We start from the raw sequence: 72,089 nt of genomic DNA on the forward strand, positions 1-72,089 counted from the left end.
GGAAATCACATTTTGGCATTAACACCCGATCAGGTTGGCAAGATCTAGTGTTATCGGCACAGGGCCCTCTTCAAAGGCCCTCGATTCACTTGGACCTTCAACTCAGGCTCCAAGCCAATATACCTAATCCGGTCTGCAGTATCGTGTGTTAAGGCCATTAGCACCCCGGGTTACCAAAGTGGCAATCTTGGGGGCTAAAAAGAGGATTTTCCTTCCTACAACGGGATGCGTGTGGCATCCAGCTGTACAAAGGAAAATACTTTACCAACATGGCTGCCATGGAAAGGGAAGGCGGGCCCTTCTTCCCTTTTCTTGGTGGCCGTTCTGCACAGAGAGGAAGGTGTGGCTGCGCCGGCGAGTGCTGCCACAGCCACAATAAGGTACGTTGTGGGTGGGGATATTAACAATAAAAAAGAATACGGGGCTGGGGGGTAGATGGCAGCAGGGGAAGCTGGCCGCCTTGCAGCCTGGAACGCGGTCTAACACCGGTGAATCAAGCCTGCGTTGCTAGCCACTTGATTGGCTGGCTCCCCCTGCCCAAGTATTAATGTAGTATATTAGACCCACCTGAGACACTTGTGGGATGTATTAACCCACTTATCCTCTGCCCTGCGGCTTCACTGTGTGCTGATGGTGCCAGAATTATCCAAATGGCCGCAAAACCCCTATGCATGCCAAAACCTATGCACTTTGCACTTTGCAACACTAAAAGATGGCTGCCAAATTTACCATGCATATTGTCAGTGGTGGAATGGAGACCTCACTGCTGAAACATGTCACTGGGCTGCCCAACAAGTAAAAATGGAGACTGCATGAAAGGCAACGCTTTGCTGAAAGAAATCCAGAACCTTGCTCTTAAATCCTTTTTCTTGGTTGCTGAAACTGCAGAATGCTGGTCCAAAACACCATCAAACATCCAATATTCTTGCTGGGTGCTACAAGTCATTTCATTCAAGAAATCATTATGAACACACAATGTCATGAAAAGCGGAATTTGTCATCAAAACATTAACAGCAAATGTGCCTGCCTGTGAAATCTGTCAAAATCTGGGCACAGTACCAGCGGCCGTCTGTGGACAGCTGTCAGTAGATTGCATCATAAGGATTTAAACTCATACAACTGAAATCTAATGTCTGAAATTTAAGTTACCTGTCATTGAGAATAACCTAGGTTGTCACTATTTAAATCTCATGGTTTAGAAGCTGAAATAAGTGTTATAGCTGTTTGTTTAGAAATTAGAAAGTTTATTTTAAACCAAGAAAAACAATGTAACAAAATTACATTGAATTTAAGCTGCTTCAAAGCCATCCAACCAGTATGATAGCTTCCCCTCATGAAGGCCAGGAAATCACACCTCTGTGAGGATTAGATCAGGGGAGGAGACCTTGGGCTGCAGGGGAAGAGGACAATGGACTTCCTCTGGCTGAAAGGATATGCAGAGTGTGAAGAGTCATAAACGCCTCTCCCAGAAGGAAGGGGGCGGAGATTGCGTCTGAGCTGCCAGAAGGAGAAGGAGAAGGAGGCGGGGACAGACAACCATTTGTTGATTCACAAGGACAAAACGCACATTTTAAAAAGTCTGATAATTTACTGTGTAAAATTGTGAAAAATATGTAAACCCTGGACTTGTGAACCTAATTTTTGGCTGCAAATTTTAAGAGGCGCCAGAACTCTGTGCTACGTTCTGGGAAGTAACAGTGGAAATTATGGTTTTACACCAAATATAATTATGTCAAAAGAATGAAACTTCACACGCTTATGCTCCTATACAATGTGCACATTTGTGGATATTTGCTCCGAAATTGGACCATGTGTTCCGGACAAAAAGGGTGGAATTCTGTCAAAAGCAGACCCAATATCTGACAACGACGGGGATTGGAAAAGTAGATGCTGCACAACATATGTGATTTATATATATATGATTGTTATAATGATTATACACATGTAAATATATATTGTACCAAAGGTAGATTCTATGTTCAAGGGGACAAGGGGAGGATTCTCTGACTCATAAACCCACATCATCATGGTGACACCCAGTTTTCCCCTCCAATCAAGGGGGAGAAGAGATTCTAACCTATAGCCTGCCTAGGGGGCGTGCCTAGGATAATACAGCACACACACCCCTTTACCATATGCATAAATAGAGAAAGCTGAGGACTTAAAAAAAACACATAGATTCACCCACTATCCTGATCCTGGCGTAGCACCCTGAAACAGAACCATCAATATTCCTTGCTCCAGACTCCAGAAACTTGGCAAGCAGAAAGGCCCATTCCATTAGTTGAACCATTTTCAACTAGGCCTTGAATTTCAAAAACCAGAAAGAATCCCACAAGATCTAAGGGGAACAAAAGAAACAGCCAGGCTGTGCTGTAACTGCTTTCCTGCTAAAAGAATTATTACCAGAATCAGAAGACCCAATCCAGTTGTTCCGTGCTGTGCTGTGACCAGAGAGCCATTGCAGACCCAATCCAGTCGTGCTGTGCGGTGCAGACCAGAGCGCCTTGCTGTCCAGTCCGGTGTGACCAGCAGAATTCCTGTCCAGAAATCTTGACGGACCAGAATTCCTGATGGTTCTGTTCAAACATATATAGTGAGTATCCATAGAATAGGACTGTGTCACTAGCATATGTACTATCCATAGTCTATCCTATCCAAATCCATCCTATATTGTATGCAGAACCTGCATTGTTAGAAATCTTTTTGACTTGCCTGAAGTCTCTATATTATCCCTATTATCTCCTTCAGTACTTGTATTGTTAAATATCTTTGCGCTCATATATTTCATCTGAAGAAGGCAAGCTCCTCAGCAGGCAGTCGCCCGGATCCAGTGGCGCCCTGGTCCAGTGTCTGTGCTTTCGTGTGGTATTTGCTTCTTCATAGTCATCCCCTAATGTAAAGAAATCCTGTTTGTCTTTTGAAAGCGCATCACTGTTTTCTCATTCTCGCGCTTATCTCAAGAAACAACCTCCTCTAAAACGTCCATAACATCCTCAAATTTTATGCTAGAAAAAAAATGTAAACGTCTACTTGTTGCTAACATCCACAGCTTTCCATAGGACCAGAATTCCACATCCATATATTTCTCCCGCCATCGCGATTACTGCGCACGTAAAAGGTTGCCGCAAATTTTGTTTTAGGAAATTTCTATAATGTGTAAAACAGCTTTTGATTGCACCCGACCTCAATTTTAAGTTTGCACATTGCTTAGTGTCAAATCATTGCTAGTGTTTGTCTGCAACTATGTAAAGCAGCTCCCATTAGAATGTAAACAATTTCAGTGATTTAAAACATATTTAGTGTTTTACCCAATCCATTCTCAGATAACTTTAAAACCATTTTGACAGTTTGCCAATCAGTTCTGTTTCTCTCTTGTGTTTGCTCGGGGGAAATTGGGATTGACATTTTGTTGAATTCTGCATTCCTGAAACCTGTTCTCTCTCCTCCTATCTCGTTACATTGCTTGTTGAGGGTTGAGGGGTTTGCAGGGGGAAATTGTAACCACACTGCTATTTGATCTGAACACACACAAAAGTATTTTTTCTGTGCTGAATTGTTTTGCTCACTATTACTCCTTGTGATTAAAGAGATTGCTTAGTGTTACCTCACCCCATTGGTGATTATTGTATAACCATTAAACATAGTGTGATTATATTGTGAACTACATAAATAAATGTTTAAGTTTGCAAACTAGCCTGATTCCTGGTTCAGTGTGACTGAAGGGGTCAGGGGGGATTCAAAGAGAGACGCGTGATATAAGTGGTACATCGTTCAGAATAAAATAACTTTCAGACACAAATAAATAAATAAGGATTTTAGTTGGGCATTACACGCTAGGCGTTGATTTAGGAGAAGTGCCAGTTTGAAATCACTTACACACTTCCTTACCACACTTATTTGAATGAGAATATCTCCAGTAACATATTATTGATTAATAAATCACCTAATGATATTTCACACTTTCATTTGAGACATGCCAATTTAATAGTCAAAATGATTGACTGTGCCCATTAAATCGTTTTGGGGAATTGGTACCACTGTTTTGTGGGACATTGCCACTCTGCTCTGAGTACCCAATTCACGAATCTGTCCGATTACCCTGGCAAGGGACAGGCTTGACTCACAGCGCAGGGCATACAAGTGACAGATTGTTCTGTCCACTATCCTCAGATACTGTCATTGCAGTGATGTCTGCACTTCCGGTGAGATGCACAGACCACTAAGCTATTCCATTATTTTGTTAATCTATTGCAGAAAACTGAAAATTGGTCCACATATAAATTAAACATACTCTGTACAAATCAGTCCATAGTAGTCTAGGGTCCACATTAACATGTTTCGGGGTATTCGATAACATAATTTAAGCTCAGAATCATCTAGATGGTGCTTTGTCATGTTTTAATTCCAAACACATTAGGGATCTGCATGCCATTGCACCAACTCTGGAAGTCCTGATAGAAAAGAGTAGTGGGATAGCAAGGAATGATCTCAATGTATGTTGCAACTTAGAAAACATGAACGCAAATGGAAATAAATACACTGCCCATAAATAAAATAAAAAATCTCAAATTACTAGCATTATTATTGTTACTACATTTGTATTATTAAGAATCATTTAGTTAACAATTAAACTTTTACACATTCATTTCATTATATAAAAAGGTAGAAAGTAAAATAGAAAACATAATAAATCATTTCTACTTAGCATATATAACATTTAGAGACACATTCTTGAGAAGTTAAAGCTTACAAATGCTATTATAAATTCATTTAAACTGGTTCATAAATGGTATTTCTGTTGCATATGCATCCAGAAACACAGCAATGGGAGGGATAGGTCCAATTGTTGGCCACTCATGCAGTGTGCCAAAAAAAAGATTCTCAAACTGAAAAACGTGTACACACATGTGAAATATTTAAAGTTTAACAGATCTTTCTTTCTACCCGTATTCAATTAACCAGCAAAACATCCAAAGGAATGATTTTGTAAACCAGGGAATAATCCTCAGATTACAATAACTTCATCAGAGAAGCTTAGTGAGAAACATGCTTCCTTTTATCATTGCAAGCCCGACTGGCAGGCCATGCCTAACACCCCTACTCATAATCCTTCCACCCCTCCCATCACCTTCAGAGACGTCCAGAATCGGAAGTCTCAGATCTCCTCCAGCACCTCAAAACTTCCACTTGTAAATGAGACATCTGCCCACTTGACATCATTAAAGACTGCGCAGACGCACTGACTCCGATCATCATGGCATTCATCAATGCCTCTTATTCCTCAGGTATTTTATCACACAGCCTAAAAGAAGCATGGGTCCGCTCCCTTCTAAAAAAACATCCCTTGATCCCGGTTGCCCCCACAACTACCGCCCCATCACAACTGTCCCATTCCTCCTTAAGATCTTAGATAAAGCAGCCCACAGCCAGATCCAACATTATGTGAAAACTAATGCCATCCTAGGTAAAAGGCAATCAGGTTTCTGTAAAGACCATGGCACAGAAACAGCTCTCCTGGACCTTAAAAACCAAATCAAGGAGATAATGGACAATGGCAAATCAGCCCTCCTGTTACTCCTGGATCTATCGGATGTGTTTGATCTCGTTTATCACAACACCCTTACCTCCAATCTCTCTAATGCAGCTCACTTCTCCAAACAGGTCTCTTCTTGGATAACGTCCTTCCTAGAAGACCGAGCCATGAAAGTCTACTCTGACCAGGCTAATACAGATCCCACCACTATCCACTGCAGAGTTCCTGAGGGATCCTACACTGTGCCTACCCTCTACAATCTGTTTACTAAGACACTTTTTGACAAACTTGACTCCCTCGGCATAGTTTACACTAACTATGCCGACGATACGCAAGTACTCCGCCCTCTAACTGGATTCTAAGACCAAGACGTAGCAGCCCTCCTTCAAATTTATGCTACCATCCAAGCCTGGATGGCGGCCAATGGACTGTGCCTAAATGGAGCCAAAACAGAGATCATCCTCCTAGGTTCCACAGAAATACTGCCCAAGCTCGACCAAAAATATGGAAACTTTACCATCGACAACATCATCATCCCCGTCTCCTCCTCTGTGAAGACCCTTGGAATCTTCCTAGACTCCAACCTATTGATGACTCGACAGGTCAGTGCCATTGCCTCTGCCTCCGCCCACACCACCAAACTAATAAATGCTGTAAAACCGTTCCTTTCTAGCCACAACTGCCTCTCCATCGTCCGAGCCACCATTGGAGCCAATCTAGATTACTGCAATGCTCTCCTTGCAGGTACATCAGCCAAACATCTAAACAGACTCCAAATAGTCCAAAATAACGCGCTCAGAGCAGCCCTCAGTATCCCCAAAAAAAGACCACGTCACACAGGCTCGACGGAACGGCCACTGGCTCCTGGTTAAGGAGAGGATCACTTTCAAGACCCTCACTTGAACACAAAAATGTCTCAGCCTCACTACCCCACCCTACCTATCTGAAACTATCACTCGAGATACCTCCTCTCGTCCCCGGAGAAGTCACTACACCAACCAATTCCGCATACCTCCCATCAAAAGAGCAAAAAGCAGGGGGAATCGGTTTTCCACATTTAGCACCCCCCAAACTTTGGAATGTCCTACCCAATGCACTCAGAGCCGAAACCTCCCTCACAGCTTTCCGCAAAACCCTCAAAACAACACTCTTCAACTAAATTCTCCCCCCGCTTCCCTCCACCACGCCGCCAACCCTTTCTCAGCATGTTTTGGTGTTCTTTACCATTGTTTGTTGCTTTCATACCTCACTGTCATGTAACTAAGTATTTTTCTTCTGTACCAACAACTATCTCTGTAACAGCGCCATGATGCCTCAGGGCTGATGCATGCTTTATAAATGTGAATAAGTAAATAAATAAATAACATTCAAAAGTATCACTTATACACGTCAACAATGCAGCATTGGAAACCTCACCTCATTCCTGTGCAAAGGTTGTCCTCACTCAGTTACCCTTGCTCTGTGGAATGAAGAAAGCACTTAGAGATCTCATAATTTCTGTATGTTGTGTTATGTTAACAATTCTTGTAGAGCCTGAACGTTCACCCCGAGGGGCATCATGGCGCTAGTGGAAAAAGACCAAGCAGATGGACGAAACAAACTGCTACCCAAAGTTATGCTACAAACAGCCAGGTTTTAATAGCACGCCTACAGGATAAATGGTCCTCAGTGAGACGGAGAACAGAGGAAGTGAGGGCCACAGAGACTGACAAGGCACAACCCCACAATGAGAACGTGCATAAGGCACGGCACAGCAATACAGGCCATATTAGCAGACCTCAGGGGGCTTGATGGAACATAGTGGCAACAATTCTCCTCCACGTATTCAGGGCCAGGTTTGTAAAAGTCACGGTGAACAATACACAATGCCTTCAATTTGACCCGGTTGGCCACAGGGAGCCAGTGAAGGGACTAGAGAATGCCAGAGACCAAAGCATAACGAGAGTCCAAAGTAGCCAGCCAAGCGTGCAAATACTGCAGGAGCTGCAGGTGATGCAGAAGATAGCATAGCTGGGCCAAGTACAGTGAGTTACAGTAGTCAAATGACCCAGCAACTAGAGAAGCGACCACCATATGAAAAAGCCCCAAGGGAAGGAAAGGGAAGACATCAGGCAAAGTGCAGAGTTTGAAGTAAACCCCTTGACAGACTGTACTTGCTTGGGGTTAAACAGCCAGCAGATGCCCTCTGGCTACACATGTGATGCATAATCACCTCAACCAGGGACCTGCGACCTTTGGCTGTCTAGATGTTTTGGACTACAGCTCCCATCAATCTTGCCAGAACAGTCAATGGAGAGGGAGCCTCAGTGGGATAACTGCAGGTTGCAGAGTTCTCATCTAAACTATTACAATAAATAATACATCCCCTAGCAGAGGACTTGAGGAACAGTGTGAATCTATCCCTACTTCAGGCAATTATTACTATAAGTTAGAAGATGCAACAGTACACCCACTGTTAAAAGTCCCTAACTGGACCTGCAAGCGTCAGGACATTTCAAACCTGTCTCTCACCTATCCTTGCCTGAAAATGTCTTGAACATAACTGGTGGCAAACGTTAGAACCCGTGGTGAAACGAAGCAAATTACTTCAAACCCAACAAGCAGGTTTCTACCCCGGGCCAAGCGATGATTCTGTGTTCGTTACCCTGATGATAGAATCAAATGAAAGATGGATACTGATGTGGCAGGGGGCTGTTATTTAGTAGGCCGTAAGCTGACTTTGAAGCGATTGATCACAAGCTCCTACATGGGCGTTTCCACAAGTTGGGCAACTCGAACCAGGATCTTTCTTGGCTGAAACCATTCTTGTTTGATGTACCCCAATCAGTGACTGCTCAACACTTTGAATGAGGCATGGGCAACCTACTGTGCGGCATGCCCTAGGACCTGTTCTTGCAGCATGCCCTAGAACCTGTTCTATTCCCACTTTTGTTTAGGGATCCCATGTTCTGAAAAGATTCTGTCCCAAACCAAGATGGCACCTTAACAATATTTTTGGACTTACACTGGAATGTTTCGAAAACAAGTAGATTTACACTGGCAGGACTTTGGCACATGAACCTTCACAAAAAGAAATGACACCTCCATACACATATTGTACAACAGATGAATGTAAGAATGTACAGAACTCGGTTGTTTGTCAGTTTTCGAAAAGTAGCCCTTTTTTCCATGCTCAAAAACCAGCTATTTAATTATACAAAAACATATAAATGTAAAAGAAACAAAAATCCACTCACAAAAACGCAGGTTATCACCACATATTTCCACATGCAAAAAGAACGGGTTTACAACATCTGTAACTCCAGACATGCAGATGTTGAAATCACATTTACACTGCAACAGTTTCATACAATAGTCAAGAAGACACCACATCTATGTGGAGGTGCAGTTTCTCCATCAATGCACCTCATTTAAATGCTGCATAATTCTTGCCCGTGTGATTATTGCGGGGCTCATGAGTGTTTAGCACATACAAGATGTCAGTAATGTATAGGTTAGTTTGGTTAACAATTAGCTGTCAGGTGGCACCATTTTCCGATTGTAATTGTGACTGATTATTTATAACGTGCTTAATACCCAGAGGTTTTTAAGCGCGGACCCAGGTATCGAACTTGTGTTGCTCTGGTCACCTTGCTTCTAAGGCGAGGACGTTGCCCCTGAGCTATCTTTCCTGTCCATATGAATGAGTTGTATGTTTTTTTTCCAGATCAATTTGCCAAACTCATGTTCGGTGCGCTCATTGTCCTACCATAACAACTCATAAGGTGCTGTACACCTGTACAAACGCAGGAAGGTAGATGGCTTCTGCACTGCTCTGCAGACAGCACCACAAAGAACACTGTGTCCCAGAAAACAATGGCTCTGTTGCTGTGTAGAGACTTGCCTCTCAAACACCCATTATGCAGCAATCAGAAAGCTGACTAAACCTTACTTCTGGTATGAAGTCCATCCTGACCCACCTTTCTCAAAGCTGAGCCAGAAGAGCGCAATACCACATTCCATTGATGCAGGATTCTAGTGTCCACCCAATGTCAATAACCCTCGTGCCTCTCATGTTGTGTTTTGGTCTCTGCCTTGCAGGCCTGTACATGGAAAGGATCAGTGTTGAGGACATAACTTTAAATGGTGTCCGCCATTGGTTTGCATAGATTGCGCGTGGTTTCCCTCGCCACAGGAGAATGTTGTATAATCCATGGGAACCAACCAATTGATGGGGATCTGACTGAGGATCCCATGCCACATGAGGTCTTTCCGCATGGGTGCAAGACCCCCGTTCTGGGTTCCTGCACTGGGCCCCGCACTGATGAGAGATATAAGAAAGAGAGGATCTAGAAGAAATCCACACAAACATGTTTTGCATGGATTGTCTTTGCATCATTCTAATTAAAACAGAATGGGCCTGATTCATGGAAAGGAATATTTTGCTTACAGAAAAAATATTTTGCACAAGTTCTCAGTGCGCAAAAGTCCTTTTACCGATTCATGGATCGGATATTGCATGTATTTCTGGGATTTTATGCAGGTCCCTCACGTCTGTGCGTTCAGTTGAGTGCTTTGCGCGACAATCACTGCAAAGTGTGTCATGGGCCTACGCAAAGAAATAAATAGGAGGAAGAACAAGGGATGACGTTGGTGCGTTGAGGGACAGGCCACGCAAAGAAATTGTATGCCAGGTCAAGCACAAACCCAACCAAATTCATGGATTTCAATGCACAACTTCACATTGGGAAAGGTCGCACGCAACCCTTGTGATCTTACTGTCACATGACAGGAGACACAACATACTAAATGCATAGGAACCAATATGCAAAGGTAATGTTTCCATAGCAATTTAGGGATGATGGCACATAGTTGAGGTGTTGCTTGGAGTTAGGGGTGATTGGATGCAGATTAGCGAGGTCTTGCGTTGAATTACTGGCGTTTGTACGCAGATTAACTGGATGCTGCCTTGAGTTACGAGAAATGGAACGCAGATTAACATTGTGCAGTTTTGGGTTACAGGGTTCGTACGCAGTCTTGCTCGGGTGCTGCCTCGGTTGCGGGGGGACTGTTCGCAGTATTACTGGGGTGCTTGAAGGTGGGGATACGCTAGGCGCAGATGTTGGTATATGTCGCTGGTTATGGCTTGTGGGAGGGTGTGTTGTGGGCGTTCCAGGAACTACTCTATTTTCTTTGCGCCTCTAGTTTCTTTATGGTTAGAAATCCATAAAAACAGGGGAAAACGCGAGAAAACTTTAGCGTGCAAGTAGGCTCAAAGTTGTTTTACGCACAAAGTACTTTGCAGGGACTTTGCACTTTTTCTATCGTGCCCAAAGTCATAGGGCCTCATTACAAATCGCCCGGTATGGAAACAACGGTGGCGGTAAACCCGCCGCCACCATTGTTTCCATGCCGGGCGATCACAACTCCTGCAGGCGGGAGGTGATGTTCCCGCCAGGTCTGACCTGGCGGGTTGAACACCGCCCGCCGGCAGGCGGACGAGGAAACACCAGCAGCATTACAAGATGGTGCCGGTGTTTCCATGATCCCCATTCCCATCGAGTCCCATTGGACTCGATGGGAATGGGGATTAACACCATTCCGCCTCTGTGATTCCCGGAAAACCGGGGTTGTAATGCCCCGGTAATTCCGGGAATCACGGAGGCGGAATGGTAATACGAGTCCGGCGGTAACCAGGCGGTTTTACCACCGCGGTTACCGCTGGACTCGTAATGAGGCCCAGTGTTTTTTTTATGGACCAACCAACTTTACCATCTACCTCAGAGCAAGGTTCAAGATAGGTCACATTTTGCGATGCATACCGTGGCAAATGCTCTTCCACTGTTGGGGCTAACAGTCTTTCCTCTTCCGGATTCCATATCGGGCATCTATTCCGCCTATCTCCACTGTGCACATTATAAGCATTCCACCATGCTGGTCGTTAATAGCCTGATTACGAATTTGGTAGCATCACAACCAATAATACCTCCAAACTCCTTTACCGTTACTGCATGGTAATTCCCGGTTGGCTTGGTAGGTCTACGTTATTACAAGTCATGGCGTCCACACCCTTATTCACCATTTTGGAGTGCAATAGCACACATTGGTATGTACGATAATTAGTGAATGTGGTAATAGTGCACGCGGTAATTATTGAATGCGGTAACACCCGTCACCCAATGTCAGCCAGGAAAATCATAATTTGGCAGGGCGGCCAAACACCTGGTAACAGCAATGACTGGGGGCCTCATTACACGGATGGCGGTAAGGATTTACCGGTACCGGTAAAATACCGGTACCGGTAAATCCTTACCGCCTTACTACGAGGTCCCTTTGCGGGTTGGGGGATTTAACGTCTGCTTTTTGCAGGCATTAAAAACCAACTCGCAAAGGGACCCAGGGAGCTAATTACGGTACCACAATTTGCGGTACCGTAATTAGCGCCTTCCCCATTCCCATTATGCCCTCTGGGGCAAAAATGGGAATGGGGAAGGGCAATGGTGGAAGGGGGAATTACCGCCCTGCCAACTTTGGAATGGGGCAGTAATTCCCCTTTCCGCCAAGGCGGTGCCGGTATTTTACCGGCATGAACCATGGCGCTACCACCATCCGTTTAATGAGGCCCTGGGTGTTTTACTATTCCCACCAAGCTTATTATCAGGCCCTCTATCTCCTAATAAGGCAGAGATTTTGAGTTCAATGCAGTTGCCGAAAATGCAGTTTAATCCTTGGCTCGTCTGCTGGAAACGGATGCGCACTCGCGGGATGAGCTCCGAGATAAAATGACATGTGCTACATATTGCAAGCATGTGGGTCTGCCATTAATTTGTTTCAAACTCTGAGAAAGCAGAAAAAGGAGAGTTCATTAGCTGCCTGTCGGAAATCATTCTCCGCCTTTGATGAGTTGCTGACGTTCCCTCGAATAATCCTCTTTCTTTTTTCCACGAATGTTGTGTTTGCAGGGCCATAAACACATTTGTCCTGGGCCCGCTCTTTATTAAAACGTAAGAGTCTGTCTTTCACGAACCCTGCGCCATCTATCGTCGGGCGCTGTGCCATGGCAGCTGGCTGCAGTGTAGTCGCAGAGGCGAAAAATGATTGGTATGGTATGGCCATGTTTTTGTGTAAAGCGCCTATACACAAGGCAAGCGTTTCAAAGCGCTAAAGGAGGGAGGGAACAAGGGGGGAAAAAAACAGTCATTCAGAGCCCTTGAATTTCTGAACATACATTCTGCACAGGCAGAGTGAGTGAATATAGTACAGTTGGCAGTGTAGATCACAGCAAATAGGTCTGATGACGATTCTGCAGTTTTTCCAAGTGCATTTAGGTACCACCATGCAAGGAGGGGAGACAGGGAAGATAGACAATCTTCAAAGGCATGGTACGTTCAGATTGTGCAAGTGGAGGGGTTTCCAAGTGGGCCCAGTCAGCAAGAAACTGGGTTAAGTGCTGAGATATGCCACTCTCATGGGTCATTGACCAAGTTCAGTAGTGATGATGCTGGGCAGTGTTTCTCTAACATATCCATGTATTTCTCGGCTCTTCCTACGTTTTAGGCACTTTGCTTTCAAAGATGGGTTTGTCCCATAATAAACAAAATAGTCCTGGAACACATTTTTGATGTCATCAATGGAAGGGTATCTTCTGACTCAACCAGTGAAGCTTGCAGGCTTTGAGTATGCATTGCAGAGTGGTATTCTGGTCCTGATTGGTCCACGGGTAAAGGGCGATCCACGGAAAATCACTGGTACTATGACCTCATCTCCACACCAGTGGACACATTCACAATAATGTGGGGTTACTCCGGAAATAAAGAATGATCGGCCATCTGTTTTTAATGAACCCCTGCAGGATGAAAAACCTATGGGGCACTTGCTCTGGAGATGTAGGAATCACAAGCACATCTTGAGCCATAAATACTCACAGAGAATGAACAGTTCAAGAGGTTCAATGGCTAAGTCTGTAGACATCCAAGCCCCACTGGCATTTCCATAGAAGTAACATTCTTAAATCAGTTGTTCACTGGAAAAGCCCAGAGATGGACACATAGAAAGATCCCAATATCACTACATCTTTTCCAAGATTATAAATTTAATTTCCTCCCTCATCTTCTCTCACCTTTTCTATTGTTCTTCTCTCTTCTTCGGTCTTCCTTGCTTCCCATCTTGCCCCCCTCAAATCCCTTTATCACTCTGCCATACGTACTCTCTGTCTACTCTCTTCTCATGAATCTATTTCCAACTCACTTTCTTACCTAGGATGACTTCCTTTCCACTCCGAGCTTAAATTTCACTTCCTTTGTCTTGTCTTTAAATCTTTTCATGACCTTGCTCCTCCTTACCTCTCTTCTCTCCTCTCATTCTATACCCCCTCTCGCTCCCTTCGTTCTGCTGATCTCTTCTTACTTTCTGTTCCCCCACCATCATGTGCCTCTTCTCATTTCCGCTCCTTTCAGCTTCGTGCCCCCTTACACTGGAACTCCCTACCTCTCTCTATCCGCTCCTCACCCACCTATTCCTCTTTCCGCTCCTCACTGAAAGAAATATTTCTTTACTCCTCTCCCTGATGCCTCCCTCCTCTCTCTATCCCCTCCCTCCTTCTATTATCCTCTCTCTGTTCTCCTTATCTTTATCTGTCCCCTTTTCTCCTATGATCTCCTCCTTGTGTTGCTCACTTCACTCATTACTCTCTCCCTCTCAATCCTTCTCTACTCCCTCCTCTTCTCTCCCTTCTTACTTGCAAATTGTTCTAAATACCGATTTTATGGTTTGATTCATGTTTACTGTTTTGCTTCTACTGTTCCATGTTTTATGTGCTACCTGTTGTTAACTTTAAAGCACCTTGGATTAAGGTGCTAAATAAAACAATAAAAATACAAAATACAAATACAAATAAATGATCTATTATTTTATAAGTTGGATCTACGTCTACAAACAAAAGTCTGATGTTGTGGAAGGCCGCTCTTAAAAGGGTGCCCCCTAAAGCTCAGTCGTATGCCCCCTTGCCGATGCCCATATTGAGGGGCTCCCCCTGTCGCCATCGTCCCAATGCGTGGCCCTCGGCCACAATTTCCCCTCCTAAACCACTTACCTGTAGTGGCCCCCGGGTCCTCTTATGTCCGCTCTCCAGGCTTTTTCCCTAAAGCCAGATGTACTGTGTGTTGTGTAATGTGGCGGTATCTTTTGTCCATCAAGCTTTAGGGGGATAGCATTACAGACCTCAAATGTATGGGATATCACTGCCCAAAGCTCACCAGGGCCTCTGCTTTATCATTTCCTTTCAGTTTACACAGAATCACTCCAACTCCTCAAAGGTCACTAGGATATGCAGAAAGCCATACAAATGCAATCTAAGAAACACTCTTCAGTTGTACTTAGGCGGCAACTTTCCAATATTTGATGGAGGGCTCCATCCCTTTCCTTGCATGAATAAGGCTTTCCACGAGCACCTTTCATAATCTTCGCTTTCAAGGGGCTGCTTATCCTGTCAGCCAGTTGCTACCCTCCCAGGTTACCTGATGCCATCAGGTGCAGCACTGCCATTTCAGTGGTGAATGCCACAATGTAGTTACCTCAGCTGACCAGTGAACCTACTGGTAGAGGTTTTTACTCTGCACTACAGGAGACAGGAAGTGATTAACCCTCTGGATGCCAGAGCGAAGCCCCAAAGTAAAAGCACCCAAATAACAGACAGCCATGAATGTTGTTCCTAGACCCAATTTAGAAAGGGGGCGAGAGATGCTGTAATATGACATCTTACTTAAACTCAATATTGTTGAAAAAGAAAGTTTAATCAAGTGTCAAAACACAATTGTGATATTCTTAATTGATGCATGCCAAAAAGTCAAGCCTTACTCAAAGTAAGAATAGGCTATTAGGGCTGGGCTATATCAAACTTTCAGAAGGGAGAGAACTAAGATGAGTACATGTGGGGCAAAGAGATCATGAGGGCACACAAACCATTAAACCATTCTCTCTAAGACTAAACGACTTTTGTTTGCGGCCTTCAGACCTAGATCCATCTTATAAAATAATAGATTATTTATGATCTAGGAAAAGATGAAGTGATATTGGGATGTTTCTATGGGCCTCATTACAGGGTAGGCGGTGAGCCATGGCGCCATGGCGCCTTGGCGGAAAGGGGATTTACCACCCCATTCCAAGGTTGGAGGGGCGGTAAATCCCCCTTCCACCATTGCCCTTCCCCATTCCCATTCCAGCCCCATAGGGCTCTATGGGAATGGGGAAGGCGCTAATTACGGCACCGCAATTTTGCGGTGCCGTAATTAGCTCCGAGGTCCCTTAGCGGGTTGGATTTTAACGCCTGCAAAAAGCAGGCGTTAAATCCCCCAACCCGCAAAGGGACCTCGTAGTAAGGCGGTAAAGATTTACTGGTACCGATATTTTACCGTTACCGGTAAATCCCTACTGCTATCCGTGTAATGAGGACCTATGTGTCCATATCTGGGCTTTTCTAGTCAACACCTGATATAGGAATGTTAGTTCTATGGAATCGCCAGTGAGGCTTGAATATCTACACACTTAGCCATTGAGCCTATTCCACTGTTCGTTGTCTGTTTTTATCAAAGATTCAGAGTGGGTGTTTATGGCTCAAGATGAAGGGTTCGTACCCCTTGCTTGCGATTCCTACGTCTCCCGAGCAAGTGGCCCATAGGTTTTTCATCCTGCAAGGGTTCATGAAAATCAGATGGTCGATCATTTATTCCGGAGTGACCCCAAGTTGGTAAGGGTTTGCTCTCAAAGACTGATGCATGTTGATTATCTCAATCCATGTACTAAAGCATCACATACTTCCTCAAATGGAACAGGAGTCAAGAGCTCAGTTGCATTAAATGATCGTTGCCAGGCTAACCATAACCTAGAAGAAGCTATAAAAGAACTTGGTATGCCAATCAAAATATTGATTTAAAAAGGAGATCCTTTGAGGAAGGGACTGAGAGTAATTTGATCCTAAAATTGTGGGTCCTCTGCTGAAGAGAAGTGTTGCAGTAGGATTTAGAAGTCTTGTCTGTATGAATGTGCAAATAGGATGGACAGACATAAGCAGAAGAGGTGGAGAGCTTGAAGATTGGTCCTGGCTGAAGCAAAGCATGGCGCTGGAGTCTGAGGCGCTACCTGAAGCCTGCAGGCTACATACCAAGATCAGCCGATGCCAAGCTGTAGTGCGGTGCTGATGGTAGCATTGAGCAGAATCTGAGGGGACTCAAGGCGTCGAGGGGGCTTTGGATGCTGGCCCATCTGTTGATTGCCCTGCACCCCTCAATTGTGTGACATATAATCATGGCTGGTATAGTGCTAATGTCAAGAGTTTTGACCCATGTTGAATCAATAAACTGGGTAGATGTGGGGATGAGCTGTCGCCGCCCATTATTCTATCCCAGGACAAACTAAATCAATAGACTGGGTGGATGTGGGGATGGGCTATCGCCGCCCACATTCACGCCAGAATAGGAGAATTGCGCAGTTGGCACAAGACCACTCTAAGGATACAACCTTCTTGTGGGGGGTTCCACATCACCACTCTACTGTGAGGATGCCATCAAAAGAATGTTAAGCAAGGGCCCTATACTATCAAGCAAAAGACCACTCTATTGAAAGGCAGTAATTCAAGACAACTCAAAAATGGATGCAGTACTGACAAATTCCCCAAGGTGGCGCTAACGGTCTAAACTCTGACAGGGAAACTGTATTTAGGAGTTGCAAGAGGGGCAGGGACTTCAAAGCTTGTTGGTTAATTGAAAATATAGCCACCTGCTGTTCCCAGAGGCCAAAAGGCTGGGAAACCTTAACACCTCAGAGATTCCCACACCAGGGGGCAGGATATCACATGACCCTGTTGATTGATTGAGGAGAGACTTCCAGGCAGCCTGCTGGAGCCCACACAAAAGGCTCTTTCTGTTGAATGGGGTATGTTAATTTTGAGTGTTTCCTGTCAACAACCCTCTGCCAGCAAGGAGAGACATGTGATCACTGACCCACCCAGACTCCTGGAGGCGGACCCAAACACTTTGGGGAGTTGAATTGCAAAAAATATATAGTTTATAGAAACAGTGATAATTTATTGTAACCAAATGACAGGAATGTACAACTTTGAGAATCTTAGTTTGAAAAATGCCCTCATGATTTGAGTCCAAACTCCAATTTGTACCATGTTCTGGGGCAAAACCCCGCTAATTATGATTATTGTAGACAATGTGTTTAAGCTAGAGACATGGAAAGTTACTGGGATATATGTGGAAAGGAAATGTACCTTTGTATAATTTTTGATGAAAAACCAATCATGCAAAACCCACTAACATCGAAAATAAGTTGCCATTTTTGAATGCAAGCTCCTAGAAACGCCAGAGTTGAGACAGAGACTATCTTTAGTAATATATGATGTGTGTATGTGATGTCAAACAACTGTGTATCTGGGAAATATGTATTTGGATCAGGAATAGATTTGTGTGCACATTGACCAGGGGAGTGTCATTTCTGCAGGTCATAAAAATGACATCACTCTGACACACTATCCCTTCCCAAATCAGGGACCAAAGAATCTATTGACCTATCAAATCAAGAGAGGGGCAGGCTTAGGGATGCTAGCCTCTCCACCCACTTTTTAAAACACATAAAAAGAGACTGCTGGGACAGGTAGGGACATTGAATTCCATTTTCTGCGGGACGCTCTGCCGGGAGACTCCAGACTTCACATCCATCAATCCTCAGAGACCAGAAATTTACTTCTGAACTTAAAGCAAGGGCCTAAACCCACAAACTGAGAACTCTTCTCAGCAGGCCTCAGCATCCTTAAAATCATCTGCAAACTATTCCACAGCCGGGCGAGCTGTCTGAATTCTGTGCCAAGAACTTTTGCCAGTACCCAGAAAGCAGTGTTACATCCAGAATCCACTTGATCCGGACCGGAAGCAGACAGAGATCCAGAGAACCGCAGGCTGCTGTATCCAGAGAGCTGACCCAGATCGCTGTGAAGTGCCGAGACCAGAACCGGACTCCAGTCCAATACCTGACCAGATCCGTGGCGAGGCCCATTCCTGCCCAAAATACATTGTGAGTACCGCCAGAAATGTGTAGAACCCAATCTCTTAGTTAAAATAATCTAATCCAAACTATTTTAACCTAATTAGAACAGCCTCCTAGAAATCGTGTCATCTGTCATTTTTTAAAGCTGCACAACTATCACCTGTCAATTCTGCAGCTGCAAGCTTGTCACCTGTCATTTTGAGTTTTACTTTAAATCCGAAAATCTACCTTTATTAAATCGTCCGTATCTCCGGAACCGTTTGTGCTAGAAACGAGATTTAGAATCTAGGCTTTCCAACGAACCTAGAACTGACTTCCTACTCCCTATACTTTTTCCGTAATCGCGAGACACGCACTCGCGAAATTTACCACGATTTGCGATTTGGCCCGATTTCTTCATCTGTAGAAATCAGCAGCTTTTTGCTTCTCTGTACTAAAATTCGTTTGCAATCTGCTAATCATTCATAGAGTATTGTTAAAGTGAGCCTGAACTAATATAAAGTAGCCATCACCTACCCTGAACCTCTAGAGGGAATTAAAAGCAATTTTAGCACCTTTTCACTTCCTTGCAAACCACATTAAAGTAATTTGCCTGTGTTTAAAACTCATCCCTGTTTTCCCTAAGCTTGCTGGGAGAACTGGAACGGTGTATTGCATTATAAAGTGTGATTTGTTGGGATTCTTGAAGACTGTGTGCTCTCCTTCCATTTCTTGTATTGCATGGGGGGGAGTGAATTGTCAAAAGAAAAAGTGATCATATTACCTTTTGCTAAAATCATAACAAGTTATTTCTGTACTGCATTGTATTCCACCTTGCGTTTCCTTGAACCATATAAAGCATTCTTTCCCACCTTATTCTTCTGTTCCTATTCATAAGTTACCTCTTGCTGACTACTGCTCATATTCACAAGTGTAATATCCAATATCAAATTATTTATAGAAGTGTGATATATATATATATATATATATATATATATATATATATATATATATATATATATTGTTTAAATTTTCAAATAAACCTTTTAATTTGCAAAACAAACCTACTTCTTGGCTCAGTGGGGTCAGGGGAATTCTAAGAGGGGGGTGTTATACAAGGGTTGTCATCCAGAGTACTGAACTGGATATAAAAATACATCAATAAGGGTTTTCCTCAGCATCCCAGACTAGGCATTGACTTAGCTGTAGTGTTGATTGAATATCGCTTACACTACAAAGCAATATGGAGAGCGCAGGATATAGGGGAATCTGTTGGCTGCACTTAAGTAAAAACACATTAATAACCAAACAGACACTGGCTGAAGAGGTCATATGTGGTATATGATGCCTAGTGGACCATGTGTAGAACATGAATTGTGGACACTAGACCTCTGCCCTTTGTTGGGGCCCATGGGAGCCCGTTACTCTGTCATGTCTGTTTTTCTGACCTGCTCTTACCTCTCAGCTTCTTGCCTCCGTTCCCCGTATCACAACACAGAGGCTATTGTGGGGCTTGTTCTTTTTGCTTGCCTTACACTGTCTCTTTTTGCATGTCATCTAATCTCTCATATTGCTCTGGGCCAGTCTCATCTGTGCATCTCTACTTCTATAAATCTACCTCCTGGGAATCGGCAGGCACATGTCTCATGGTGGTTGTCCATTCCTTCTGTTGCCATGGCCTTGCCTGTCGGGCTTTTGGTTTCAGGAGTAATCCCTCATGCCTTCCCTCCTCCTCAACGCCGATCTTCTCTTCCTGTTTTCTTCGGTGGGACCTAGCGGTAGACACTGGTCATTCATCTATGTTGTTGTGATCACATGGTTGACCAAACTGCTGGTACATTTGGAATCTGTTGACTCACAATGGTGAACAGAATCTACAGCATCGTTCAGGCATGGATGGCTACTCATGGCCTCTGCCTGAAAGATGACAAAACAGAGCTCCTTATCCTGGGCACCACCTCCCTCATCAACAAACTAAGCACAAATTACTCCTCCTTCATCATCAATGAAAATTGCATTCAAGTAGCTAAGGAAGTAAAAACGCTAGGCATAGACCTTGACTCTACCCTATCATTTACCAAACAGGTAAATACACTTGCCTCATCAACAGCTTACACATGTAAACTAATTAGAGCCGGGAAACAATTCCTATCTCAGAATAGCTGCCTTACCCTAGCCAGAGCTTTAATCATCTCTAAACTAGAGTATTGTAAGGCCCTGTACATTGGAGCAACTAAATCCACCATCAACAAAATTCAGATACAGCAAAACAATGCGCTTGGAGTAGCACTGAACATTCCTAAGAGAGAACATATCTCGGAAACAAGAAGGAAACACAAATGGCTTACCACTTATGAGAAAATTAGACATAAAACGGTGTCCCTCACACACAAAGCTCTAAACAACACAGCCCCTCAATACTTAGCCGACAGATTCTCAAGAACGAAATCCACTAGACAAACTAGACTAGCAAACACTAATCGCCTACAAGTACCCTGATTCAAACTCACCACTATAGGCGAAACTAGCTTCCCAGTCAAAGCTGCGCAATTCTGGAACAAGTTACCTGTCACATTGAGAACAGAACAATCCTTTACCAAATTCAGGCAAAACGTGATTAGTTGGTTGATAGTAGCAAATGCTAAATGATTGAATGAACTTGTTCCTGCTTGTTTACCGACATGTAAGAGGATTCAATTCAACACTACAGCTAAATCAATGCCTAGTCTGGGATACTGAATGGAAACCCTTATTGATATTTCTTTACGTCCAGTTCATGAGTTCTGGATGACTACCCCTATATAACACCCCTCTCTTGGAATCCCCCTGACCCCACTGAGCCAAGAAGTAGTTCTGTTTTGCAAGTTTAAACGGTTTATTTGATAATTTAAACAATATATATATATATATATATATCACACTTTATAATAAATTAATAATTGAATATCACACTTAATCTGAGCAGAAATCAATAATGGATAGTCCGACACTAGCACACTTCTTTATAATCAATGATGAGTGGTTATAGGATGGATACGATAGCAACAATACTTTTATGGTTTCAAATGGATGCAATGTGGAATGAAATGCAGTACAGAAAATAACTTGATAGGATTTCAGCAAAAGACAGTGTAATCACTTTCTTGGACAATTCACCTCCCCCTTAATGCAATGTAAGGAAATTAATAGAATGGGACTCAGTTCTTAGGAATGCAATCAAATAGAGTTCAGTTCAATTCCCCCCCAGCAGCTTATACAACAGATAGGAGTTTTGAAACACAGACCCAAGTGCTATGAATGTGGTGACAATGCAGTGAGGAATATGCTGAAATTACTTTTAATTCCCTTCAGGAGGTTCAGGGTGAGTGGTATCTAATTAATATGAGTTCAGGCTCACTTTAGCATTGATTCAGAGTAACTAGCAGGTTAAACGAATTTTTGGCAAAGGAAAGCAAGGAAGCTGCTGTTTTCACACGTGGCTGGATTTTTAACCAAATCGCAAATCGCGGTAAAATTCGCGAGTGCGAGAATCGTGATTACGGCAAAAGTATAAGGAGTAACAAGTCGGTTCTAAGCTTGTTGAAAAGCTGAGATTCTAAGGAAAGTTAAACCAAGTTCCTAGCCCAAACGGTTCCAGAGATACGGACGATTAAATAAATGTATTTTTTCGGATTTGAAATTTTAAAAGTTCAAAGCGACAGATTACAGTTTGCAGCTAGAAAATGACAGGTGACAGCTTTGCAAATGACAGGTGACAGGAGGCAGTTCTGGTTAGATTAAAATAGATTGAATTATATTATTTTAACTAAGAGATTGGTTCTGCACAGTTCTGCTAGGTACTCACAATATACTTTTGGAATAAGCCTCCCCACGGATCTGGTCAGGTTTTGGACTGGACTCCGGTTCTGGTCTCGGCACTTCACAGTGATCTGGGTCAGCTCTCTGGTTCTGCTAACAGCGGTCTGGGTCACTCTGGATCTCTGGCCTCTGGTTCTGGATACTGCTCTGCTTTCCCTGGGTACAGCACTGCTTCTGGATCTTTCTGCATAGCTTTTTCTGGACCCAGCGCTGATCTGCACGGCTCCTGGATGCTGCTACCGCTGTTAGGGTTGCTGGATGATGAGGCCCACTGAGAAGAGTTCTCAGTTTGTGGGTTTAGGCCCTTGCTTTGAGTTCTGAATCAAGTTCTTTGGAGTTTTAAAGTCTAAGTGTTGAATCTGGTATCTTCTGAATGTTGTATGGTCCGGCAGAGCGCGTTGCAGCAAATGGAATTGAATCTCCTCTCTAGCTTCCAGTGGCTCTTTTTATGTCTTTTGAAAGTGGGTGTGTGTGCAGCATCACTAGCCAGCCCCTCTTTCAACTTGTCATTGGCCCAATTCTCCCCTCGCCCATGATTGGGGAAGGAACTGTGAGTCAGAGTGATGCTGTAGGTTTTATGGGTCAGAGGATCCTCCCCTGGTCAGTTTGCCCACAAATCTATATTTGATCAAAATGCACATTTCTCAAATACATAGTGGTTTGTCATTGCATGTACATATTACCTATCACATGAGGTAGTCTCTGTCCCAAATCTGCTCTTCCTGAGGGCTTGCATCCAGAAACGGCAACATTTTCGATTTTAGTGGGTTATGCAACCGTGGTTCTTCATTAAAAATTATACACATATACACGGCCTGTCCATACATACTCCAGTAAATTCTCATGTCTCTAGCTTAAACACAGAGTCTGTAGTATCCATAAATAGCGGGGTTTTGCCCCAGAACATCACACAAATTCCCAACGTGTCTTAAAATGTGCACAGAAAAATCACAAGAATTATGGTATCATTTAACTAATTTTGATAAGTCCGCACCATGAGTTGTACATCTTTCTTAGAATCATATTCTGGCCAACAGGGTTGTGTCTTTTCAGGTCACATGGTGTAGAAACCAGTTTATCCAGTTGCTGCCACGCTCAGAGACCCTGCCCCTCCCAGCTTCTGCCAAGAGGAAGCTATTTTACGGCCACCCTAATAAACCATCTGCCTGGGCCCAGGACAGGCCTTTGTTCAACTCCCTGTAGCTGCTCCACCCCTAATCTAATCAGAGAGGTGACAACTCCTTTTGGCAAGGGGAAGAGTGGCTGAGCAGGTTTTAACTCCTGTGGGGGTAGATGTCAGGCAGAATTCAGTTTCATTAAGCCAGGTTTCAGATAAAATGTCACTTTTTGTTCCCCAGTTTAAGTCAAGACAATTTTTACATATGCAGCTAGAATGCTGATTCTAAGTTCAAAACTATGACATTTCAACAGTGACAAACTATGTGACACTCAAAAGTAGGTCACTCAGTTAATTTAAACATTTTCGATTTTTGGTAGTTTTAAATCCAGTTTCAGTTAGGCTGCTGCAGACCTGCAGAGCTCAGCAAGTCTTGTTATGAACATTCAAGTCACTTCAGAATATAACTTTACATTGTATTCACCTCTCAGTAAGTCTTTCTTTGGCCTGCTTTGGGTTCATTTATTCAGTTTTACACAAAAGTCTGGTGGTTTTAAAATGCCGGCTTTCTGATAGTGGTAAGTACTGGTAATGCAACCATAGTTCTAGGTTGCTTTTGGCAATCAGCATTGCCATTCCCAATGGTTTCAGGCTACTGTGTGGGTAGTCCAATGGTGGTTTTAGGCAGTGCCCTTCTGTGCCCATAACATCGGCAAAAATGGGTGGCAGCCTATTCTTCATGCATTTCCCTGGGCATTTTCTGGGAAGCTATGGCCATCATGATGTTTTCAATGCCAGTACTGCACAGTTTTTGTGGTAGGGCTCGGATGCATGGGTAAAAACATCCCACAAGCCCCCCTCTTGTGATGGCCATTCTGTTTCACTGATGGAACTCGCAAGATCTGGGATGTTTCCTCATCTTCTTCCAATAGATGGCACAGTTCAGCATCTTTTTCTCCATCCGGTCGGATCAATCGGTTCTCCTCGCAGGTCCTGACGGGAAGATTGGGCGGTACCCCGGGCCCCTTGCGTCTCTGCTCCCGGTCTCTGGATCGTCCTCCCTGGCCAGTCTCAAGGTTTTCTTTCTCCTAGGACGACAAAGGAAGAGCGGCAATACCTATTCATGGACATTTCTCCCCCACCATTGATATAGTGGGGTGGCATATATATTTTAGAACTCAACAGATATGAACATGCACATTTTTTTAAATTAAGAGACAGGAACACATAAACTTGAGAAACACAGAATTTGATAGGCTATATGTAGGATCTTTTAAGTTTGGAACTGAATTACTCTGGAGCGGCCCCCTCTGGTATTGCAGAGGACTCCTCCAGTTGCTGCAGAGTGTGCCTGGGATGGCAACACTTTAGCTGATTTATATGTACCCACTTGTCTTCCCCCTCTGCCAAACCACCTTTGGGGATGCGGATCTTGTAGGCCACAGGGGAGATCTTGTCTATAATCTCAAAGGGTCCCTTCCATGTAGGCAAGAATTTTCGCTGTTTGGCCTGGTTCCTTTGGAAATTGTATAAATAGACCCGGTCCCCCACCTGATATTCCTTCCAGGAAGTTTTCAGGTCATAGTGGGTCTTCATACTCTCAGCTGATCTTTCTAGATTCCGCTGAGCATAGGCAAAAGCATGTTGAAGGTGTTTCCTTAAATTCTCCACATACTCATGAGTTGTGGAGGCATTTATTAGTGTCTGCTCTTGGGTCCTGTAGAGCAAATGCTGCAGAAGCACCATCTTGCGTCCAGTCATCAACTTGAATGGTGACATTTTGGTTGCAGATGAAGGGGTAGATCTGATGGCCATTAGGACCAGAGGTAATCGGATATCCCAACTTGGCCCAGAATCTGCCACAAACGTCTTTAATATGCTCACAATGGTTCGGTTATATCTCGCTACTGCCCCAGAAGAAGCTGGCCTGTAAGCAATGTGTAGCTTTCTCTTGACCCCCAGTATCTCCCACATCTTTTTCATTACTTCACTGGTGAAGTGGCTACCCCTGTCTGACTCAATCCTTTGAGGTAGACCAAAACGGGAAAAGATGTGGTTAATCATCAGGGCAGCTGCTGTTTCTGCCTTGCAATTTGGGGCTGGGAGACATTCCACCCACTTGGTAAACAAGCATGTAACGGTCAACATGTACTTGTTTCCTCTAGATGAGCGGATTACAGGGCCTACAAAGTCGATTTGCAAATCTGAGCATGGTAGTGTCATCCCCCTCTTTTGGAGGGGTGCACGGTGCGTGAGGGATGATGGCTGAAATTGTGCACACACAAGACACCCCTTCAAGTATTGGTCAAGGTCCTGCCCCATGTGTGGCCAGTATGCAACCCCTCTTAAGGTTTCCAGTGTTGTGTGAAACCCCCTATGACCGGTGGTGGCCGCGTCATGGGCGTGACTTAACATCAGGCTTCGGAATGAGGTAGGAACCACCCACTGATCGTGGCCAGCTTTGGATTTCCTTACCAACAAACGGTCTTGGATCCGGAACATTTTTGGACATTTCATCAACACTCTAAGGTCCTCTTTCCCATTGTAATCGGTATCCGTCAGGGGAAAGTTCTCAGGGTCCTCAAGGTGTTGGTAAAACTTACCAATAATTGGATCCCCCTTCTGAGCTGTAATCAAATCAGCATCAGGGGTCTCCTTGCTCCATTGGGCAGTTGAAAGATCATTGTGAGCATTTGTCTGGGACCTAGTGATAGCAGTGACCTGGATTTCCCCCAACAGGGACTCAATCTCAATTAGATCCCCATGGATGGCCCGGGTTTTGGCCAGCTGATCAGCTAAGTCATTTCCAGTTTTGTCTGGTCCCTCTACTTTGGAATGACCCTTGATCTTTTTCCAATGGATGGTCATCCCATTCGATGTGACCAGATCATCAATGTTTTGGATCAACTTCCCATGTTTCAAGGGTTTGTTGTTAGCACATAACATGCCTCTGGTTTTCCAATTAACCAGGTGCTCCACAAACCCGTTCCATACATAATCCGAATCTGTGATCATGACCAGTTCGTGGAGTTGATGCTGGACAGCAGTGAGGATGGCCTGATGTACAGCCATCAATTCTGCCACCTGACTACTTCGGGGACCAATTTTGTATCCAGCGGAGGGTTCTGGGGACTCATTCACCCATGCATTCCCTACGCCGGCCACCAGTTCTTTCTCCCCGTTGTTGTCAACATGGTAAGAGCATCCATCCACATAGACAGTGGGCATTCCCTCACACTTGTCCTCTTCAAAGACTTTGTGTGGGGAATTAAGGTATGCCTCCGTGTTGTCCTTGATTTTTAGGCTTTCGTCCTCGGGACAGTTTTCTCTGGCACAATCATGCAAGTCAGCCAGACCTTGCGCGAGGGGACTCTTCTTGTTTTGGCCATATCGGACCTCCACAGGAAAGCCTTGCATTGACAGAATCCAGGAAATAATTCGGGAATTACTCACATTTCCGGCCCGGATTCTGTCACTTTGGAGAAATTGCAGAGGCTGGTGTGGAGTCTCCACTATGATGTGTTCCCCCTGGATAAACGGGCGGTCATTCTTCAATGCCCACACCGTTGCCAGGAGTGCCTTCTCACAATCGTTGAATTTTTCCTCCACAGAGGATAAAGTTTTGCTCGCAAAGGAGATTACTTTGTTGACCTTGTTATGCTTTTGGTATAATAATGCCGTCAAGCACGTATTAGAGAACCCCGTCTCCAGGAAGAACTCCTTGTTTCTGACAGGGTAAGCTAGGCAGTGCGCTTGTGAGAGGCTTCTTTTAAGTTGTCTTACTGCCTCGGCTGGTCCTGGACCCCATTCCCACTTGACCCCCCCTTCAGGAGATGAATCAGGGGTCTGGTGATCTCTGCGTAGCCCTCAATGAACTTTCTGCTGTAATTAGTCAGTCCAAGGAGGCTCCTTAGTTCCCGCAGAGTTGTGGGGTCTTTCAGTTTCTGAAGTGCTTCCATTTTCTTTTCCTGGGGACAGAGACCCTGAGGAGTAATCTCATGCCCCAATAAATTAACACGGGTTCTACACCACTGTGCTTTCTGAAAGGAAAGTTTTGCTCCGGCGGCCCTCAACTGGGTCAGAACATAACGGATCTCCGCTATGTGTTCCTCCACAGATGAACCTTTGATGAGGACATCATCTACATAAGCCAGGTTACCCCTTGCACCCAGGTCGGCCATGGCCTTGTGAAGGAAAATGTTGAATTCATTGCCGGAGGTGAGGTATCCGAAGAGAGTCCGGGTCCATGTGTACTGCTGGCCCCCAAAGGTAAAAGCCAGCTTCTATTGGTCCTCCCTACTGATAGGCACTGGCCAGTATCCATTGGTCAGGTCTATTGCAGTGAATACCTGTGACCCCTGAATCTGGGCCAGCCCTTGGTCAATGTAGGGCAGAGGCCATCGGGAAGTATGGACCCGTTTGTTGAGCTCCCTGAGGTCGGCGCAGAGTCTCCACTGGCCGCTTGGCTTCAATATTCCCAGCACCGGATTATTGAAGGTGCTGTGTATTGGACGGATTATTCCCCGGGACTCAAGGTTCTTAATTATTTCAGTAAGGGACTCCATTGATGCGAGAGGCAAGCGATATTGCTTCACAAACACTGGAGTCATGCCAGGGTCCGTGGGGATTGTTGTTGTGTGGATGTCGGTGCGACCACAGTCATATGAGTCTATCGCAAAGAGATCTTGGAAATCCACGAAAACGTGTTTCAACTTTTGCTTCTGTTCCAGAGTCACACAGGCATCAGCTAGGTTGACTCTCTCTTCCACCATCTGCCTGAAGCCTGGAAAGACTTCTGGTTTGGCTATCTCAGCGGCCTCCTCCAGCTGGGTGGAGAAGTCCCTGGCCAGAGTGCTGATTTGGACTGGAGGCCTCAGGTTGGAAAGGCAACCCTCATGGACCTGGAAAATCACCTCATCCCTCCTGAAGTCACAAGTCACATCTTCCTTACCATAGGGGCAGGAAGTGTACACCAGGAAGTTCCCCCCATGCCGGGTAAAAATCCTGTCTGGTGTTGTATTGTCCTCACTGTCACTGTCAAAACAGTCCTTGGGGATTGGTCCTAACAGTTCATTTCCTAAATCGATGGAAAAATGTCGGTCATCAACCGCCATACCAATAATGGTGCCTGCGGCTAGAGTAATACTCTTTAAGTCGCTGTTATCCACCTCTATTGGAATGGTGTCATGTTCTATGTTGACTAATGGAGTTGGGTTTACCCCCAACCCTTGCTGTTGGAGAGAAGCTTTTAGATGTATGTAAGCATCAGGGTTTTTCAAATGTTGTCCTCTTTTAACTTTCACTTCCAGGGAGAATTGTCGGGTCCTTTCTGGGATGGTGACTTCCTCTTTCATCTGAATTTCAACTGCATAAGGTAGCAATTGAGCTGACCTAAATGCTTTTTCTGGATCATCAAAGCTGGGATTATCCGCTAATCGGGACCAAGCTTTGAAGTTTATTAGGTCCAAACTAATGGCAAAGCGATTGAGAATGTCACCGCCTAAGTAAAAGGCGGCAGTGACGTCTCGCACGACCCAACAATTATGGACTATGCTCTTGTTGCCAATGGAGATTTTGAGCATACACCTGCTTGGCAGGAGATGTTTGGAATTAGGTGCTTCCAGGTCCATTTCCCATTTGTCTATCAGTTTGAATGTGGGAATGGCTGGATCTTTTGGGAGTTGGCGGAACATGGCTTCGCTGATGAAGCTCTTACCGTTGTTCACACACACACGAGCGAGAACAGAGTCCTTCCCATCATTTAACTGAACAGGGATGAACAACTGCTCTCCAATTTGCGGAATATCAGCCAGGCTCTGAGCTGATTTCACATCTTTCTGGACTATCGAAGTGGGAGTTTCTGATTGTGGATTGGTGAAGAATTTCAGAGTGTTTCCTTCCAGTGTGGAATACCACCTTAAACTGGAAGGAAGGTTGATTTTCAGAAATAGAGAGGACCCCCCATCACCAGTCTGTTGTCCTACTGCTATTACTGTCACGTCGGGAATTTGGTTGTTCTGGAAGTGAAATTCTACTTGGTCAGATTTTTGTTTAACCATGTGGCAGGTGCCGTTTAAACTAACATGGTTGACACTCTGTTTTAATTTTATTGGTCGGCTAGTCTGGGTCCAGAGGACCTTGTTTACACAATCTATTAGGGGTGATAACCTTCTCAGGAGGTCATTCCCTAGTAAACAAGGGTGCCCTCTGGAGTCACTACTATGACCGGGTGTTTCAACTTGTGTCGCCCAATTTTAATGACCAAGTCTGCAGTCCCCTCAATGGGTATTTCCTTCCCGTCAAAGTTCTGCAGTTGTCCAGGAAGAGAGGTGAGAGGAATTCGGTAATTCTCCCCACTTCCTGCGTTTAGTTCCTCAAAGGCCCTTTTGGACAGAAGGGTAGCTTGGGATCCAGTGTCCACCAGTGCCAAAATTGTACCCTGCCCCTGTACTTGTACCGGGGCATAGTATCTTCCCTCCTTCTCCTCAAGGGGGCACAGATAATGTACATTTTTGGACAACTGGTGGGCTGACTTTCTGGTTTTGGACATTGCTAGCGAATAGATTTGGGCAGAATTCTGTGGAGAGCCTAGGCAATCTGAAAGAAAAAGTTGGCAACTGGAGATCAGAGCCATTGTGGGTTCCCCTGGTTCCGGTTCTGGGCCGCCCCCCCCTTCTTGGAGGCAGTCACCAGGATGGGTTTGAACCAGGGGATTTCGGTATTGTGGGTTCTGGGATGAGATGATGGGTGGTGGTAGCTCAGTCTCCATATCTCCCCAGTCTGAATTGACATCCCTTGGGGCCCATTTTTCTTTGGGAGGAGTTCCCCCATCTCTGAAGGAGAAGATCCTTTTCCCAGGATCTTCTGAGGATCCCTCTCCCTCAAATTGGAAGACCTGAACCTCCACCACAAAGTGGGTCTGTTTGGGTCCTTTGTTTCTCATACCCCCCCTCTGCTCTTTGGGAGGCAGGCTTTCAGGGGCAGGAGATTTTGTTTCTGGTTCCTGGTTTTCCAGGGGCTGTTTACAAGTTGGGAAGGAAGCTTCCTCCAAGGCTTTACACCCCTCTTCCCCTTGTGCCTCCTCCCTGGGAACCGGTGTGTTATCGGGGTGCTGCCCCCATCATTGTTCTGGAGCACCAGGTCCAGAGTTTGGGGCATTCTGCGGTGGCATGCTCATCTGAGGGTTCTGTTGAGCCCTCAGTATGTGACCCAGATCCCGTGCCATATTTTGGACCTGGCGCTCTAACTGGGAAACCCGCTCAGGCTGATACAGGGCTCTATTTTCTCCCCTGGGCTGATCCCGGGAAGAGTAGCTATCCCTTCTCTGGTAGTACCCCCGGTTGGGAAGATTTTGGTACCCCTCCACCCCTGGCCTCCCCTCTCCCGGATTAGGTTATCTGGGCTCAGGGAATTGGGGAAAGAAGGATGGATGATTTTGGGGCTGGAAATTGGGCGGATACCTGGGGAAAAAGTTCTGCCCAGGATTTGGAGAATTTATGCCCTCCTGTGGGAAGTTGGGAGGGAAGTTCCCTGGGTTAGGTGCTTGGCTGGATCCTCCCGCTTGGGCTGGAGGAGTCCACACATAACCCAGGATTTGTCGGTTTCCCTTATAGCGGGGACTTACATAGTCAGGGAAGTGGGGGACCCCATTTGTGGGACAACCTCCTCGACTCCCTGTCTGTGACTGGCCCGAGGGCCTTCTGGGCTGTGAATTATTAGGTGCAGGTAGGTTTTTAGGCCCCCCCATCTCCAAATCCAAAACGGGGGTGACCTTTACCTCTGCCACCTTGGCAGCAGCAGTGGTGCTGTTGGTTTGGGGATTTTTCTGGGTATTGCTTTTATTTTCTATGGGCTTCTGCACCTCATAGATCCGGTTAGCCTGTTCAATGACCCAGTCTAAAGATCTTTTCTCATGAAAATCTCTTACGAGCTGGGTCATTATATATTTGGGCAAGGCATGGAAAAATGTATTGACAAATTCTCTGCTGTCTGTGCGCACCCTTCTGGTGGTCTGCGCAAAGGCACATTTCAGTTCTTGCATGAATTCTTGTGGGGCCTGATCCTCCCCACGTTGCAAATTTTAGGCTGCCTTGCGAGCCTCTTGAGGATTTCTGTGAACAGAATTTTTTTTCAAGATGGCTGCCTTATAGGTGGACCATCTTAAATGATTTTGGTCCCCCAGCCCCGCAAAGAAACTGGAGTATTCTGGTGAGAAGGTCCACTTTACATATTGAATACAGCTTTGGCTGTCCTTCAAATGGAAAGTCTCCATCATTTGCTCATAGAGCTCCAAGTGTTCCCAAACAGAGTACTTGGTGTTCTTATGATAAGGCGTGATGACACTCCTGATTGCCTTAATCTGTTTCAATGGGTCCTTAAGCAAGGCCCTTTTTGCCTTATTGGCCTTTTTGGTTCGGGTAACCCTGGTCCATTCATCCTCTGACTCAGAGGCACTGCTCCCAGAGGTTCCTGTCTGATCTTCCAGGTTTTCCTGGATTCTGCAAGCCTGGGAGTGGCTGGCAGAATGTGGGGACCTGGTCTCCCGTGTCCTGTACCGCTCAGAGGAGTCTTCAGATCCCTCCTCACTGCCAGGATTTGATGGGTACCCCCACCACTGACCTAACTGGGCAGAGGTTTTCAGGATGCCCTTAATGGGCCTACTCTCCTGGGGTTCCCCACTAAATTGCACTGTGCTTGGGTGCCCATACCCAGATGCCCGCCCCTCCATACCTGGGTGGTACTGGCCTATGAGCCCCATGCTTCTGGCTGGATAGTAATCTGCCATCCCTGTGGCCCGGTGCTCATGTGCGCCAGGGGACATGGGGGTGGCAGAGTCCAGGTACTGAGAGAGATAAAGGCCTCTGGTACTAGGGCTCCTGAGGTTATGCTCAGGAGTTTCTCTTTCCCAGCGAACCTGGTCTCTATCCGCCTCTGCTCCCTGTTGCAATGCAAGAGCCTGCGCTTTCAGTTCCTCAGTTAAGGCCTTACTAGACCCTATCAGTCGCTCCTGCATCGCTACCTGTTGTTGGAGCCTATCATTGTGCTGACAGAGAGCCTTATTTTCTCTCTGTGCTCCTGATTGGTCCTGGAGTACTGGGCCAGTCTTTGCTGCAGGAGGGTTACCTCCTGAGCTGCGTCCCTATTGGCCGGCTCCTGTCTTGCAGGAGCCTCCTCCACCCTCCTGGTGTGCTCTAACAAGTTCTGGTGTTCTTTTTTGGAGGTCACCCAGTCCCTGGTGGGCCAGGTGATTTTCTTCCATTTTTCTTCTTAAGTGGCAGACTTCCTGGCCTAAGGTGTCCCTTTCCTGACCAAGAGCTTGAATTTGTGACGCCAGGTCGTCCCTTTGCCTTTGGAAGGCACCAGCTTTCTGGCGCTCCTGCTCAAACTCTGCCTGGGTATCCAGGTCTTTCAGGATCAGTTTATTGCTCTCCTCTTTCTCTCTGTCTAGTTGGATTTGCAGGGTGGCTACCTACTCTGTGCATGCCCTGTTGAAATTGATCTGTTGCTCCAGCTTTTTCTGGCTCTGCAATAGGGAGTGCAAACTGTCTTGGCGTTCCTTCTTCAAAGCCAGAATTCTGGTATCCTGGTCTGTCTTTTCCTGTTGCAGTATATCCATGTCCTCTTTTATTTTAATGATATACTGCCTACTATCATTTTCTGACTCCTGGCTCCCCTGCAGCCTCTGCTCAGAAGAGACCAGATCAGATTGGACCTTCTCTAACGCCATCTGTCGCTTATTCGCCAGATCTTGGCTTTCAGTACATTTATCCTGCATGTCTCCCATATATAGGTACAGTTATGCCGCTATCCTAACCACCTTGTCTTGTTCATCCTTAGCTTTAGGAGCCATGTATAGTTCACTCAGGGCCACATGCAAGGGACCATGATCTCTCCATATATCTGACCCTGTTTCAGTGACCTGTTGCGTGATGGCCTGCAACCAGACCATGCGGTCCTGGTGAGTCCTCTCACCTCTCACAAATAACTTATGTAAGAAGTGCTCTCTGGCTATTTTCATGTCTACTAAGGTTGTCATTCTAGAGATTGGTCTCTGTCCTGACTTACAGAAGTTTGTATTTTATTTTTGCAAAACAGACCTTTTCCTTAGAGCGTTCCTTTGAGGAGTGCTTTACAACGTAAATCAGCGTGGTGATCCGACCGGATATGTGTATCTGGTCAGCTGGCACGCTGTATTAATCTGCACAAGTGATAGATCTAACCCAAACGTTCGGCTCGAGCCCCCAATTTGTAAGAGGATTCAATTCAACACTGCAGCTAAGTCAATGCCTAGTCTGGGATACTGAATGGAAACCCTTATTGATATATCTTTATGTCCAGTTCATGAGTTCTGGATGACTACCCCTATATAACACCCCTCTCTTGGAATCCCCCTGACCCCACTGAGCCAAGAAGAAGTTCTGTTTTGCAAGTTTAAACAGTTTATTTGATAATTTAAACAATATATATATATATATATATATCACACTTTATAATAAATTAATAATTGAATATCACACTTAATCTGAGCAGTAATCAATAATGGATAGTCCGGCACTAGCACACTTCTTTATAATCAATGGTGAGTGGTTATAGGATGGATACGATAGCAACAATACTTTTATGGTTTCAAATGGATGCAATGTGGAATGAAATGCAGTACAGAAAATAACTTGATAGGATTTCAGCAAAAGACAGTGTAATCACTTTCTTGGACAATTCACCCCCCCCTTAATGCAATGTAAGGAAATGAATAGAATGGGACTCAGTTCTTAGGAATGCAATCAAATAGTTCAGTTCAATTCCCCCCCAGCAGCTTATACAACAGATAGGAGTTTTGAAACACAGACCCAAGTGCTTTGAATATGGTGACAATGCAGTGAGGAATATGCTGAAATTACTTTTAATTCCCTTCAGGAGGTTCAGGGTGAGTGGTATCTTGTTAATATGAGTTCAGGCTCACTTTAGCAATGATTCAGAGTAACTAGCAGGTTAAACGATTTTTTGGCAAAGGAAAGCAAGGAAGCTGCTGTTTAAGGATTAGCAAGTCGGTTCTAAGCTTGTTGAAAAGCTGAGATTCTAAGCTTTCAGAGGAAAGTTAAACCAAGTTCCTAGCCCAAACGGTTCCAGGGATACGGACGATTAAATAAAGGTAGTTTTTCAAAGCGACATGTTACAGCTTGCAGCTAGAAAATGACAGGTGACAGCTTTGCAATGACAGGTGACAGTTAGGAGGCAGTTCTGGTTAGATTAAAATAGATTGAATTATATTATTTAACTAAGAGATTGGTTCTGCACAGTTCTGCTAGGTACTCACAATATATTTTTGAAAATAAGCCTCCCCACGGATCTGGTCAGGTTTTGGACTGGACTCCGGTTCTGGTCTCGGCACTTCACAGTGATCTGGGTCAGCTCTCTGGTTCTGCTAACAGCAGTCTGGGTCACTCTGGATCTCTGGCCTCTGGTTCTGGATACTGCTCTGCTTTCTCTGGGTACAGCACTGCTTCTGGATCTTTCTGCACAGCTTTCTCTGGACCCAGCGCTGATCTGCACGGCTCCTGGATGCTGCTACCGCTGTTAGGTTTGCTGGATGCTGAGGCCTACTGAGAAGAGTTCTCAGTTTGTGGGTGTAGGCCCTTGCTTTGAGTTCTGAATCAAGTTCTTTGGAGTTTTAAAGTCTAAGTGTTGAATCTGGTATCTTCTGAATGTTTTATGGTCCGGCAGAGCGTGTTGCAGCAAATGGAATTGAATCTCCTCTCTAGCTTCCAGTGGCTCTTTTTATGTGTTTTGAAAGTGGGTGTGTGTGCAGCATCATTAGCCAGCCCCTCTTTCAACTTGTCATTGGCCCAATTCTCCCCTCTCCCATAATTGGGGAAGGAACTGTGAGTCAGAGTGATGCTGTAGGTTTTATGGGTCAGAGGATCCTCCCGTGGTCAGTTTGCCTACAAATCTATATTTGATCAAAATGCACATTTCTCAAATACATAGTGGTTTGTCATTGCATGTACATATTACCTATCACATGAGGTAGTCTCTGTCCCAAATCTGCTCTTCCTGAGGGCTTGCATTCAGAAATGGCAACATTTTCGATTTTAGTGGGTTATGCAACCTTGGTTCTTCATTAAAAATTATACACATATACACGGCCTGTCCATACATACTCCAGTAAATTCCCATGTCTCTAGCTTAAACACAGAGTCTGTAGTATCCATAAATAGAGGGGTTTTGCCCCAGAACATCACACAAATTCCCAACGCGTCTTAAAATGTGCACAGAAAAATCACAAGAATCATGGTATCATTTAACTAATTTTGACAAGTCCGCACCATGAGTTATACATCTTTCTTAGAATCATATTCTGGCCAACAGGGGTGTGTCTTTTCAGGTCACATGGTATAGAAACCAGTTTATCCAGTTTCTGCCAAGCTCAGAGACCCTGCCCCTCCCAGCTTCTGCCAAGAGGAAGCTATTTTACAGCCACCCTAATAAACCATCTGCCTGGGCCCAGGACAGGCCTTTGTTCAACTCCCTGTAGCTGCTCCACCCCTAATCTAATCAGAGAGGTGACAACTCCTTTTGGCAAGGGGAAGAGTGGCTGAGCAGGTTTTAACTCCTGTGGGGGTAGATGTCAGGCAGAATTCAGTTTCATTAAGCCAGGTTTCAGATAAAATGTCACTTTTTGTTCCCCAGTTTAAGTCAAGACAATTTTTACATATGCAGCTAGAATGCTGATTCTAAGTTCAAAACTATGACATTTCAACAGTGACAAACTATGTGACACTCAAAAGTAGGTCAACCAGTTAATTTAAACATTTTCGATTTTTGGTAGTTTTAAATCCAGTTTCAGTTAGGCTGCTGCAGACCTGCAGAGCTCAGCCAGTCTTGTTATGAACATTCAAGTCACTTCAGAATATAACTTTACATTGTATCCACCTCTCAGTAAGTCTTTCTTTGGCCTGCTTTGGGTTCATTTATTCAGTTTTACACAAAAGTCTGGTGGTTTTAAAACGCCGGCTTTCTGATAGTGGTGAGTACTGGTAATGCAACCATTTTTGGGATTTAAGAAAATGAATTCCCCACAGTTCTAGGTTGCTTTTGGCAATCAGCATTGCCATTCCCATGGTTTCAGGCTACTGTGTGGGTAGTCCAATGGTGGTTTTAGGCAGTGCCCTTCTGTGCCCATAACATCGGCAAAAATAAGGCGGCAGCCTATTCTTCATGCATTTCCCTGGGCATTTTCTGGGAAGCTCTGGCCATCATGATCTTTTCAATGCCAGTACTGCACAGTTTTTGTGGTAGGGCTCGGATGCATGGGTAAAAACATCCCACAGACATGCCTGCCACAACTGTTATCCCTGACTGCTATTTCCCTAGTTAACACTTGTTAACCTTTCACATGTATGACATTCTGTAACTTTTAACTATGCACCAAGCTGTATGTTTTCTTATCTCCTGCGCCCTTATACCCTAGGGTCTGGTGCACATAATAAATGCTAATCAAACAAACAAACAAATAAATGGTTTCTTTATGATATGCGAGCTGTTCTCTAACATAGTTTTTGTTGACTTGCTTGTCTTTCTCTCATGCCTTCTGAATTGTAAAATGATAATTCTAATGGTCAATCTTATTAAAAACCCATTGGACACACGATGAAGAGCATATAAGCAAACATAATTCATTGATATAATGCATCTGAAGCTCACAGAGGCTAAAGCTAAATAGACTGAAACAGAGGAAGAAAGAGAATCCGGAGTATTCATTGGCTAAAGGCGCCACTTGCATCCCCAGAAGAAATCAAAAGAAATGGACATCTATGAGTCTCCATGTTCTAAACAATAAAAGTGTTACATTGTTTTGATCAGACTTACTCAACTGTGTCCCCTGCGATCATTGGTGTGGGAAACAGCACAACATTATGTGTTCCAACAACTGCATTATAGGAACTGTTGTCGTGGGTCACTTCAACTGAATACAGCAGTTTTTTTTACACGTAAAAGAAAAGTTGTGGGCAGCAAACAGCAGCCCACACAATAACTGCACGCTAAGAGAGGGCTCCACACCTACTGATACACCCTGCATGCCCTCTTCCTGCGTAACATGTGGACCTGCTGCAGTTGGCACGCCATCTGACTCCGCGTCTAGCGCTTTACATTTCCCATATAGAGAAGTGAAGTTGGTCCTGACCCTTGCCGGTAATCTATTTCTAGGGTACAATGTTGTTACATCACCCGCTATTCTTTTTTGCTGGGTGACTTTGTTTCCTAACGTTTTTTTGCCAAAATAACTAATTGAAAAATATGGGGTGGGGAGTCTAATGGGATATAAAGTTTAGGGGGGTGGGGAATAGGTAATAACTAATAGGGGAGTTGGGAACTCCCCCCTCCCAAAATAAAAAACATAACACATTTTTTATTAGTTATTTCAGCAAAAAACTGTCAGAAAAAACTCAGGTAATGCAGGAATTTAGAAAATATTTCTAGAAATGCACTGAACTCATCAGCTCATGGAGGGCCATCACACACCCATCCTTTGAATGCTGTGCACACAGGTTTGGTGACCCCTGTATTCAACATTTGTGCTAAATGGATTAACATAGTCTGTGGGCCTCTGTGTTGGTGAAGGCCCTCTCGTGCAACATATGGCCTGGCGCTGGTCAGCTGCTATGTCCCATCCCCTCTACCTTCGAAATGCTGAGCCAGCATGATGCAAGTCTAGGGCAGTGGCATCCAGAGTGTTCGGGGGCAAGTGAAACTAGTGGGTCCCAATTTCCATGCACATTATGTGATCTCAGCTCCTGGCGCATCCTCACTCCCCTTGCTCTCCTAATAGTCATTAACCATTGGTGGAGATGGGCTTCAAGAATTGGGTATCAGCTGACCTTCCTTTATTGGTAGGACTGGACAGGTGACTCTGAAGTTTGGCTACACACTGCTTCCCATTTGTGTTCTGCTCATCCAAACTTCTCTGATCACTTTGTGACTCAGGCTAGAGATGCTGGGCGCTCACACTCACTGGACGGATTACGAGTTTTCTGATCTATGCGCTGTGATGAGTTCCATTTGGCGCTTTTAGCCTTTCTGCCACGGCCATCTGAGCCCCCTTCATCAGACCCATAGTGGCTACAGACTGCTTAGATCAATTACAGGATCACACAGGACTCTCCACTACCTGTCTGTGTTGAAGCCAGAGGTTAGGGGCCCCACTGAACTAGAGTATTCTCACCTGCAAAATTCAGTAGCGAGTCTCTGCTGACATGACACGCACAGTGATGTGCTTTTCTGCCCCATGCATCTGACTCATCTGGGCCTCCATTTGCATTCTTCCTTCTTAGGATTGTAGATCTATTGATGAGTGTAGGCCTGCATGAACTTTCATGCACACACGCGAATCAGTCAAATCATTGTTGAATTGTGAAGGGCAAACTTCGGATAAACTTTAAAAACTTCATCTGACGTTCAACTGCATGGCTTAAAGGGGGATATGTATTTATTTTTATAAATTTTTGTTTGCTTATTAGACACTTATACAGCAAGTAAAATACTGTTTCAGGCGAGGGGAGGGAACACAGGAATTAAATACATTACAAAACACAATATTTAATAAGAGCCATGGGGGGAAAGGAAGAAAGGACAAACCTAATATGTCTTGTGAGTATTCAGAATGTGCAAGCGCAGCAAGGAAGACGGCAGAGGGGGTAAGTGCTGAGGAATCCAAACTCAGGGGTGAGCCACCGATGAAGTGCTTGGATTGATGAGTGCTACCTGGCCTGGAGCCACGTTAGGTGTCAGTGCGAACCTACAGGGTGGATGGTGTGCCAAGGGAAGTGCTGATAGTAGACAGGAGCTGGACCGATTAGGTGTGGCAGGTCAGGGGCCCCGAGGATGCATAAGGGCTCTGACACCAATCAAGCAACTGTGGGATTAGCAGAGGAGAGAAGAAAGGAAGGAGGAGGTAAAGAGGAAAGTCTTGAGGAGCTTCCCAAATTTAAGAAAGTCCTTCTCAAGGTACAGAGGCGGGGGGGCTGTTCAATAGGAGGGAGCCAGCAGAGGAAAGCGATATGAGCTTATGGCCCTTAAGAACGTGCATATGGAATGGATGGGATAACACCAGAGTAATTCTGAGTCCAAAATATGGGACCATCTCAGAAAGATGGCAAAGTACTGTTTTATTAACAATTATCTAAAACAGGGTGGTTACAATGAAAATCAACGGACGGACGCTCAGTCTCTCCGTGATTTTGACACAAAATATATTTTTTATATACAAAATGCGTGGCATTAGTAAAAAACCTATCAAGGGTTGTGGTTGGTTAAGTGAGACATCTAAGTATACTTTTCTATAGGAGCTAGGTTTGTTATTGGCTGTCCATTATCAGGTGGAAATGCTATGTCTACCTCTAAAAAACATGTAATTTCAGAAACATTACATACCCTGTTTCTCATTGGTCTTAAAACTATAAGGTCCTTCGTTATATGGACTGATATAATTGGTTGGCATGCTTGTGCCTTGTCTGGGGTATTTGGTTCATTTAGTAGCACGTAAGCCCAGACCAAGGTGCAAGGAGATAGGACAAGAAGCTACCTCACCACACAATTAGCCCGGCATCTCTCATCACCCATGCCTTCTGCCATGAAATTCTCTTTGTACTTGGCCTTGCAGAGTATCCTTGTCTTTGAGAATGCACAGTACTGAGGGCACTCGCTATCGTGTCTGGAACTCCAAGTTCAAGCGTTTTTTCCATCCCTGGCTCACGTGACAGGAGACCACGATTTGGTCAGTTTTGCATCTTTTAAAATGCTCTAAAGGAATTAAAGCTTGGCATCCTTTGTGTGCTTTCTTGCACCTAAACGTGAGAAGGTTCATCCTCCGCATACTCGTCCTTCTTCAGAATAGATAGCTGACCTCGCTTCTTAAATCTTGACTCTAGGCCAGGCAGCCTAGCCATGCAGCTCTATGTGCTTATTATTCTTGCTGCGACACAGTTATTCCTTTCCTTTTCATTGGTTCTGGCTTACTTAATTCATGATACCAATGTCCAGTTTCTGTACAATGGCAGCTTTGCCTGCTTTCTATTTGCTACTTATAGCTGGCTTCTAAGATGACTTAATCTACCTTGCATTTCAGCATCTGACACATGTTGGACTTCTGTTTTCTGCAACATCTTATTTACTTTGTAGTCTTTTCCTTGTCTACGTCAATAGTTCCCTTGAACTCTTGTGTTGTTGTTTGTCATTTAGGACTCACACCTTGTCATACTTCTTTATTTTGAGACATCATGCACTCTTTTTTATGATGTCATCAATTCACCCGTTCAGCTTCTCTTTATACTCCTTCAGGGTTTCCTCCTGTAGGTCGAGGGTACATTCAGTAGGGTTGTCTCAACAGGCATCTTTTTTCAAACACTTGCTGCAGTATTGGTATTATGGCTGGTGTTAGGCACGGTACAATCTCATGTCGCTAAAACACGGGCGGTAGGGGGGCGGGTTCACCTGCAGATGTACACAGTTGCTCCTCTACAGATCAACCACCTACCCTCTGTTTAGCTAAATGCTTTACACATAAAGAGTTGGTGCCAGAGCAATGTAGTGGTCTAGAGGGAGAGTATTTAGTAAGATAATGTTGAAGATAAAGTTGAAGATGGTTTGGTCCCCAAGACCCAGACAGCCTTGTGAAGGATGCAGAGGGATTTGAATGTAATCAGTGCAGCAACCGGGAGCCAGTGAAGTCTTTTTAGGGCAGGAGATATGCAGTCCCTGGGCTTGAGGCCAAGGATAAATCTTTCGGCCCTATTCTGGATTAGCTGGAGGCGTTGCTGAGTGGAAGAAGAAAGATTCAGGAGGAGGCTATTACAGTAGTCAAGCCTAGAGAGAAACAGGACTCGGGTAATATTGAGCCTCTGGGGAAAGTGAGAAAAGGGAGAATTCCTTTGAGAAGGAAGGGGTGAAAGTAGGAGGAATGAGAGAGAGGAGTCGAAGATGACTCCAAGGTTTCTGGCTTAAGAAGAAGGATCAGGGAGAGAGCCCAAAGTGGAAGGCCAGAGTGAAGGGAAGAAGGAGGGAGCAGGGGGTAGGGGGCCCGATGGAAAGTATCTCCGTTGTAGAGGCGTTGAGCAGAGATCATTGGAGCTGCACCTGGACTGGGTGGCAGATAGGCAGTCTGGGATGATGGTGGGTGCAAGAGGGTCAACAGGACGTTGGAGGGGAAGGAGATGAGGTGTGCAAGCTTAGCAAGGTAGATGTTAAAGAGCCAAGGGGAGAGGATAGAACCCTGGGGGACACCACAGGTGAAAAAGGGAGTAGGAGAGGAGGTGTCCAGGATGAATTGGGAATAGCGGTCAGTTAGGAAGGATGTCAACCGGTTCAGTGCCCGATCCGAGTTACCAAGAGTTTTGTGGGGCCTTTATATTAGAATGGAATGGTTGACTGTGTCAAAGGCGGAGGACAGGTCAAGAAGGATGAGGGCAGCTTGGAATCCAAGGATGCAAGCAGTTTTTCACGAGTATTCAGAAGAGCAGTTTCCATGCCTTTGGATGCTCGGAATCCTGATTGATGGTCATGAAGACCACCAACAAGTTTGGTATGTGAGTAGTGTTGGGGGAATGCCAGCCTCTCCAGCAGCTTCACCAGGAACGGGGTAATGGAGATAGGGCAGTAGTTAGCAGAGCAGGTAGAGTCTGCTGAAGGATTTTTTTCAGGAGTGGGCACACAAGGGAGTGGTTAAGGGAGGAGGGGAAAGATCCAATGACAAAACAGTGATTGCAGAAATCAGTGAGTGCAGGGGCAAGAAAGCCAATGTTATCCTTGATGGTCCTGGATGAGCAAGTAGAAACCTATTTATTAATGGCGCGGACAACTCAGATAACGTCTTCAGGTTTGACAGGCGAGAACGAGTACAAGAAGGAAGGAGGAGGGTAAGGAACCAAGGGAGGCACAGGGGTGTGGGATGGGTTGGGAGGGTGGGTAGCCAGGGTGTTCAGGATGTCCTGAGTTTTAGTGGCAAAGTGTGTGGCCAGTGCGTTGCAGAGAGGCTGAGAAGGAGAGGGGAGGAGGAGAATACAGACGGGTTGGCTAGTTCCCTGCAGATCTTGAGAGTTCAGCCGTGTTGTTGGATGCACAGGAAACTCTTGCCTGTATGGGGGCTCTTTTGTTGGCACAGGTGGAGAGTCCGCATTGCCTTTGGAGCAGGCGGCATTCCCGTTTGTCAGAGCCTGAGGTTTGCCACTTCCATTCTGCCATCCTGCAATACGATTTAATCTGTAGTTGGACTAGACAGAAAGTGATACAAGGTTGGAATCACGCCCTGCACAGTCCTAACTCATTGATAGACATCTCACATTAGATATAAATATAGAGTGTGTCTACCAAAATCTATCATCATCATGTTATGTCATGTATTGATGAACCAAAAGATAATGAATAAATGTGTATATTTTTTTATATGTACTCTAGACCGGAAGGATGTATACCTGCTATATATGGGGCTCCCCCTCAACTGATTTAGGTTCTTTGTATGTGTTAGTGTTACTTTCTTGTCTAAATCTTCAATTAGTTGTAAACACGCCAATAAATGCTGGGAGCCCACTTTTGTAATCTGTACCCTGCACTTTAATTTCAGGGCTGCAAGGCCAGCGTTGTACCAGGTGTTCCGCTTAGAGGCAGGTTGCAGGTGGATCCTCATGACTGGGGAAAGAATGTCAAGAGTATTGGTGATGGACAGGTGAAGGTTGCTGAGCGCAGAGTCAGAGGTAGAATCTGAGGTAGGGGGTTGAGGGTGGAAGCGAAGGCAACAGCTGACACTCGTTTCATCAGGCGGATGTACTGAACAAGGTTGACAGTGCTTTTGGGGGGGGGGGGGGCGGTCAGAGGGCCAAAGGAACCAAGGTGGGAGGAGAGGAGAGAACAGTCTGACCACGAGAGAGGGGTGACTAGTGGGGGGAGAGTGAGAGGTCAGAGTGAATGAAGTTGTCCAGCGTGTGTCCAATTGAATGGGTTGGCCCAGAAGGGAGAATGGAGAGGGAAAGAGAGGTGCAGAGGTCAGTAAAAAGAGTTGGTGCAGAGCCAGGAGAGTCCAGTTGGATATTGAAACCAACCAGGAGGAGGAAGGAGGTTGGAGGTGTATGAGAGTAAGGACAAACAGAAATCAGCCCATTGAGAGAGGAACAGGGTGATGGTGGCTGCAGGCCAGTAAATGGTGGCAATGGTCAGGGGGGAGATCGGAGAGATGACTATCTTGTAAACCAGGCTTTCAAAGGAAGAGTAGAGCTGGGTGGGTAAGATGGTAACAGGAACCCACTCAGGGAAGATTAAGGCAACACGCCACCAGTGTGGTGAGGTGGAGGCTTGGAGATGATCTTGAAGCTGTCAGGGAGCAGGGAGTCAAAAGCAGTGACTGAGCTGGCATTTAACCATGTCTCGGTAAGAGTGATAATATCGAGCAAAATGTCTTCATGAAGAAGGCAGAGTGTTTTTTGGCTGAGCAGGCTTTAAGAGTGGCCAGATGAAGGAAGTCTCTACTTTTTAAGGTTTTCTGAGGTGGGGTACAGGGGTGTGGTACACCAGTCAGAGGAGGGAGAGAAAGAGTAGTAGGGGAGATGCAGATGAAGGAAGGAGGTTAATTAGAGAATCCGATCAAAGAGCAGGAGGTTGGGTTGTGGACCCTGAACCAGGATAGTGCCTGTGTGATAGACATTAACAAATCAACGTGAAGATGTGAAGCCGGCCAAGAGGACTTCCCGCTTATTGCCACCGTTAATGGTAGAAGATGTGGAAGGAGAGAGAGTGGAGATGAGATGGGGGATCTAGAGAAGAGGATATCAGTGAAAACCTCTCTGGAGTAATGCTGACAGGGATGTTTGTGATAGGAAGTCCAAGGTTTGCACTCAAGATGTCTTTTTTGTGCTTTTTTCTACCAGACTTCGTGAGAGAGGGGGGAATGTGATAGTGTATCAGTTAGAGAAGATGAGTGAGATGGAGGGAGCCATAGGGGCGGCAAATGTTAGTCGAGGACAGTAAGAAGAGTGGCTGCACAACACAGTTCTAGCTAAACTCACAGGTGGTCTAGGAGAAGTTATCACAAAGGTGTAAATGCAATCCAGAAAGGGATCAAGAGACAAGAGGTGCACAGATGTAAGAGTACACACATCCTAAAAACAATGTTTGTCAAAGGAGGCACACATGAAATGCGAGAGAGGTGCACAGATGTAAGAGTACACACAACCTAAATTCAATTTTTTGTCAAAAGAGTGACAAATGTAATGCAAGAGAGGTGCACAGATGTAAGAGTACACACAACCTAAACATGATTTTTGTTAAAGGAGGCACAAATGCAATGCAAGAGAGGTGCACAGATGTAAGAATACACACAACCTAAACATGATTTTTGTTAAAGGAGGCACAAATGCAATGCAAGAGAGGTGCACAGATGTAATGTAGGTTAGTTGTGGCAAAGAAGGCAGAGAACATATGAACTGTGAAAGGTCTGGAAAGATTGGAGGAGGCGGCAATGGAGGAGTTCAGCCATCACTCACATTTTAGTACAGCAGAGAGCGTCGATGCCCTGGGATCAAGTCTGAAGACCGAGACATAGTTTGTGGAGGGGCCCTTCTTGGCCCGGACAAGCACAGATAGGGCCTTAGATGAGGGCCTTAGGTGGAGGGATCGGCTTCCGCCTGACGGTGCCCCTGATTGGCCTAATAACAGTGTGGCAGCCAATGGTAGAGGGGAAGGCTTGAAGAGAGTGGATGGCTATTCTGCCCTAGGCAGGGTAGCCATCTTGGACAGTGCATAAAGTGGCATATATCCAGATTCAGAAGCACCTTTAGCTTAAACACCTACTAGGCATCCGCCAATCAGGTTTCAGGCCACTACATGGCACAGAAATTGTCCTATTAGACCTATAGACCCAAATTGACACCATCAAAGACACCGGTAAAAGAGCCCTCCTACTTCTCCTCGACCTCTCGGTCACCTTCGACCTGGTCGACCACAAAGTACTGTGTCATCACCTGGCCAGTGCTGCCCACTTCTCCAAGGATGCTATCACATGGATTACATCATTCCTGATTAATAACACTATGAGAGTCTTCTCTGCCACTGACTCTGATGATCCCATTCCTATTACTTGTTGCATGCCGCAAGGTTCATGTGCCTCGTCTACATTGTACAACGTCTTCACAAAGCTACTGTTCGATAAGTTGGACCATATGGGTGTCACCTACACTAACTATGCAGATGTCACCCAGCTCCTCAGTCCACTCATGGGCGATTACTGTGTGCTCTGGTGAACAAAATGTACCTAATCATTCAGGCACGGATGGCCGCCCATGGCCTATGCCTGAATAATGATAAAACAGAACTCCTTATACTTGGGCCAGCAGCCAACATGAGAAAACTCAACCCTAACTATTCTTCATTCAATATCGATGGAAATACTATCAAAATGGCAAAGCAGGTCAAGACACTAGGCTTTCACCTTGACTCCACAATCAATATAAATAAACAAGTAAGTGCCATGCCATGTCATCCTCTACAGCCTACACATGTAAGCTGATTACAGTGTGTAAACCCTTTCTTCCAAAAGAAAGCTGTTTGATCCTGGCAAGGGCCCTTGTTCTGCAGAAGCTGGATTACTGCAATGCACTCTCTTTAGGAGGTAATAGAGACGTTATCAAGAAAATCCAGATCTTACAAAACAACGCACTGAGATCAGCTTGTGGGATCCCGCGGAGAGAGCACATCTCACATGTAAGAAGACAGAATAAATGGCTCTCTACCAATGATACTATTAACTCAAAACGCTATCCCTTACCCACAAATGTCTGAATGGTGCACCCCCACGCTACCTATCTAAAAAAATGATTAGGAAAAGTTTCCCTGTCCTGGAGACACAACTTTGGAACAACCTCCCTCCGTCACTTAGAGAGGATCAACCCTTCGCACACTTCATTTACAACACTATCAGTTGGCTTGTTTCCAAGAATCCTGACTTGTTCCCCCATCACACCCTCTCCCATGACTGGCATAGCACTCTCCTGAGTTGCTTGACCCACGCTCCGACGGGGCTCGCCCTCTTACCTTATCACAGCCCCACTTCATCTATGTACATATTGTGTTGCCCCACCTCTCACCACTTATTTTAATGTACTATGACTTGTGTTGGGCTGTCCAGACAAGCGGTCGACTGTAAATTGGTCGAAAGACAAATGGTCGACGTAATTTGGTCGAAAACCAAATGGTCGAATTAATTTTTTTATTTATATATGTATTTTTTTGGTTTTCGTTTAGGGAAAAAAGTTTTTTTTAGAGAAAAAAGGGGGTTGGGGGGGACACCCCGGGGGGGACCTCCCCAAAAAAAAAAAAAAAGGGGGTGAAAATAAAAAAAATAAAAATTCGACCATTTGACTTTCGACCAAATTTTTTCGACCAAATGTCTGGCAACCTTGTGTTGGTACTACATATCCTGAACATGTCACATATTGTAACTTGTCACCTTTATTCTTGTCTGTAACATAAGCCTTACGTATACTTGCTATCTTGTGAATTCTGCGCCCAGATCAGTTCGGCACTCATTACAAATTAATAAACAAAAAAACATACAGTAGACAGTATATGCTGCTAAGCCCTTTCCCCCGAGCAGTGCTTTTTTGATAAATGCACATTTTGCAGATCTCAAATCCTGAGTCTCAAACTGGCTACCCTGGGAAAGAATCCAGGGAATCGAGCCCTGTAACTGATTTACTGACTGTAGAGTGAGCACATACAGTGGTGGAATGTCAGGTCTGAACCCTGTCTCTCCTCACATGCTTTGAACGACAACTCACACAACCACTCACCATCAAGCATGTTGGTTATTGCTGATTGGTGCTGGCGAGACAATGTTTGCAGATCTATTTTATTTTTATTTATTTATTTATTGCATTTATAATACGCCCAACCCCAAAGGTATCACGATTAGTGCAGTGATAAGAAAGCCCGGGATATGTTTTTGGTGATTTCACATTTGTGCTCCATTCTATGAATGTGGTTGTCTGATCACATGCATCAGACTTTGACAGCCAGCATGATAATCTTGTCCTTTGATGAGCCAGTGGTTTTCAACTTTTAGTGCTGTATTGCTAATTGTAATGAAGACACTGTCAGAAATGAAATGCTGTAATCTATATTGTTCAATTTACATTGTTGTAATAAACCAACATGGACATGTATTGGCTACATCCCACCCGCAACTCCATGTGTGTCCCTAGGCATTGACTGGGAGCAGCTGCCAGATGCACATTAATGTGCTGATTGGCAATCACGCAAAGCACTATGTATGTTTGTGCTGGGGTGCAGCAATTTTAACAATTGTTTTCATAGGACACCAAAGTGAAGGTGTCGGTTGATAGCAGATGGTGCCAGAGTGGCGGGGCTAAGTCATTGGTGCCTGGCCCCCAATCTCCCACTAATTAGGGTCCCATGAATGCACTATTTCTAAAGTTGATGGCAGGGAAGTGCCTTAAAGTCAGGAGTGAATATGACACTCTGAACAAAAAAACAGTCTGAGTCACAGAGCTCAGAGAATTGAAGTGTGAAAGGAGAGCAGGATAACTTGGGATAGCAAGACACAGGAGACAAAAAGTGTGTTCTGTCTCCTCAGCCATGTCGAAGGTAAGCATAATACACAATAATGGTGGTGAATGTGTTGCTGGAGGAGGAGGAGATGGACAGAGCGTATTAAATTGAACCATAACATAGGGTGCTGGAAAGTGACAGTAACTTTGTAGCTGAGTCAATTGTCAGTTTGTAGCCGGGTACATTGTGGCATATGGCGATGGGCTGCAGATTATGTATGTATCTTGCGGCTTCATTTTCACAGATCTAGTTGGGAAGTGGGAAAAGCTGCCATCTACAGTGGCAAGGAGATTGGTGCCATTACCGCCTCTGCCAATGCCATTTGGAGTTAACATTTTGGTGAAGTTATGTGGCGCTTGTGCCACAACATTGCCCAAACCATTGTTACAGAAGAGGAGAGCAAAGGGGATTTTCAACTGTGAATATCTTGTTGGAATAGCAACCAGCAATGCCGGGGCATGAAATTGTGAGCTCACTAAAGTTACTTTTTCGAAACTTCTCTGCTGTACTCCACAATGAGGAGATCCCTTACAATATTTGATTCAATCAGCACCTTTGTAGGAAGCAAGTAGGGTGCTGGGCTTTCCATTTCCCAGCTGGGCAGTGATTTGTAAGATTGCAATATTGGGTGGTATTGGGCTATTTTGTGTGCAATTGGGCTACTTTTGATGGTGGATCGGGTTTTGTAGTCCTCGTACACCAACCCACCATGGTGCCACTATCTCTACCTCCTCCCCTACTCACTCTACACAGAACCACCCACCCCACTGCCATTATATGTGATGTTTGGGTTTTGTTTGTCATGTTTTCTGCCCCCTACCAAACAAACCAACCCCCACCCTCTCTACATCCACCCACTCACCCACCCCAACCTCCACTCCCTCTACCCCACCCACTTCTACTCTCTTTACCACTGACCACCCACTGCCTACACTCTCTTTACCTCACCCACCCCATCCACTCTATCTACCCACATGCACCCTACCACAGTCTCTCTACCCCACCTACTCACCCTATCCCACTCACTCTACCCCACCATAACCCCAGTCTCTCTACCCCCACCCACACACCATATTCTCACTCTCTTTACCACCACCCACCCACTCTCTCTACTCTCACCCACCCTACCCCCTCTCGCACAACTCTGATCTACTACCACTCTCTCTACCACCACCCCTAATCTCGCTAACATAACCCACCAAACCCACCCCAACTCTCTCTACTGCAACCCACCCTACCCTCTCTCTACACCCCATCCACTTGCCCCACCTCCTCTCTCTACCTCTATCCATCTTATGCCCTCTTGCTGCACTGAACCACCTCTCTCTAGTCCCTCCCACCCTACACCCTCTATTCCCAATACTCAAGCTAACCCCCTCTGCTCCCAATACCCCACCCTACGCTCTCTATTCCCCCACCCGCACACCATACACCCTCTCTCTGCCCCCTCTCATCCTTCCACTCTCACTCTTGCTTTATTTCTTACCCTCTCACTCTCACCCTTTCTAGCTCATTATCTTCTGGCTTCCTCCCTTGCTCTAGTCCCCTTTTCATTCTCTTGCACACCTACACCCCTTACCTCATTCTCCTTAGAAACGTTGCACTGTCCTCCTTTCCCTCCTCTGTCTATAAATGCAAAATGCAAAGAAAAGCAGTAAATGCCAAAGCTTATACACTTTGCAAATCCTTGTTTTTAACATATATTTTGGTGCTTTTATTTGTATGCCCTCAAGCAATTACAATAGCAAAAACAATACAACATCAGAAATTGTTCATATACCCATATTGTCTGTCCCCATCTAACCTATTGTAACCTATACTAGTATGCATCCCAAATGCCCACATTTGCATCACCTCCCATTATACACTCACTTCTTTAATCATGTAATTCAACTATTCAAAATATTTATTTTATAGATTTCCGATATGGCTATTAAAGATGAACAGTCATGGGTACTCCTAGTGTACTTTAAAAAAAAAAAAACATCCATATGAGCAAGGGGAAGTCAACAAATAGCAGCAATGAGGGATCCTGGTTGCATTGCATAAAATGAAAGATCATTTTGGGAAGATAAGAATGACAACAGAGCTTAATTATTGACATGACATAAATTTGGTCTACATAACGCACACTGGCCTGGATGTTCATTTCATTTAAATTCATTTCAACAGCTTCAGGATTTGGATCATATGACTGTGGCTTTGCTGATCACCCTTTCAAAAACCAAGACAGAGCATGCATTTAAATCACAATTTTAGGAGAGGAGGGACTGAACGGGCAAACACATCTCAGTTTAAAGAGGTTTATGTACATGCCCCATCCCCAAATAACAAACACACTTAGGCAGTTATATAAATGCATTATCTGAAAAAGTCCCCTAGCGCCATGTTTAGATCTGCTTTTTTGAGATTTCGTTTAAATCTTCTCCCAACATTGGAACTACTTGCCATAAGGGATAGAAAAGGGGATACTGACCCAATTTGTGACAGATGTGTAACTATGGAAGTTCAGACCACTAAGCATCTATTCTCTAAGTGCCCTGGGACATGGAGTGATAGGGCTAGCTCCTTTGGTAGATTTGTCCATAACGAGTCTCATTTAAATTCTGATGATTTTTGGGCGAGGCTAACATCGGGCAATGAGATGGCCCTATCGATTGAAGTGGGAAGAGTTTTAAAGAAATGGAAGCTAGTAATAATTTGATTTCCTGTTTCCTTTTTTTTCTTTCTTGACTTGTTTTAGCTTTGTCTTACTATGAAATATGTGATTTTGTAAACTGTTAAGATTTCGCTTTTAGTGTATATGTAATATTCTGTTTGTGAAATGTGTTAAAAGTCAAATTTTTGGCTAATGCACTTTAAATAAATAAAAAAAAAAAAAAAAATAAATGCATACAATGAAGTTGACTACACATAAAACATATATGTTTAGTTTGGGTGGTGATTGACCAATATGTGTCCATTTTTAAGAGAATACCACAGATTTAGGTCCATGTTTGCAATGTCTGTGTTCTCAAATGATTGTGTTTTGGGGCAGTAAACTAAATACTACCCCTTAAGCAAAAGCGTTCATTCACAAAGGCACTAGAATGTTCTGGCCTCAGCCAGCAGAGTACCTTACATGTCCGTGCCTGATGCATGGTCATGCTTTAAGGTTTGACCCTGTCTAAGGCTCTCTGCTAATATTGGGTGTTGGCCAGTTTTGTAGGTAGTGAAAAGCGTAGGTCCGAGGGATTAACGTTTGTTTATCTATTACTTCACAACAACTGCTAGCTGCAAGGACCCGGATGCCCATCTGAAGACCAGGAGTTTCGGGACTCTTTCGAGATCCCTCAGATTATAATAGATCCCTCCGATTACAATGTATTTATTTATTTATTTATTGATTTATTTACTTATTTATTTATTTGGCATTTGTAAAGCGAGTCTAACCCGTGGGTATCTGGGCGCTGGAAAGCAGGTAAAAAAGCAGTGTACAAGTGTTGGTATTTACAAGTGCAGTGAACTAAGTATTTACAGATACAGTAAACAAAAGTATTTACAGATGCAGTATTATTCCCATAATAGGTATTCCCCATAATAGGTGTAATCTACTGCAGAATAGAGGCGAGGACGTTGGCATAAACGGGATTGCTTATAACGGCTCCACTGCTATAGGCACCTATCAAAACAAGATAAAAAAAAAAAAAAGAATTAAGTATGATCAAGAACCGTCATGTGTATTTCTTTATTTATTATGTTGAAATGTGTGGTTAAGCGGAATCATCGCCATCTTGTTGCTGCTGCCAGGGCCAAGGGGACCCCAAGTGACTGCATGACTGGAACGTATCATGAAACAGAAATTCATTTAATTTATTCTGGGAGTGCGTTTGCGCCTTTACAAGCAAGCAGGGGGTTTAAAGTTAATAACGCACAGTGTATACGTGAAGTAGGCTCATAAAATAGGCCAGCAGTGCAGGACAGGGAAGGGAAGCTGTCAAGTCACTGCGGCTGGTGATACTGTGACCTGTGAACCTTCAACTACTGCTGACCTCTGGGACTGCACACACGTTGAACTATTCAGTTCCCCACTGGGCTGTGTCCATTAACAGCATCAGTAACACCCAGAGCTGGCTGTGGACTACAACGGTGAAAGGTTTGCTCATAGGAGCAAAGCACTTGATTTATATGACGCAGTGACACTCTTGTGTGGCGTGTTCAGGAGGTTTAGCATGCATGCCACAAAATGGCCTGTGTAGTTCAATGCAGTCCTCACAACTAGGAACGTCTTCCATGACTACAATTAAACAAGACAGATGTGGGTCATTAAATGTAGGTGGTTTGTACTGCACATCATTCGCCAGCATCACAGATGGAACTTTATGAATGGCGATAAAGAAAGCGACAAGGAGCCATTGTGAAGACAGAGGGTAAGTCAAATTAAACATGGGGCTCCATTACACAGGGGCGGACTGGCAAGGGGGGGCACAGGGGCAATTGCCCCCGAGGCTGGCGGGGTTGCTGCCACATGGGAAAGAGCTCAATAATGTACAAAGACACATTTCAAAAGGACGAAATCCTTCAGAATCTAGCCTGCCAAAATGGAACCAGGTGCTGCAAAGCCTGTTTACATTCTGTGTAGTAAATGGGGGTGAGGCATTAGTCTTTATGTGGGTAATGGTGTAGATGTGCTTGAATGGCTCCCACACATGAGCCTTCTCGGTGAGGGAGAGGGAGAGGCAATGTATGCTTTTAAATAACAGATTATGTGAGCCTGGATGGCAATGCAGGCACCACTGATCCCCTACACCATTGGTCTGTTACAATCCACAACAGCTCATCACGACTCCAACTTGGCAAGGAAGCAAGGGCCCATATCTTATTAGGGTTTGTCTTCAGTTTGGTTCTGCTCAATGTGCCCCATGTTCTGTTGATCCTTGAGCACCAGTGTGTTCACCCAAAAAGTGTTTAATAGCACCCTGAATGCACCCACGAACGTTACTTATATAGAGGTTATAGAAATGGCAGTTGGACTGTTTGTGGTACTTATTTTTGAGCACCATTCAAAAACACACAAAGGAATGTGCAATATTCTGATATTAATTAATCGAAGACTACAAACTAAGGGGGTAATTTAGAGTCAGGTGGATGTTTAATACCGCTGAAGAAAGTTACCAGCTACGACCATGTACTTTTGGAAATCCACCCTAATCAATGTTTACCACCAGCAGAGGTGGTATTTCCAGAAAACCTCGAGTGCCATTTCAGAAATACCACCTCTGAGGGTAATACTGTCACCTGTAATGTAAAATGTAGTTCAAATATTTTGTTCAGCCATTTTCAGCATCAGTGAGACATGGATTATGTACAAAAGTGGCTCATATCATTATTATTGATTTTGATTATGCACAAAAGGGTCAATTCTGGCCCTTTTATGCATTATATGGATAAAGGGTGAGAGCAGGCCATCAGAGATGGGCACCTTTTCACACCCTCAACTTGGCCATTTGTAAAAACGTCTTTACTCTATTCAAGGGAAGCACCTATACTTTCGTTAATTGCAGTAAAAGGAAGAGGTAAAAAGTGTTGTCAATTAGGATTGTTTACATAGGTGGATTTTCAGCAAAAAGTCTTGTTAAAATACCACTGTAATGATTCCTATTGTCACGATTGTGCCACTGGCGCACCAATTGGCACCCATCGTGGACTATTTGGGACTCAATTTTTTCCGTAATACTCCCTGGACAACACCTATTCATATTATTGTCTTTACTTTCCGTTTGCAAGGCTTTGGAACTTTCGTATTTACTTTTACAAACTACATGTCCCATAATGCACCTCGGGGCAGTTCCCATTCCTGGCTATTCCTATGCAGCAGTTCTATCACTACACTCCCCAGAAGCCTTAGAGAGCAGTGCAGCTTTCGCCTTCCCAGGACTAGAGAAGGCAGAGGTCAATTACATTCAGGTGTGCTGCTCCAGGTGCTGCTAATTAGCATACTTCAGCACAGGGCAGCTCAGTATTTAAGCAGCTGCCTGCAGGAGCACAGGTCTCTTGCATTGAGTTTTCTACCAGCCCTTTGTTGCCATGTTCCTTGGATCTTTGCTGTGTCCTGTGGTTCCAGTTCCTGCTCTTGTTCCAGAGCCCTGTGCTTCCTGCCTTGCTGCCCTACTTCTCAGCCCTTTCTCCCCTGCCTTTTGCTTGCAGCTATGTGCCTTCCATACTGCATCTCTCTTCCTTGTTTGCAGCCTTCTGTTCCCTGGCTACCGCCCACTTGCTCCCTTTCTTATTTTAAAGCCCTCTGTTTCCTGGCTACTGCTCCCTTGCTCTCTTCCTTGCCTGCAGCCTCTGTTCTTATTCCTGTCATTGTCTTCATTGAGTCTTCAGTCCTCCCCTTTGGTTATCCACTTGAGTTATACTGTTTCCTTATTTCCCTCTGCAAGCTTTCTCTTGTCTTTCCAGCCCTGAGTTACTGTTCTTGATCCCCGTGTACAGTTTCCGGTCGCCATTCCCTGCATTTAGATACTAGGTTTCTGCCCTTCCTTTTTTTCCAGTTCCCTTTTCCGAACCTTGCTCTCTTTGACTTCCTTTTCCCTGGATATTTCTGTTCTTGTCTTCACTTGTGTTTTATTTATGTAAATGCTATGTACAGAGTTTGACTGTTAGATTCCAACAGGCAATCTCTGCCCCTTCCCATGTCTCATTTCAGTGTTGTACTTTGTGCCATTGTTTAAAGTGTACTGGTTCCTGTTTCAGGAAGCAGTCATTGTTCGGTTCCTGCTGGACCTGTACAGGCTTCAGTCTTGTGAGTACTGTTACCTTGTTTGTGCCTTAGGGTTCAGGTACAGACACCCATTGCTGTGGCTCAGAGCCATGAGCATTCAGAGTGGGCCCCTGTAATAGCAGTCTGTGCAGATGGCTGGAGTTTCCCAAGGGCCGTGGAACGCTCTTTCCCATTTCTGCATTCACCCCAAGAGGGAACCCAGCATGTTTGTATCTTTGTATTCCCTGCCCTCTTTTTGTTCACAGCCTCTGTTGCCTATCATTTCTTGTCTACTGGACTCCTTGTAGTCCAGCTTCTTGTGTGCCCTTTCTCCCTTTGGTTTAGTGGGCACGCCTCTACCCTCAGTCCCTTCCTTACACCTATGGAATACTACTGATGGTATTTGATCAAATCCCGAGAGGGGTGGATGGTAAAATCAATGTTATTTGTCAAAAGCTGACATTTTTTCTGTTACAACCCAACTCTGAATGACCCCCAAGACTGTAATGGTTTTGCATTGTCTTGTCCAGAACAATCTTTTCTTATGTGACCAACAAAAGACACACATGGAAATCAACACCAGATTCAGATATATAGATAACAAAGTCACATGAAGACAGATATGTGGGGCGTAATCAGAGACCCTAAACTGGCAGAATTGAAGGGCCCACTGGGAAACTGCCCTGCCAGCTGAAAATTGGGCCTATTGAGGCAGATTACGTGGGTGTCTTTCTTCAAGGGATATCCAGAGAAACCTAAAACAAAAATGTAATCCGGATGCAAGTTGCAAAAGCACATCACATTGCGGTCTGAGAAATGAATGCAACAGTTTTTTTCACTGAAACTGTCACCCATCAAAAGGGGGTGTACTGTGACATTTGTAACAGTTTATTGAGAAGCCACCCCCAACACAGGGATTTCCTTCCTTCCCCACTTAAGGTGTGACACAACAAACTGTTTCACTGATTCTTTTATTCAGCCCTACTTCAGACACATGTCATGCCCCTTGGATCCTTCCCCCTGAGCTAACAATGAGCGAATAACCAGGCTGGTGTACAGGGAATATATTGTTATTTAAATAAAAGTAAAGTGTGCTGAGTGATATCAAGACCATTGCCCACAGACTTTTAAAGGAGTTGGGTTGCACTGAGGGTAATCCGCATAAAGTCAAGGAAGATCTTTATGCTTTATATTGGGCCACTACGGTGGATGAATTCCACGCGTAATCAATCCCTAGATCACTTAAAACATGATTACAAAAGTCAGAATTTTGGCTACTTTTTTATCAATATATGCCAGCAGAACAACACAGTCTTCCTTTATGAGATGTGTTTGAATTTACTTTGCATAAAAGAGATTCCTCTGAGGTATAGTCAGGCTGGCGCTGATGATGTCAACTGTAGATTCTGTAGTCAGTCCAAAGAAACTTGCAGGCATATACTGTTAGAGTGTGTAGTTCTGGAAACAAAAAGAGTAAGAGCATTTTATTCATGTAGGAATTGTCCGTTTTTAGGAAGGTATCAAGTATATAATTATTGTTTTCAGGCTGAACTACATCAATTGTAAATGCAATGTGTATATTATTTGATTAACTTTTTCAATGTAATGAATCTTAATTTGTTGATTAATTTATCTTTTCCTTTTCAGCTTTTAATTTAGAATGTATTTGATGTAGTTGAAAATAAGTTATTTTCTTCTTTTTGTTCTTTTTTTGAGTGAACTAATTTGTAATGAATGTTGATTATATCTTTTTAAAATTATTTAAATGTTGGATTAAGTTTAAACCAATACAAATAAAAACCATAAAAAATATAAATTAATAAGTCATATAAATTAGCATGAAAATGTCATACACCACTTTATACATGGCACAACACAATCACCTTTTCTCAGCATAAATAAATCACAAAAGTGGGTTGAAAAGAACACAATCACAATTCTTCACTTTCTGCAAATTTCACTTATCAATAATGGAAGCAATTATCATATAGTCTTGTGCGATTTTGATTCCCCCCGGGCTTAAAAGGCCAGCAGTAGGATTTCAAGATAGGTACAAATACATATGGCAATTATGTTTTCACCCACACTTTTGGTTTAAAATAAACACAGGGTGATTTATCTGTTTGTTTTTCAGGCACCTCCTACTTTGGTCTGTGTTGGGGTAGTTGGACAGAAAAATTGGAGTGATTTGGGGGAATATTGGATTTCAGAGCACCCTCCACTGAAAGGCCTGCGTTGGGGAAGCTGGATAAAAAGGTTGGGCTGATTTAAGGACAAAGACACCCCTGTTTCTTAAAAAAGTCAGGGTCAGCTGGAAAAAAAGGATTACCCAATTAAATGATAGGCTATAGTTTTCAGAGCACACTGGGAAGTGAGCTTTGTTAATTTAGAATTTTAACAAAATTCACCTTGTAGTGTTCTGCCAAATGGGGGAATTAATTACATTCATATTTTTAGGTAAATAGGCTAAGGATTTACAGAGTCCCCCAATCCCCCACCACTATTAAGGGAAATGATTCAAGGCAAGCAGACTCCCCCACCTTTTGGTTTCCCATGGCTCAGTTCTACTTACATAGAAAGCCTCTGCTTAAAGTAGAAACGCTAGGTGCATCTCAGGTCACTCTGGAAAGATAGGGCAGGGGTCTGGACACTCCACTCTCAAAGATGGCATCCCGCTCTCCACCATAGAACCCAGTCCGCTTTGAGGCCTTCCTAGAAATAGACAGCTCCACCCAGATGCACTCTAAGCAATCCCCTCTGGTGTTTCCTTCCAGCTATCAGAGGGTAGGTTTCTCTGCTGTTCTTGTGTGTCCCTCCTCCTAGTGCAGTTCCCCTTATATAGCAACAATGACACCACCAAATTTACAATCTGGGGAAGTACTCTGTAATAATTCCAGCAGCTAGTATTGGACTGTTACCATTCGCTCTCCTCTGAAACCCAGCCTGCAAGTCAGGATTGGTTTAGGGGTTTGGAGCAACATAGGGAAATTCCCATTTATAATCGCCATTTGTTCTCTGGCAAAAACTAGTTATCACAACTTCCTAATTTTACTAGCAACCTCTATAATATACATATTTTCTGATTCATCTCATCACAGGGAATTATATACACCAACCAAGAGGTCCATACCATAGAGCACGGTCATGTGTCACATTTGTGCCATTTCCATAAAAAGTATTACAGTTATGAACATGTACGTTATTACCCACATCCCTAATTTTAATCTCCACCCACTCAACAACTATCAAATGTTCAGATCAGTCAGAAACCTAGTTTAACGGGCCATTACACTTTCCTGAGTCACAGGAGGATGCATGTTATATCTCCAAAATCGCCAAGAAATTACATATAAAAATGGTACATACATGAAATCAGTATGGTTTAAGGTTGCTGAGAAAAAGGTCCAAAGGATAATAGTCCTTTTAAATGTGAATCTTCATGTGGGACAAATGGCCATTCTCCTGCCTTCCGGGCATTTGTTCTCACTGGGAAAGCCTGTACCCAGAATTATTTTATCAGTCTCTTTGTTTTGGAAGCTTTCTCTTTGAAGTTGTTGCCCCCTTTTTCACACATATTACTCATGCATAAGCCAAGGGGAACTTCTCCTGTAGTCAATGCCTTCAGAGCCAGCAATTCCGGAGAACACTGAATTTCAACACCTTTAGCACAACACTTTATTGCAGTTGGTAATTAGATGGTAGATGTGACATCCAGACTAGCAGTGGGATTTCTTTGTAAAGCGTCCCACAGCAGCAAAAGGGTCTGTCTTGGGCTGTCATTTTTCCATGAAAACAACGTGGCTTTTCAAATGCCACAGGTGTTTTGTATGTTAAGCATACTATACATTGCTTTTATTCATGCCGCACATCATGTTTTTTCTCTGACATTTTTGTTTGAGCAGTGATACATTTTCACTTTAAACTGCTTTTACTATGCATGCCATTTTTGTGTCACTATTTAGAAATCCTGTTTTCCATGTCAAAGGAATCTTTGATTCCTCCTTTTTTTGGGAATTAAAATGCTGCTTTTTCTTTGATAATGACTGGTAGGCCCCTTTTCCACATGGCTCTTCAATTTTACTTGAAAAAAAACAAAAACAAAGGCCAAGCCATTTTTGGTTCAGTGTTTAAAATCATGCTATTATGTGAAAGGGACTTCGGTTCGGGGTCTTTGAATGCACCCCACATGGCTCCCAGCTCTTCCATGACCCTTTGTTGGGGAAGAGTGGGGTTTCATTTCGCGTAATTTCCTTCATTGTGGAGTGGACACTCCAGTCTCCCATTTCATCCCTTAGTTGGGGGTTTGGCATGGCACCGCCTTTTATTCCTTCTTTTGGGAGTTGGCATTCCAGCCTCCACTTCCATCTTTGGGTTGGAGGGTATGGCACAGCACCCCTTTTTCTTCCTTGTTTCCAGGTCCCTGGGGTTCTCACCGGACTCCAGGCTGGAAATTAAGGAGGATAGTTCTCTAATAAAAGATAGAAAAAGAGTTTCAGTATTTTTTACACATATATTTCGCCAGAAGATTTACTTAGAATTTACAACAAAAACAAAATACAATTATAACATGACATTGTCACCATTTCACAAAATATATATATATATATAATTTTTCACTTGTACAACACCAAGTAAATAACTACCTGATATATATATATAAATATTACATGGCCACGGTAGTGGCCATGTAGTTATGGTTAAGTTGGTGTTTCCATAGGAAGAGTACCTTTTGGGCAGCTTATAACTTTGCTCCCCCTGGACGAATCATCACCAAACTTTGCAAAAAAGTATATGGCCCACTCTGATTTTTTTTTGGAAAAGTTTGGTGAGGATTTGTCCAGGGGGGGCAAAGTTATAGGGGGGTCCCAAAACTTATTTTTTCCCATAGACTGAATGGGAAACATGTTTTGCTTGTGTCTACAGCCCAAACCGCTGAATGGATTTTCACCAAATTTGGACCAGGAGCAGTGGCTTGGTCCTGAAAGCGTGCTTTTGCAAATTTGGTGAAAATCCATCCAATAGTTTCTTTTTTAAATGACCAAAATTAGATCAGAAAAAATTTGTGATATCTGTGTTTGCTTCGCGGACACACTTCCCTGTTCGCTCCGCGGACAGGACTGTGATTGGGAAAGCAGCTTACGTGATGTCCGCGGAAATCTGACATGTTTTTCTATTGGCTGCCGTGAAGCGTGCAGTGCGTCTATTTTCAGAGACATCTATCGGAGCGGGATCTGCTGCCTGCACAGTTTTGATGTGGGCTGCATCGGCCACGAAAAGGTGGTGAGGCACAGGCCCTCGTGTCTCTCTCTTGTTCCCCCCCACCCCCCGCTCATGGCCCTTGTCTCCCATGTTCCCCCCCTCGCTGATTCTCCATGTGTTCCTCCCACCCCCACTCATGCTCCATTTCTCTTTCCCGTTCCCCCCGCTCATGTTCCGTGTCTCCCTCCTTCCCCCACTCATGCCCTGTGTCTCCCTACTGTTCCCCCCCACCCCCCGCTCATGCCCCGTGTGTCTCTCCCCTTCCCCCCACTCCCCGCTCATGCCCCGTGTGTCTCTCCCCTTCCCCCCACCCCTGCTCATACCCCGTGTCTCCCTCCCCTTCCCCTCACCCCCCGCTCATGCCCCGTGTGTCTATCCCCTTCCCCCGCCCCCCCGCTCATGCCCCGTGTGTCTCACCCCTTCTGTGTCTCCCTTGTGTTACCCCGCACCCCCAGCTCGTGCCCCGTGTCACCCTTGTGTTACCCCCCACCCCCCAATCGTGCCCCGTGTCTCCATTGTTATCCCCCGCCCGCTCATGCCCCATGTCTCCCTTGTGGTACCCCCCACCCCCGTTCATGCCCGTGTCTCTCCCCTTCCCCACCACCCCCCACTCATGCCCTGTGTCTCTCTCCTTTACCCCCGCTCAAGCCCTGTGTGTCTCTCCCCCCAGCCACCCCTCATGCCCCGTGTGTCTCTCCCCTTCCCCCCACCCCAGCTCATGCCCCGTGTGTCACTCCCCTTCCCCCACCCCTGCCTCATACCCCGTGTGTCTCCCCTTCCCCCCAACCCCTGCTCATGCTCCGTGTCTCCCTACTGTCCCCCCACTCCCCTGCTCATGCCCCGTGTGTCTCCACCCCCCCCCACCCCCCACTCATGCCCGTGTGTCTCTCCCCTTCCCCCCCACCCAACTCATGCCCTGTGTGTCTCTCCCCTTCCCCCCCACCCCCCGCTCATGCCCCGTGTTTCCCTACTGTTCCCCCCACCACTGCTCATGCCCCATGTCTCTCCCCTTCCCCCAACCCCTGCTCATGCCCTGTGTGTCTCTCCCCTTCTTCCCCCCCACCCTCTGCTCATGACCTGTCTCCCCTGTTACCCCCCACCCCCCACTCATGCCCCGTGTCTCCCTTGTGCTACCCCCACCCCCAGCTCATGCCCCGTGTCTCCCTTGTGTTACCCCCCACTCATGCCCTGTCTCCCCTGTTACCCCCCACCCCCCGCTCATGCCCCGTGTCTCTCTCCCCTTCCCTCCCACCCCCCGCTCATGTCCCGTGTCTCTCTCCCCCTTCCTCCCCACCCCCCGCTCATGACCTGTGTCTCCCTTGTGTTAGCCCGCATGCCCCGTGTCACCCTTGTGTTACCCCCCACCCACCCCCACTCGTGCCCCGTGTCTCCATTGTTATCCCCCACCAATGCCCTGTCTCCCCTGTTACCCCCACCCCCTGCTCATGCCCCATGTCTCCCTTGTGTTCCCCCCCACCCCCCACTCATGCCCCGTCTCTCTTTCCTTTTCCCCCGCTCATGCCCCGTGTGTCTCTCCCCTTCCCCCCACCCCCGCTCATGCCCCGTGTGTCACTCCCCTTCCCCCGCCTCATGCCCGTGTGTCTCCCCTTCCCGCCCAACCCCGCTCATGCCCTGTCTCCCTACTGTTCCCCCCACACCCCCGCTCATGCCCCGTGTGTCTCTCCCCTCCCCTCCACCCCCCACTCATGCCCGTGTGTCTCTCCCCTTCTCCCCCACACCCCACTCATGCCCTGTGTGTCTCTCCCCTTTCCCCCACCCCCCGCTCATGCCCCGTGTCTCCCTACTGTTCCCCTCACCCCCCGCTCATGCCCCGTGTGTCTCTCCCCTTCCCCCCCACCCCCCGCTCATGCCCCATGTCTCTCCCCTTCCCCCAACTCCTGCTCATGCCCGTGTGTCTCTCCCCTTCCCCCCACAACCCACTCATGCCCTGTGTGTCTCTGCCCTTCCCCCCCACACCCCACTCATGCCCTGTGTGTCTCTCCCCTTCCCCCTCACCCCCCGCTCATGCCCCGTGTGTCTCTCCCCTTCCCCCTCACCCCCTGCTCATGCCCCATGTCTCTCCCCTTCCCCCACCCCCCGCTCATGCCCCGTATCTCCCTACTGTTCCCCCCACTCCCCCGCTCATGCCCCGTGTCTCTCTCCCCTTCCCCCCACCCCCCCTCATGCCCCGTGTCTCCCTCCTTTCCCCCACCCCCCACTCATGCCCCGTGTCTCTCTCCCCTTCCCCCCACCCCCCGCTCATGCCTCGTGTCTCCCCTGTTCCCCCCTACCCCCCGCTCATGACCTGTCTCCCCTGTTACCCCCACCCCCGCTCATGCCCCGTGTGTCTCTACCCTTCCTCCCCACCCAATGCTCATGCCCGTGTGTCTCTCCCCTTCCCCCCACCTCCACCCCCGCTCATGCCGTGTCTCTCTCCCCTTCCCCCCACCCCCCGCTCATACCACGTGTTTCCCTCCCCTTCTCCCCACTCCCCGCTCATGCCCCGTGTCTCCCTACTGTTCCCCCCACCCCCCACTCTTGCCCCGTGTCTCGCTCCCCTTCCTCCCACGCCCCACTCATGCCCCGTGTCTCCCTCCTTTCCCCCACCCCCCGCTCATGCCCCGTGTCTCCCTACTGTTCCCCTCACCCCCCGCTCATGCCCCGTGTGTCTCTCCCCTTCCCCCCCACCCCCCGCTCATGCCCCATGTCTCTCCCCTTCCCCCAACTCCTGCTCATGCCCGTGTGTCTCTCCCCTTCCCCCCACAACCCACTCATGCCCTGTGTGTCTCTGCCCTTCCCCCCACCCCCACTCATGACCGTGTGTCTCTCCCGTTCCCCCCCACACCCCACTCATGCCCTGTGTGTCTCTCCCCTTCCCCCTCACCCCCCGCTCATGCCCCGTGTGTCTCTCCCCTTCCCCCTCACCCCCTGCTCATGCCCCATGTCTCTCCCCTTCCCCCATCCCCGCTCATGCCCCGTATCTCCCTACTGTTCCCCCCACTCCCCCTCTCATGCCCCGTGTCTCTCTCCCCTTCCCCCCACCCCCCCTCATGCCCCGTGTCTCCCTCCTTTCCCCCACCCCCCGCTCATGCCCCGTGTCTCTCTCCCCTTCCCCCCACCCCCGCTCATGCCCCATGTGTCTCTCCCCTCCCCCCCACCCCCCGCTCATGCCTCGTGTCTCCCCTGTTCCCCCCTACCCCCCGCTCATGACCTGTCTCCCCTGTTACCCCCACCCCCGCTCATGCCCCGTGTGTCTCTCCCCTTCCTCCCCACCCAATGCTCATGCCCGTGTGTCTCTCCCCTTCCCCCCACCTCCACCCCCGCTCATGCCGTGTCTCTCTCCCCTTCCCCCCACCCCCCGCTCATACCACGTGTTTCCCTCCCCTTCTCCCCACTCCCCGCTCATGCCCCGTGTCTCCCTACTGTTCCCCCCACCCCCCACTCTTGCCCCGTGTCTCGCTCCCCTTCCTCCCACGCCCCACTCATGCCCCGTGTCTCCCTCCTTTCCCCCACCCCCTGCACATGCCCCGTGTGGCTCTCCCCTTCCCCCCGACCCCCCGCTCATGCCCCGTGTGTCTCTCCCCTTCCCCCTGACCCCCTGCTCATGCCCCTGTCTCTCTCCCCTTCCCCCCACCCCCCGCTCATGCCCCTGTCTCTCTCCCTTCCCCCCGCTCATGCCCCTGTCTCTCTCCCCTTCCCGCCACCCCCGCTCATGCCCCATGTCTCCCTTGTGTTCCCCCCACCCCCGCTCATGCCCCATGTCTCTCCTGTTCCCCCCACCCCCCGCTCATGCCCCGTGTCTCTCCTGTTCCACCCCACCCCCACTCATGCCACGTGTTTCCCTCGTGTTCCCCGCACCCCCCGCTCATGCCCTGTTTCTCCCTCATGTTCCCCCCACACCCCGCTCATGCCCCGTGTCTCCTCTTGCCCCCACCCCCCGCTCATGCCCCGTATCTCCCTTGTGTTCCCCCCCACCCCACCTCGTATTTCCCTTGTGTTACCCCCACCCCCTCCCGCTCATGCCCCGTGTTCCCCCCACCCGCTCATGCCCCGTGTCTCTCCCCTTTCCCCCCACCCCCCGCTCATGCCCCATGTTTCTCTCCCCTTCCCCCCACCCCCCGCCCATGCCCCGTGTCTCCCTCCTTTCCCCCCACCCCCTGCACATGCCCTGTGTGTCTCTCTCCTTCCCCCCACCCCCCGCTCATGCCCCATGTCTCTCTCCCCTTCCCCCCACCCCCTGCTCATGCCCCGTGTACCCTGTTCCCCCCACCCCCCGCTCATGACCCGTGTCTCCCTTGTGTTACCCCCCACCCCCTGCTCATGCCCCGTGTCTCCCTTGTGTTCCCCCCACCCCCACTCATACCCCGTGTCTCTCCTGTTCCCCCCAACCCCGCTCATGCCCCGTGTCTCCCTTGTGTTACCCCCCACCCCCTGCTCATGCCCCATTTCTCCCTTGTGTTCCCCCCACCCCCGCTCCTGCCCCGTGTCTCTCCTGTTCCCCCCACTGCCGCTCATGCCCTGTGTCTCCCCTGTTCCACCCCACCCCCACGTATGCCACGTGTTTCCCTCGTGTTCCCCGCACCCCCCCGCTCATGCCCTGTTTCTCCCTCATGTTCCCCCCACACCCCGCTCATGCCCTGTGTCTCCTGTTGCCCCCACCCCCCGCTCATGCCCCATATCTCCCTTGTGTTCCCCCCCACCCCCGCTCATGCCTCGTGTTTCCCTTGTGTTACCCCCACCCCCTGCCGCTCATGCCCCTTGTTCCCCCACCCGCTCATGCCCCGTGTCTCTTCCCTTTCCCCCCACCCCCCGCTCATGCCCCGTGTGTGCGCCCTGTTCCCCCACCCCCATGCCCTGTGTGTACGCCCTGTTCCCCCCCACCCCCGCTCATGCTCCGTGTGTGCGCTCTGTTCCCCCCACCCCCGCTCATGCCCCGTGTGCGCCCTGTTCCCCCCCACCCCCGCTCATGCCCCGTGTCTCCCTCATGTTCCCCCCAACCCCCGCTCATGCCCCGTGTCCCCCTCATGTACCCCCTCACGCCCCGCTCATGCCCCATGTGTCTCCTGTTGCCCCCACCCCCCGCTCATGCCCCGTGTCTCCATCGTGTACCCCCTCAACCCCGCTCATGGCCCATGTCTCCCTCGTGTACCCCCTCACCCCCCACTCATACGCTCATGCCCCGTGTGTCTCCTGTTGCCCCCACCCCCCGCTCATGCCCCGTGTCTCCATCGTGTACCCCCTCACCCCCTGCTCATGCCCCGTGTCTCCCTCGTGTTCTTCTCACCCCCCCGCTCATGCCCATGTGTCTCCCCTGTTCCCCCCCTCCACCCCCAGCTCATGCCCTGTTGTGTTCTCTTTATACACTCCGCCTTCCCTTTCCATGGTGGCCATCTTGGTAAAAGATTTTCCTTCCTACACCGGGACGCCACTTTGAGGACCTAAGATGCTAGTGCTCTTCATCTATTGAAAAGGATGTTATGGTGATGTTGCACTAATAAAAACCTATAAAATTCAGTAAAAATAAAATGTGTTACAGGGACGTTATGGTTAAGTTGCACTAATAAAAACCTATGAAATTCAGTGAAAAAACGTTGTTAAAGGGACGTTATGGTTAAGTTGCACTATTAAAAACCTATGAAATTCAGTGTAAAAACTTTATCAAAGGGACGTTATGGTTAAGTTGAGCTACTAAAAACCTATGAAATTCAGTGTAAAAACGTTGTCAAAGGGACGTTATGGTTCCAAGTAAAACCGAAAAACTCTTGAAATTCGCCAGTTATGGTAAGCTAAGCAACCATAACTTGCGCCACCACCGTTCACTGCTAAGACTAACACCCAGGACATCAAAGATGACATCACTGATGACATCTGTAAGCGATATTCAATCAACACTACAGCTAAGTCAATGCCTAGTCTGGGATGCTGAGGAAAACCCTTATTGATGTATTTTTATATCCAGTTCAGTACTCTGGATGACAACCCTTGTATAACACTCCCCTCTTAGAATCCCCCTGACCCTACTGAGCCAAGAAGTAGGTTTGTTTTGCAAATTAAAAGGTGTATTTGAAAATTTAAACAATATATATATATATCACACTTCTATAAATAAATTGATAATGGATATTACACTTGTGAATATGAGCAGTAGTCAGCAAGAGGTAACTTATGAATAGGAACAGAAGAATAAGGTGGGAAAGAATGCTTTATATGGTTCAAGGAAACGCAAGGTGGAATAAAATGCAGTACAGAAATAACTTGTTATGATTTTAGCAAAAGGTAATATGATCACTTTTTCTTTTGACAATTCACTCCCCCCCTATGCAATACAAGAAATGGAAGGAGAGCACACAGTCTTCAAGAATCCCAACAAATCACACTTTATAATGCAATACACAGTTCCAGTTCCCCCAGCAAGCTTAGAGAAAACAGGGATGAGTTTTAAACACAGGCGAATTACTTTAATGTGGTTTGCAAGGAAGTGAAAAGGTGCTAAAATTGCTTTTAATTCCCTTTAGAGGTTCAGGGTAGGTGATGGCTACTTTATATTAGTTCAGGCTCACTTTAACAATACTCTATGAATGATTAGCAGATTGCAAATGAATTTTAGCAAAGAGAAGAAAAAAGCTGCTGATTTCTACAGATGAAGAAATCGGGCCAAATCGCAAATTGCGGTAAATTTTGCGAGTGTGTGTCTCGCGATTACGGAAAAGAAAAGTATAGGGAGTAGGTTCGTTGGAAAGCCTTGACTCTAAGCTTGAAGAAGAAAGTTAAATCTCGTTCCTAGCACAAACGGTTCCGGAGATACGGATGATTTAATAAAGGGAGATTTTCGGATTTAAAGTAAAACTCAAAATGACAGGTGACAGCTTGCAGCTGCAGAATTGACAGGTGGCAGTTGTACAGCTTTAAAAATGACAGATGACACGATTTCTAGGAGGCTGTTCTAATTAGGTTAAAATAGCTTAGATTGGGTTCTGCACAGTTCTGGCGGATACTCACTCCTAATTTTGAAATGAATGTGCCTCGTCACGGATCTGGTCAACTGGACTGGACTTCGGTTCTCTCTGCTCGGTGGGTCATTCAGGCACCGGTTCTGCTCACAGCGGTCTGGGTCTCTCTGGATCTCTGTCAGGTCTCTGGCAATTGCTCTTGGCAAAGAATTCAAACAGCTCGCCCGGCTGTGGAATAGTTTGCAAATGATTTTAAGGATGCTGAGGCCTGCTGAGAAGAGTTCTCAGTTTGTGGGTTTAGGCCCTTGCTTTAAGTTCTGAAGTAAAGTTCTGGTCTTTGGAGATTGATGGATGTGAAGTCTGGAGTCTCCCGGCGGAGCGTCCCGCAGAAAATGGAATTGAATGTCTACCTGTCCCAGCAGTCTCTTTTTATGTGTTTTAAAAAGTGGGTGGAGAGGCTAGCATCCCTAAGCCTGCCCCTCTCTTGATTTGATAGGTTAATAGATTCGTTGGTCCCTGATTTGGGAAGGGATAGTGTGTCAGAGTGATGTCATTTTTATGACCTGCAGAAATGACACTCCCCTGGTCAATGTGCACACAAACCTATTCCTGATCCAAATACATATTTCCCAGGTACACAGTTGTTTGACATCACATGCACACATCATATATTACTAAAAATAGTCCCTGTCCCGACTCTGGCTTTCTAGGAGCTTGCATTCAAAAATGGCAACTTATTTTCTATTTTAGTGGGTTTTGCAACGTTGGTTTTTCATCAAAAATTATACAAAGGTACATTTCCCTTCCACATATATCCCAGTAACTTTCCATGTCTCTAGCTTAAACACATTGTCTACAATAATCATAATTAGTGGGGTTTTGCCCCAGAACATGGTACAAATTGGAGTTTGACTCAAATCATGAGGGCATTTTTCAAACTAAGACTCTCAAAGTTGTGCATTCCTGTCATTTGGTTACAATAAATTATCACTGTTTCTATAAACTATATATTTGTTGCAATTCAACTCCCCAAAGTATTTGGGTCCGCCTCCAGGAGTCTGGATGGGTCAGTGATCACATGTCTCTCCTTGCTGGCAGAGGGCTGTTGACAGGAAACACTCAAAATGAACATACCCCATTCCACAGAAAGAGCCTGGAAGTCTCTCCTCAATCAATCAACAGGGTCATGTGATATCCTGCCTCCTGGTGTGGAATCTCTGAGGTGTTAAGGTTTCTCAGCCTCTTGGCCTCTGGGAACAGCAGGTGGCTAAGGTTTCCAATTAACCAACAAGCTTTGAAGTCCCTGCCCCTCTTGCAACTCCTAAATACAGTTTCCCTGTCAGAGTTTAGACCGCTAGCGCCACCTTGGGGAATTTGTCGGTACTGCATCCATTTTTGAGTTGTCTTGAATTACTGCATTTCAATGGAATGGTCTTTTGCTTGACAGTATAGGACCCTTGCTTAACATTGTTTTGATGGCATCCTTACAGTAGAGTGGTGATGTGGAACCCCCCACAAGAAGGTTGTATCTTTGAAGTGGTCTCGTGCCAACTGCGCAGTTCTCCTATTCTGGCGTGAATGTGGGCGGCGATCGCTCATCCCCACATCCATCCAGTCTATTGATTTAGTTTGTTCTGGGATAGAATAAAGGCCGGTGACAGCTCATCCCCACATCTACCCAGTCTATTGATTCAACATGGGTCAAAACCCTTGACACATCACATGTCTGGCTCATTCTTTTTTCTTTTGCTGACATATCTAGGCCACATGGTTTTCTTCAGTAACAGTCAGAAACTAAACATTTTATTTTATTTGTAGACGTATCCTTCAAGTAGGTTCTTACAGTAATTCCCTTAGAGTCCAGTCCCATCATACGAAACATATACATACGGGAAGACACAAGCTTGAAAGACAGCAATCCTTTTTGTGCATAAAGATTATCAATATAATAATGAGCACTTTCTGATAGTTATGTTTTTTTTTTATGGCTGTTCTTCCCCTGTATATGGTCATATTTGTATACATTGTACTCACACTACTTTCCTTAGGGTCCAATCACATCAACTGATACATATACATAGGGTAAATAGCAGATTTGAAACAGAGCAATCATTTATTTGCATGAAAATAATCAGTTAAGTTATGAATTGTTTCTGCTACTACTTGTGCTTTTTTTCTAACTTCACTTTCCCTGTATATACCCATATTGGTATGTGTTCTTGTGTCTTTGTGTTATGTCTATAGTAATGCAATTATGTAATACATGTGTTTTATTAGCTACTTATTACATATTTCACAGTACACAAAAATCTATTAAGAAAACAATTATCATTTCATTATTCAACATATTAACATTACGAATATTATACCTTCATTTTGTACGCTGCACACAATGTTATGTTTCTGTATGAGTAGCTTAGTATACTAGATAGAACCCCATAATAGAATGCTATTTATATCAATGCATCGTTCAATGCACTAATTAGGGTATGATATTTATTGCAATGATCCTTGACACTTGTTTTGCAACATTATAATAAGAATCCCTTGTACACATATTTCATGAAAAGTACATACACATGTGATGCCATCATTGATGTCATCAATGGCATTCGTGATGTCATCTTTGATGTCCTGGGTGTTAGTCTTAGCAGTGCACGGTGGTGGCGCGAGTTATGGTTGCTTAGCTTACCATAACTGGTGAATTTCAAGGGTTTTTCGGTTTTACTTGGAACCATAACGTCCCTTTGGCAAAGTTTTTTCACTGAATTTCATAGGTTTTTAGTAGCGCAACGTAACCATAACGTACCTTTAACAAAGCTTTTTCACTGAATATATATATATATATATTCCTCTTAGTTTCCATCTGATTTTTCATCCTTCTTTTTCATTTTTTAGGGTTCCTCTGCTCGACTTTCATTTGCTTAGGGAGGATAGCTCAAGGGGAAACGTGCTCACCTTGGAAGCACGACAACACGAAGCACCCCAGAATCAATCCCCGGGTCTGTGCTTAGAAACCTCTGGGTATTAAGCGCATTATAAATAACATATCATATGATCATATATTTGGCTCATCAATCATTTGTAAAGCGTGTCTTTCAACTGATTGATGCAGATCCATTTTTCTTCTGTCTGTTCTCCTTTTGGGATGTGGATCTTATAAGCAACTGGTAATATTTGATCTAAAATTTCAAAGACACCACACCAAGAAGGGAGGAATGCCTGCTCTTTGGCCTGATTCCTTTGAAAATTGTACAGGTAAACCTTGTCACCTACTTCATTGTCTTTCTTGGTGTTCTTTAGATCATAGTAGGTATTAATTCCTTCAGCCGACTTTTCAAAATTGTGCTCAGCATGAGCAAAACCATGCTGGAAGTGCTTCCTTAAAATGTCAATGTACTCATGAGTAGTGGACGCATTTATCAGTGTCTGCTTCTGAGTCCTATGGAGCAGATGCTGTGGTAACACCATTTTCCGTCTGGTCATTAGCTCAAATGGAGTCAACTTTGTTGTAGAAGATGGTGTACACCTAACAGCTATCAGGACAAGCAGCAATTGCATGTCCCAACTGGGCCCAGAGTGTGCCACAAACTTCTTTAAGATACTCACAATTCTTTTGTTGTATCTCTCAGCAACTTGGATTTCCCCCAGCAGGTATTCCATTTCTATGAAATCCCACTGCAGAGCCAGCTGGTCAGCCAGGTCATTCCCAGTTTATCTGGCCCCTCTATTTTAGAATGACCCCTTCTTTTCTTATAATAGGTGGTCATTTCATTAGAGGTCACCAGATCGTCAATGGACTGGATCAGTTTGGCATGCTTTAGGGGTTTGTTGTTAGCACAAAGCATGTCTCAAGTCTTCCAGTTAATCAGGTGCTCCACAAACCCATTCCTGACATAATCAGAGTCAGTGATTATCATTGAGTTGGTGGTGCACTGCAGTGAGGATAGCTTGATAAACGACCATCAAATCTGCAACCTGACTAATTTGGCACCCTATTTTATAACCAGCAGAGGGTTCCGGGGTATCATTTATCCAGGCATTCCCAATGCCAGCCAAAGGTTCTTTTTCCCCATTGCTATCAAAATGGTAGGAACACCCAGCCACATAAACTGTTGGTATACCCTGACACGTGTCTTCTTCATAGACCTTGTGTGGGGAGGTTAAGTACGCCTCCATGTTTTTGTTGGTCATTAGACTTTCATTCCCGAGACAGTTTTCTTGAGCACAATCATGCAAGTATGTCAACCATTGCGCTAGGAGACTCTTCTTGTTTTGGCCATATCTAACCTCGAGAGGAAAGCCTTGCATGGACAGAATCCAGGGAGTAATTCTGGAACTACCAACGTTCCCTGCACAGTTTCTGTCACTTTGTAGATATTGCAAAGGTTGATGAGGAGTCTGGACAATGATGTGCTCACCCTGTATGAATGAGCATCCTTTTTCAGCACCTACAGCGTTGCCAGGAGTGCATTCTCACTGTCATTGATTCCTCAAAGGACAACGTCTTGCTTGTGTATGAGATGGATTTGTTTACCTTGTCATGCTTTTTGGTACAATACCGCTGTTAGGCAAGTATCTGAGAATCCTGTCTCCAAGAGGAACTCCGTTTTCTTTATTTGGTAAGCCAAACAAGGTGACTGGGAAAGTCTTCTATTCAGTTGTTTATCTGCTTCTGATTGTTCTGGACCTCACTCCCACTTGACACTGGCCTTTAATACATGGACCAAGGGTTGTGTGACCTCTGCCTAGTTTTCAATGAACTTTTGACTATAATTAGTACGTCCTAGAAGGCTTCTTAATTGTCGCAGAGTGGTACAGTCTTTTAATTTCAATAAGGCTTCCACCTTCTTTGTCTGGGGATTAAGACCCTCGGGTGTTGTCTTGTGCCCTAAGAAGTTCTGTCGGGTCTTAAACCAGTGTGCCTTCTGAAAGGACAGTTTTGCTCGAGCTTTCTGCAACTGGTTTAGAAATTAGCAGATTTGTGTATATGTTCCTCCACAGTTCAGCTCTTGATC

This window comes from Ambystoma mexicanum, chromosome 9, assembly GCF_040938575.1.
Source record: "Ambystoma mexicanum isolate Mex_15411 chromosome 9, UKY_AmexF1_1, whole genome shotgun sequence".
NCBI lineage: Eukaryota > Metazoa > Chordata > Amphibia > Caudata > Ambystomatidae > Ambystoma > Ambystoma mexicanum.